A 72,089-nucleotide genomic window follows, 5' to 3' on the forward strand; every position below is an offset into this window, starting at 1 on the left:
TATCTAAGTTGTAGGAGTTACAAATAAAAAGTTGTCCACCGCAATTTCAGAATGGGTGCCTGTTAAAATATGGTCCAGTGAATCTAGTAGGATGAGATTTGCTATGTAAATAAAATTGTTCCATCTATTGCACGCCAAATGTGATTGAATTTCACACGAATGATGAGGATTTTGTTTTTCAACTTTCCTGGCAGAAATCTGACATATGAATGTATCCTCATCCGACCAAAGAAGATCTACTTATTGAGCTGTGAGACACCATACTTCCTAAAGCCTGAAAATTTGGAGGTAAAGATATTGTACTAATCAAAGGTGTTGAACCGGTCCGAATCACAGTCAACCATAACGGAGCATATCCCAGAATCCCAAAATCCAATTTGATTCAAGATACTATTGCAGGAATAATTCCTGTGATCGACTCAATGATTGAGCCAGAGATCCTGAAGGAGATAATTATAAGTCCATGTAACTCTCCTATTATGGGGTTGCAGAAGGTGAATGGCAAGTATCGTATTGTGCAGTATGTGCGGAAATATGTTTCATTGTTGTTCCATGTTGTCCTTTGGTGCTTAATCCAGATGTTATCTTATTTCAAATTCCATGTTAAGCTGAATGGTTTTCAGTTATTCATTTGTGTCAAGCTTTCTTTCTATTCCCTTCCATGAGGATAATCAATTCCTCTCCCCTTTCCATTCTGGCAATCGTGTTTTGGCATGGTGTCGAGTCTCACACGGGCATACAGAAAGCACCACAATAACCGGAGTTGCTTCTGGTGCCAATCCGTGTTTCCCTCAAGCCGCTAGCGAGAGGGAGCGGAGAGAGCGGTGCACAGTGCGGTGTGGTGAGAGCACGACCGAGATCAACATTGTACCCCCATGCTGGGCCAACGTGTTCCAGGCGATCTTCGGTCTCCATTGCTGCTCGCTCCTGCCCCACTCCTGTCCTCACTGTGGGGGCGTGGGGGAGGTGGCGTGAGAGAGGTACGGAACTGAGCTAAGGACGAGGATGCCGAGGCAGCCGTTGCACGTCTCTGTGCTACTGGTGGGCTCCTCTCTGGCCCTCTGCCTCCTGCTGCCCGCATGAAATCCTGGTGCCTTGAAAAAAAGCTTGAAGAGGGGAAACTCCCCTGTGCTCCTGAGTTTGCAGCCACTCCTGCCATCTCTGATCCAGCTCCTGCTTCCACCACGCTTCCACTGAAGAGAGCACGTTTGTGTAGTGACAGTGGACAGTGGATCGTAGCAGGCATGCTCTACCCAAGCAGTAAGAAAAGCAGACAGTAAAAGACAGGTAAAGACAAAGACAAAGAGAGACACAGACAAACAGAAAGAGAAAAAAACTGTGCTACAATGTGCTACAATGTTCTGGAGTAAGAGCACTTTACCTCTGAAAATACCTCTCTCTTGAACCACTATTCGATCAGTCCAGTCGGTGTTTTCCAGAAACTTGAACCAGGTCTTCATAGGGACAGAGGCACATAGGTTGAAGGCAGCGAAAGCAGTGGAGGATCGTGCCAGGCATTGAGTAAGAAGTAAGGAGAACGGAGGCTGTGCTGGACCCTGTAAGCACTGAAAGCAATGAGAGCACTGAGCACTCTGAGCACAGATCTGAGCCACGGTCGAGCCCCAGGACCCCAGAGGCACTGGTGAAATTCGAGTTGAAATTGGAGGTGAGCTGACGCAGGGCCGCTTGTAGAAAAGAGTGAGCAGGTCGTGATTGAGCTGGGTGGGGTGACAGCAAGTCTGGAGTGCAGCCTCTGCTATCAGAGCCTGCAGAGTGTTGTGCCCGGGTGCGCCATGGAAGCTGCCCAAATAGGTTGGGTGCGGCTGTGGCTCCCCAGTGTTCCCTGCTCCAATCCTTGTTTCTGATCACTCCCCACCCTCCCTCCTCCCACCTCCATACAAGCAAATCGATCAGAGTACTTGTAGAGCGCGCTACTTACCCGTGAGGGTCCCAAGGCGCTGAGGGGAGGGGGTGCTGCTACTGTTCGAAGAGCCAGGTCTTGAGGTGTAGGTCTTGGGTCTGTCGTATGTGGGTAGGGAGGGTGTTCCAGGTCTTGGGGGCGAGGTAGGAGAAGGATCTGCTGCCGGAGGTCGTTCGTTGGATACGGGGGACAGCGACGAGGCTGGCGGAGTGGAGCTGGTGGGTGGGGGTGTAGAAGCTGAATCTGCTGTTCAGGTAGGCTGGTCCGGCGTTGTGGAGTGCTTTGTGTGCGTGGGTGAGGAGCTTGAAGGTGATCCTCTTGCCGACGGAGAGCCAGTGTAGGTCTCTCGGGTGGGGGTGATGTGGCTGCGGCAGGGGACGTTGACGATCAGTCGGGCAGAGGCGTTTTGGATGCGTTTTGGATGCGTTGTAGTCGTCATAGGTGTTTGGCTGGGATTCCTGCGTAGAGTGCGTTGCTGTAGTCCAGTCTGCTGCTGACGAGGGCCTGTGTAACCATTTTTCTTGTTTCAGTCGGGATCCACTTGTAGATCCTGCGGAGCATGTGGAGGGTGTTGTAGCAGGAGGAGGAGACTGCATTGACCTGCTTAGACATGGAGAGGGAGGAGTCGAGGATGACTCCTAGGTTGCGAGCATGGTCGGTGGGTGTTGGTGCTATTCCCAGTGTGGTCGGCCACCAGGAGTCGTCCCAGGCTGAGGGGGTGGGTCCGAGGATGAGGACCTCCTTCTTGTCCGAGTTCAGCTTCAGATGGCTGCTCCTCATCCAGTCGGTGATGGCCTTCATTGGGTCCTTGGTGAGGCAGCGGATGAGCTGGGTGTCATCGGCGTAGGAGATGCTGTTGAGGTCGTGATGGCGGGCCACTTGTGCGAGGGCGGCCATGTAGATGTTGAACAGAGTCAGGCTGAGGGATGAGCCCTGGGGGACGCCGCAGATGATGTCGGTGGGTTCGGATTGGAAGGGTGGGAGGCGGACGCTCTGGGTTTTGCCGGAGAGGACGGACGTGGTCCAGTCAAGGGCCTTCTCTTGGATTCCGGCTTCTAGGAGGAATGTCTTTAGTGCGATGGCAGACCGTTTAGAAGGCGGCCGACAGGTGCAGGAGGATGAGGGCTGATGTTTCGCAATTGTCTAGTTTGCGCCTGATGTCGCCTGTGGCGGCAATCAGGGCTGCATCGGTGCTGTGGTTTTGTCTGAATCCGGATTGGGATGTGTCCAGGATGTTGTTGTCGTCCAGGTGGCGGCCAGTTGCTTGTTGACGATTTTTTCGATGAACTTTGCTGGGAACAGGAGCAGGGAGATGGGCAGGAAGTTCTTGAGGTCCTTGGGGTCTGCCTTGGGCTTCTTGTGGAGGGCGTTGATTTCGGCATGCTTCCAGCTTTCCGGGAATGTCGCTGTTTCGAAGGAGATGTTGATGACCTTCCTTAGTTGGGGTGCGATGGCTGCGTCTGCTTTGTTGAATATGTGGTGTGGGCACGGGTCTGATGGAGACCCTGAGTGGATGGAATTCATGACCTTGTGTGTCTCGTCGTCGTTGACGTTGGAGCAGGAGGTCATGCGAATGGCGCTGGTGGTGTTCACAGGGGAGGTGGAGTCTGGCGTAGTCAGGGTGGTCGTGATGTTGAAGCTGCCGTAGATGTTAGCGAACTTGTGATGGAAGAAGATGGCTAGTGAGTCGCACAGTTCTTGCGAGGGCGGATGTTGTTGGTGTTGGCACTGGGGTTGGAGAGTTCCTTTACGATGCTGAAGAGCTCTTTGCTGTTGTGTGCGTTGTTATCCAGGCGGTTTTGAAGGACGATCTCTTGGCTAGTCTGATGAGGTGGTGATGTCTGCGGGTGGTGTCCTTGTGGGCTGCGTGGTTGTCCGGTGTGCGTTCGTGGAGCCATATTTTCTCCAGTTTCTGGCATGCGTGTTTGGAGGTCTGGAGTTTGTCGGTGAACCAGGTGGCTCTCTTCCTGGTGTGGCTGTTGGAGGGTTTCTTGAGCGGGCCGAGCCAAGGAAAATACATTCATGTTGCCCCATATCCCAACCTTCATAGAACAGGCCACAGACAGAGGCCATTTGTGACCGACAGAGGGGTTGGTATTGCTCTGCATGAATAGATTCTCTTGGTGCTGCTCACTGGTGAAGTTGGGGCATTACTTGTGTTGCAAGTGGAAAAAATAAAACCATATATAAAATTAAGAATCAACACTGAGAATAGGATCACAATCATTAAGAAATAACAAGTATGCTCTCAGGAAGGGAAAGGTCATCGGGCCCTCCCACAAGACGCATACGGAAAGCCCAAGCGCCAAGGGTACTAAAAAAAAAACAAAGCACAATCAGGAGGGGTGAACCAGACGCACATTTCACCAATAGCACGGATGTTTGAAAAATCCTTAAACGTTCCACCCAAATTTTATATTATTAAAGACCCGACTGGGGCACTGATGTCATTCCAAACTGAAACCAAAATAAGAAATCTACAAGCTTCTTTTGAGCCAATTAGTAACTTTGATGTAAATATGCAACCAATTGGACAAAAGCAGGAATTTGATAAGAACTCCCACAATTTGGATGCAGAGGGCAATATGATAGTGCAAATGACAGACCAAATGACTAAACAAATTACCGACCTTGAATTATTAAGTATAACATCATATTGCCAAGTGGACCAAAACAATATGGATATCTTGGAAATACCAAGGGTTGAGATGTTGCTAGAAGAAATCCGGGAAAAAAGCAACAACATCAAACTAACTTACCTATAGGTTATTGTCGAAGTAAGAAAAAATATTGACCCAAGCAGGGTCTTGATATCCCAAAACCAGATGGTAGATCAAAATATAAGTGACAATTTAGCTGAAATTACCCAGGAAAGTCAAATTTGAATAAAAGGCCGCACTTTTTCCTTACCAGAGACAATCACAATGTCAGAAAACAATGGAGTGCCAAACTCGGAAATAATCCGTACAGAAAAGGGAGGACATGGAGATGAATCACTCAATCAATTATCCACTCAATCATTCAAGCAACAAAAAATACTGACAAGTTATGACTGTGAATTAGGAACTAGGGAAGAAACTTTACAAATTACAGGTGCAACTACAGGAAACAAATCGGAAACTGCACAATTTGATAGCGCTAATAGCATCAGAAGCAGCTAAATGTTATTTAGTGGAAATGTCAGGTGCAAACACTCTGATGTGGCTGGTTTAAAGGAATTACCAAAAATGCCAGAAAACTCTCGGTGCAACCGAAAAAATTTCTTTAATAGGAAACATGAACTTTAGTGGGATTGAAAAACTAAAACCATAGAAAATTATGATCTGGGGTCCATTTGGGATATTTTCTACCAAACTTTGTTGTTAACTCTTGAAGCACTGACATTTCAGTTGAATAAAATGAACATTCAAACTGAATTATTGTGAACAATGGCAAATGCGGTGGCTGGAATAGATCATAAACTAGCTGAGCTAAACAGTTTGATAACTAGAGCACAAATTGATGCATCAACAAGTTATCTTGAATGCACTTGAGCACCAATAATAAATACATTTACATCAATCCCGGATGTTATTAATACCATACTGGAAGATGTCAAAGTGAGCCTTCAAATGAAACAAGATAAAAAAATAAAAAATATAGAGGGTACGTGTTCAACAGAAGAAAATAACGGAGGATTCATCCAGTACAAGAATAGATTTAGGTGCCGCAGACAAATTAGGCCCAACAATAACACTGAATACACAATGGGAAAAAAACAATTTATCAGGAGGTGAACCATCGGGTCATCTTTTAGAAAAACCAATTGATGACCTAGAGGATAAAGAAGTGGACTTGACATTGTTTACAATGACAAAAAAACATAGAAAAAATCAGGCAAAGCAAGAAATAAAACGAAGGCGAACACATAGTAATGACACACCCTCAAGAGGAAATGCCATCCAATATGGCTTGCAAAGAACAATACCGTTTGGAGGAAACAACAGGAAAACAAAAAAACGACATAGGTAGAGACCAGTCTTCATCAGCTAAGACAACAAATATGCAGCACTTCGACATTTTTGCGAGAGCAGGCAAACAATCGATCATTCAAAAAGCCCCGAAAATAATCCCTCAAACAGGCGAAGTAACGTCAAGAGACATCGTTGATCGATTACTTGACGAACCTGTTAATGAGGGGAAAAAAATACTATAATGGGAAACTCCACATAGTCAACAGGGAAACTGTTGTGTGGAAAAAAATACCAGAAAGACATCAAAAGAGTATCACTGAAAAAGAGTGACCAAGTAAAGAGTCCGCTAAACTCTGGTAAATCTAAAGATCCAGCAGGTATCATAGATGAAGAACAAACAATTAGCAGCAATTCAGCTCATAAATCACTTCAATAGGATTATAACATAGTTCCAAATCCAAATTCGAACACAATACAGCAATCGAGCTACCAAGTCTTCTCAAGCTTGGAACAACTGAATAATAAACTTAACCATGAATCAGTGAAACAAATCGACCTGATAGATGAAACAGAGGATAACAAACAGGCATCAAAATGGGACCACCTAGTTATTGTAAGATGCGGCGACAATAAGCAAGTTATTAATAAAGCCCAGGAAGTTTTGAAGAAAACAAAGAAAAAGAATTGCCAGCTAAAGGGTCGGTACAAATAATTTTTAAACCAGTATACTATTCTCGAGGTCAACAAGACACACTGAATAGAGGTAATGTTCTTTGCCTCTTTAAATCGATTCCATCACTAGCTAATGTGTCAACCAATGACATTTAATGTGTTGGATTCTTACAAAATATGGAAGGTTTCCAGCCACTAACGTTAATAACTGTTACAACTACCTCTACAGCGGTACGAATTATGAACGAACAAGAAGTCTTTCGTAGCTGGGGGATAATAATTAGTAAGCCAGCGCCAAAGGTATATTCAACCCCACTGATCAAAGCAAAAAACCTATTATCAAGCGAAACAAGAAAAACGGGTGCCCCAGTCTTCTCTATACTAAAAAAATCCCTTAGGAAAAACTGATCAAGACGTTGAAAAGCCCTTGGTTGATAGTAAAATAGGAAAAGCTAGAGGTAATAATGAGAAATGGATAACAATGGCCTTACAGGGGAATCATAATCAATGACAAAATAAACAACAAAATACAATTAAAGAACTAAAGCTGGTTACGAATAATTGTAATGTCAAACGGTAATGCGACGATATAAAACGAATGATCAAGAAAAATCCTTAATACTGGTCAATATATATATATTCCCCCTACACTGAATTCAAGGAAGAATATGTGTGCTACTCTTACCAGTTTTCTACTGGAGCAAATGATGGATGATCCTTTTGTAGATTTTATGTTTACGGGTGACTTTAATTTAAATCTGTTAGTACCTTTCATAAGAGACAACACTACACATTCACAAGATCAACAATGCCTTATTCCGGAGCAAACAATGGACACAACAACTAAGTCCAGGCAAAATAAAATAGGCATACATTTTTGTGAAGGACATGGAAGCAATGGGACTATGAATACTGAATGGGGGATTTCAGATGGACTCACCAACAGCAGAGTCGTTTTATACACATTACTCGAAATCACAAATTGACTACATGATGGTATCACTGAACATCTTTAACAACTTTACCTCGTATTACTTAAGGAAAGTGCCAGATAGTGATCATAGCCAGCAAATAATCACTACAACTTTTTCAAGTATGAAACATCAATTGTATCTGTCAACGCTAGGTCAGATAGGAACTATAAATTATAGGAAACTAATTTGGAAACCAAGCAACAAAGAACACATCAATGAACTAGCACAAAAACTGGGTAAAGAATGCTTTGAAGATAAATCTATGAGGTCCATAATTGATCAATGGGTAAACTTCACACGCAAATTAGTTAAATGATACAATCCTTCCTCCAAAACTGTGAATAAACAGGTAACACAAATGAAAAAAAGGGAAATAAAAATGTATTTAACCTATACTGTACGGAAAATGAGACAGACTCGAAATAATCTCAGGAAAGAGTTAACTAAGTTTCCAAACAATGAAGAAATAACAACTAAAACAAAAACTTTAAATCAAAATTTGAGGAAATTATTCTGGAATGAAAAAACCAAAGCTAAGCATGATCTTTGGACTACAATGTTTTATGCTGGTAACCAAACAAATTCAAGGGAGTTCTGGAAAATGATAAACGGTCTAGTAAGACCGGACAAGTCGGTTGTAGCATCTGTATTAACCGAGACTGAATGGGTTAACTTTCTGGTAAACCCTTTAAATCCGGACTCGAAAATAAATAACAATGAAGATAACCTCAATTGGATGGAAATATCAAATCCAGAACAGGACAATGAAATTGATATAGTACAGCAACAAGTGTCTAAACTAATAAAAAAGCAAAAAGATGGGGCACCAGGTCCAAACGGTTTCCTGTTTGCCCTGTATAAGGAGGAACCAGCCCTATGGGCGAAACATCTAACCAAGGTCTTTAAGGAAGTCGTACGGATAGGGGCAATACCAGAATCCTGGAGAGGGTCATTAATATCCTCTATCTTCAAAAAGGGAAATTTGGCCCTGCCTGAGAACTATCGTCTAATAACTCTACAAGATACAGATGCTAAACTGTTTGCGGGGATACTGTTGTCAATGTTATCTGACTGGGTAAAGGACAATCACATTCTCCCGCTAAATGAAACAGGATTTATTCATTCATTTCTGTCTTTATTTCGGTCACTTGGACCATAAAAGATGTACATCAAGATTAAAAACAGTCATGAGTAGTACATATTCGTAAAACAGGAATTAAAAAAATCATTACAATTATCATCTTATAGTAAAAATTCAAAGTGCTGGTGCAAAATAAGAATCGGTCTGCCAGTACTATTGCAAGTCACATTTGTAATTAATAAAATCAATTGCAGTCCTCTCCAGTTTAAGATTATCTATACATTGAATTATTATTATGCCTAAGCCGAATCCATGTCAGAGATCAGGATAAAGCGTATGCGCTTATGCCAGCTCGCTGTTAGGAATTTAGCTAAAGCAAACACAGTCGGAGGTGATAAGTCTGTCTTTAGTATTCTATTAGCTGGAATGCAATGCCTGAAACCCAGGTTTTTAAGAAGAGGGCCAAGCCAGTACTTTCTAGCTTTTCGATAGGCATTACAAAAGAATACAACATGTAAATCAGTTTTCAACTGGTTTGAACATGCGGGGCATTGCTTAGTGGAGGGGGGCTGAGTCCAAGTACTTGTAATTGCTCTAAGAGGAAGGGTGCCATACCTCCACTGTAAAAATAACTTCCTGGTTAGAACCGGACAAATTCCATCAAGAACCTGTTCCAAGTGGTAGGAGTCTTTAGATTCAATAAATAAGTTTGTTAAAGACCCCAACTGCGTATTCCCTAGTAAGGTGTTTAGCTTTAGATCATAATAGTCCTTTGATAAACGTTTGAGTGAGACCTTACTGCAAGCGTTTTCAGGGTCTAGCCATAATTCCGGCCTTCCCAGGGTTTTGCATGACTTTTTTATGTATTTTAGCCAAGGAGTGTTCGTCATGTTCGGTAAGTTTAGAATCTCTTTCAGCTCCATCCTATAAGTCAGGAGCTCTGGAGTAGTCCAAAGTCGTCGCCAGAATGTTAATGGTTTTAAGCCCAATTCTTCTTCAATCGGTCTGAGGACCAATTCAAGTCTGAGGGGGAGAAGCGGGGTGCTTGAAGGCAAGGCTACCAATTGCTTGATGAACTTATTTTCTGTAATTGTCAGGTTTTGGCAGGATGTGTGCCCCCACAGTTCCCCGCCATGTGTAACTGCCCCCCTCGCCTGCATTTTATAAATTTCGAGGAGTGGGCCTAGGGGATTAAAACTCGATCTATTTATTATCCTCGAGATGCCGCCCGCTGACTGCACCAGTTTAAGGTTGGCCTTTGTTCGGTGTGTATCCCAGGTCATGTTTTGGTTAATAGTCACCCCCAGATACTCAAATGTATTCACCCTCTTGAGCCTCGTTGTACCTATGGATGGATTGGGGCGAGTTGTGGGTGGGGGTTGAAAATCATGTATTTAGTTTTCAGAGCATTATCTCAAGCCCCCTTTCCCCACAGAATGTCACAAAACCATCCAGGACACGTTGTATCCCCATCGGGGATTTAGACAGCAGCAGGGTGTCATCCGCAAACATGATTGCTGGCACCCTGCTGCCGTTGAGCCTTGGGGCATCTATATCGTTGATCCTAGTCAGGTGGTCGATTACCCCGTTGACAAAGAGGAAGAACAGGGTAGGTGCAAGCACACAACCCTGTCTCACCCCCCTGTCAATGGGGAATCTAGCTGAAAGCATCCCATTCCTGCCACACCTGACCGGTGCAAAGTTTTCTTGATGGAGTCTCATCAATATATACAAAATGCAAGATGGAATGCCCAACTCCACTAGCACGGACCATAATTTGGGTCTTGACACCAAATCGAAGGCGGCACGCAAGTCTACAAAGACCGTGCATAGGCTGCCGCCCTCGATTGTTACAGTTTTCCAAAATAGCAGGTTGAGACGGAAAATCTGATCCATTGTTGAGACTTTCTTTCTAAATCCTGCCTGGTAGGGGCTCAGAATGGAAAACTCTTCAATCCAGTCTTGGAGGCGATCTAATATCAGTCTCCCGAATAGCTTTTGTGAAACATCGATGAGGCTGGTGGGTCTGTAGTTGGCTGGTAGCAGAGGTGAGCCCTTCTTAAATATGGGGACAATCTCTGCGCCCAGCCAAGTACAGGGCACCTCCATGCCCCTCAGGATGGCGTTAAAGATCGTCAGCAAATAGGGAGCCCAAACTTCAGGCTCTTGTTTAAATAGGTCACTCGGGAGTCCGTCCAGGCCTGGAGCCTTACCAGATGCCAACCCAGAGATTGCAACTCGCACTTCTTCCTCAGTAAAAAGATCCCCCTCTGGATGTGGGCCAATGGTTGGCAATGGGTCAGCTATGGCTCTAACTATGTCCAAATTAGCTCCCATATAGAGAGCTTGAAAGTGTTCTTCCCAGACCTTGGGTGAGATATTGGGTTCGATGGCCGAAAGCGGCTCGTCAGAACCCGTATTTACAATTCGCCAAAATTTACGGGGATCCCTATCTGCTAGTGTAATGGTGAGATTCTCCCATTTCTCCTGTTCCCATTCCACCTTGGCATGGGTGGTCAACCGCTTGTAATCCCTTCCCCTTGCCTGTATTACAGATCTATTATTACATTGCTTTAGGGAAATTAATAGATCTGATTTAGCCTTTCGGCAGGCAGCGTTGTACCAAGAAGGACGGTGACTCGTGCTACCCCCGGTCTTTCCTGAGGCGAAAAGGACCTCAGCCCTGATCTTAATTAAGTCCTCATGCGCAGACCGCAGTTTTTTGTGCCTATCATGGCCATTGGGTTGCTCCACTAGTGCACTCACCTTTTCGAGTGTGGGAATAACACAGCCATACAGCTCTGAAACCTTTTTTGGATTACTGGCTAGTTTGTCCCACCTCACTCTGCGTCTATTGTTTGCTAGAGTCAACCCTGCGGCGGGCACATCTACACCAGCCCGATTTTCATTGTCTATGCCAGGGAGAGAGTATTCTAATTCTAGCGCTTTATGGTCGCTATTATCCCTGACTACCACCTCAATTTTAGACCAAGAGGACAATTGGACTAAAATATAGTCCAGTCTTGACTCCCTCCCCAGTTTGTTAAATGTACATTTGGGGTGAATGTCCGAATTCGTTCGCCCATTGCAGGCCCTAATTGCGTGTTTAAGAGTTAAGGCAGTAATCTGTACTGCTAAGGGTGTCCAAGCTCTAGGGGGAGGGGCCACCGTAGGCGGTACTGACCACAGCGCGTCCTCCTCCATTGATGTTCCATCTAGTAGTCCTATTAGTGGCTCAAAGTGGCAGTTCAGGTCCCCTCCAACCACAAAGGATATACCCTTGGGAAAATCATTGAGGAAGGTGGAAAGTTCCTCGATGGTACTCGATTCCCGGGTTATATTCACCGGCCTAGAGTAGACATTTACCACTGCCAATTTGGTGGAATTAGTCCATTCCATGGGGACGCATTGAACGTCCTCAGATGCTGTAAAATGGGATGTGGTCTTGCAGCCCAAGTGGGTTGCCACCCAAATAGCAAGACCACCAGAGGGACGCCCTTCACCCCCCCATCGGGCAGGAATGGAAAACACAGCAAAACCTGGGCGGGTGTGTTCTTCTCTCGCCCAAGTTTCTTGAAACATACAAACATCTTTAGAGTCTGTAAAAGTGCTCCAGTCTGGGCAATCAAGCTTGTTTCCTAGACCAACCAGGTTCCAGGACAATATCTTTAATGAGGCTGGTCTGGGATTGAAGATGGTAGTTGGGGTAGGCGCTTGGCCTATTAAGCTATCCGGCAATATTGCATTTTGGTTCGAATCCCCTTGTTTGGCAATAAATTGCCTATTTCTAGGTGGCAGCCCGACTTCGGACTGTTGGGGATCCTTATCACAGTGTTTTTCTACGCGGGGCTCAATCCCTGAGATGCCAGCAGGTCCTCGATCATGGAATATAGTATTTTCCGCCTGATCAGCCCTGGGTTGGTAATGAACCACCCCCCTCCTTAACTGAAGGTGTCAGTCATTCATGTCCAGACAGCTGAACCTATTATGTGTCCTAAGATAGGCAGACTGCTGGAGTATAGGTCGGTGGAGTTGCCCTCTCTCCCTGTTACCACAGCCTCTCCCTCTCCTGGGGACTGTATCCCATCCCTCCTCCTCCCATGTGTTGCACCAAGGTGGGTAGAAAAAGGATAGTGGTAAGGATTGAATAGGTAACCCTTGGTCACGGTGTGGCCACCCACATATGTAAGAAACAGTACTAGGGTCTCTGAATTTAATCAGGACACAGTCACCGTTAATAGATTTCCTTGTGTTACCTAACCAGGGAACTCTTCTCTTCTTACCATAAGTACCTCGCTCACTATTCCCTGGGGGAGGGGTCTATTTAGTGTAAGCCAATTGACCACCTTGTTTTTTAATGAGGCGGCAGATTCTTTGATCACTGGGTTTAACTCTGGTATACCCGTTAGGACAACTACATATGGGCTAGCCTCAGGGGGGAGGTCCATAGACAAGATCTTATTTGTTTTGTCGCCCACCCGCTGATTAAATTTAGTATTAGGCTCGGGATGGTCAGTTGGAATTGCACTTTGGTTAGGTTGGGGGATTGCAGGGTAGGTGATAGACGGCTGCGGTGGTGGAGTATTTGAAACTATTCTGTCATCGTTGGTGGACGGTACTATTGCACCCTTCTTGTTCTTGGATTGAACCCCAACCCTATTGTCTTATTATCTGCTTTAAGACCATCGGCTATTCGCGCCAATGTTTTTTCTATGTTTGTCAATCTAGCTTCAATCTTTATTAGACAGGCTTCTAAGGGACTAAGCAGTGACCTCAGGAGGGCACCAATGCTAGCCATGTATCAGAAGGCTCCAAACACTTCGCAGAGGCAGTATCGATGCGGGTCCCAAATGCCCACTCGCCAGTGTCTCTGCTGCAAGAGCAAAGTACACCAGTCGGGGGGAATAGGGGAAGTGGAAGAGAAAGAAGAGACACCTTGTAACTGCTGCCACCTGCACTGCCTGTTGGACTGCGAGTTGGCTTCTGCTGTCTGTCCAAAGGAGTACCTAATGCACAAAGGGAGAGATAAACAACTACCCACCTATTTCTATGTGACACTTAATATAAATAAAAGAGCTGGTCCTACCAGTGGTCTTCAAGGCAATTGCAACTCTTCGTAAATAGTTTGAGGAAGTTCTGCAGGTAATTTTCTTTCTACGATTTAAGGAGAACTAGCATTACACTACTTTTAATAATTCTACTGCTCTAATAATGAACTAATGGTATTTCAAAGTACCTGAAAGGACTTCCTGCCCTTATTCTGAAATGGGGTTCTGTTCTGAATTCAGAGGAATTCTCTAGTCTCTACGCAGTCGCAGGTAGTTCTTTTCTCCTCATGAAGCGCGCAAAAAAGGTTCAAGGAAAGGTACAGGGGGGAAAGGAAAGGATAGGAAAAGCGCAAGGAGGAGGGAAAGTTTAACCAACGCTGCAAATATCCGTGGAAATGTTCAGTCTTACTGTCTGTCTTTTCGAAGGATTTCGTCTGCTGGTCTGCTGAAGACAGTTCTGACAAGGCAAGGTGAACTGAAGTACTGCTGACGACTGCCGACTAAACTCTCGGTAGTCTCTTGAAAACGAAGGATAATTACGAGAGACAGGTAAACTGCTGAAGGACTAGAGCCTCGTAATTCTCTCTGAACTGCAACCCTGTAAACTCTGGAATTGAGGTCCGCAAGCTCTCGTCAGGAAAACTTGACGCGGAGCGGCGGACTTCTGCTGCGACCTCAGGAATAAAAGTCGTTGAAGTGCGCAGATTCAAAATCGCGCACCTTCCAAATACACTAGACCGCGAGAGCGCTCTAGATTCCCAAACTGCCACCACAGCGGCCATCTTAGGGGTAAGCTCTAAAATGTATATCTCAAGTGAAATTTTGATGGTGAAAGGTAACGGGCACGATTACATGGGATTAACAGGTGTATATCTCAAGGAAAATTACAGGTTCAAATAACTGGCACTATTTACAAAAAATAAAAGGTCCTTATTGCAAACACGGATACCAAACATTTACCCGATTGGGTTTTGAAATCGCCCGAGTCCTGGACCGCTGCTTGAAAGGACACAAAGCAGCAATACTGTGGATCCTGACACCATGGTAAGGGTACCTCCTTCCGTTAATATGGGACTAGGGTTCACCTGCTCTATAACTCGGGCAGGTGAAGTGATTAAGGATATTGTTACAGAGTCATCAGGGAGTGTGGGTGCAATTTTACTCTTTTCCAGAGCAATAACCTCCACTGGCATATTATGCTTGGCGATTTTTGCCTTATGTCCCCCAGGTTGTTGGGGCCCTCTTTTCCTTTTGGGCACTGTTCCTTCCCTATCTCCCCGTTTTTGGTGGCTATCTCTGCTGCAAGGGGTTTCATTATTTAGGGTAGTCGCTACTGGAGAAAGGAAACTAGATTGTATTTGGGCGAGGGGTGAGGCCGATTGCCGTATTTCTTCAATGCCTAAGGATTCGTTGTCCCTATGTTGTTGGATCAAATTAGGTACATTAGGCAAACCCATCGCCCCATTGTCCCGGGTTTCCAGGTCCGTAGAATTAAGTCAGTTCTCAGGAGTTCTGGCATGCGCTATAGTGCCCATTGAAGACCTTTTTACCCATGCAATTTCCTGGGATATGCGCCTCTCGAGTGTGGTAATTTCATCAATTAGTAAGGAGCTGGCATTAACAAAGTAATTATCCAAAGTACCTGGTGGGTGTCCTCCAGCCAGCGTAGTTTTGCTCCTCGTTTCTCTAGCGGCCATCGTCCTCTTGACGAGGGCGGATTGCTGGGTAGGAATGACAGCAGGAAGCCAAGGGGGGTGGCCCGGTCCGGTCTCGCCCCTTTCTCAAACAGGATCGAACGGGCCCGCCCTTGGCCCGGGCTTCGCCCGACGCCCACCCGCACGCGTCCCGCAATGCGGGAAAGTGATGTCGATTTTAACCTTCCTGGTGGGGGTGTGGCCACCGGTGGAAGAGGCACCAGCTGTGAGGAAGTGTAGCCTGCTGGTCCTCGCAGTACCCCGGTGATGAGTTCAGCAAGCAAGCAGCCACCCAAACAACGCCTGTGGAGCAGAGGCCGAAAATCCGAGAGAAAGTTCTCAGCACACATCCTTCAGGGAGTCGCAAATCACCTCCAGTCAGGTTCGTAGCACACTGTGAGCGGCACCCGCAGACCGAGGGCCTGCAAAAGTTAATGAAGGCTCCTGGTGGGGGCGTAGACACCGGGGGAAGAGGCACCAGCTGTGAGGAAGTGTAGCCTGCTGGTCCTCGCAGTCCCCCGGTGATGAGTTCAGCAAGCAAGCAGCCACCCAAACAACGCCCGTGGAGCAGGGGCCGAAAATCCCAGAGAAAGTTCACGGCACACGTCCTTCAGGGAGTCACAAATCACCTCCAGTCAGGTTCGTAGCACACTGTGAGCGGCTCCCGCGGAGCGGGGGCCGCGAAAAGTTAATGAAGGCACCTGGCCGGGGCGTGGACACCGGTGGAAGAGGCACCAGCTGTGAGGAAGTGTAGCCTGCTGGTCCTCGCAGTCCCCCGGTGATGAGTTCAGCAAGCAAGCAACCACCCAAACAACGCCCGTGGAGCAGGGGCTGAAAATCCCAGAGAAAGTTCAGGGCACACGTCCTTCAGGGAGTCGCAAATCACCTTCAGTCAGGTTCGTAGCACACTGTGAGCGGCACCAAACAGGATTCATTAAAGGCCTAGGAACAGCTACCAATATTTTAGCCCTATCTGTATTAATGGACAAAGCAATTTTAACAACACAACCTTTGTATTTATGCTTTGTCGACTTTAGATCGGCTTTTGACTGTGTTGATAGAGAACGACTATGGAAAAAGTTACAAAAGCAAGTGATCCTATCCACACTACTTAAGCTGATTTGACTCTTATATACTGATACTTGGGTCAGAGGGCGGATGGGGGTTGGTTGGACATTAACTAACGAAATATCAACAACAGGAGGTCTAAAGCAAGGGTGTATATTGGCCCCATTACTTTTTAACCTGTTCTTCGCAGATCTAACAGACGTACTGAATGAAATAAACGCTCAACCACCAAAACTTGCTGACAAACATATATCAAATTTATTGTATGCGGACAATTTTGTCCTTTTAAGTCAAACAAAAGTGGGTTTACAACGGCTAATAGCTCGAATATCTGTGTATTCAAAACAAAATATGATGGTAATAAACGAAACAAAGACTAAAGTCATGGTGATTACAAAAAAGACCAGTTGGGAGATGCACAGGCTTGCATATTTACTCGCCTGACCTGTGTTGTTTAGCATGCAGTGGCCGCTCCAGCACGGAGGCACAGGTGGGGGGGTGCAGGTTTTTTGGTTTGTTAGAAGCATAGGGTGGTATGACTGGGCACAGTGCTGTTTATGGTGCAATAATTGTGTACATCATTTGTTGCTAGTGTTTTTGTTGAAGGAGCAATGTTAGTTAAAGCGGACTGTAGTTAAAGAAGCCCCTTTTCCAATTTAGGGGCATCAGATTTTGTGTCTACCATGTTTTCTTTTTACAGTTTACTATTCAGATGCAGGTGGGGGACATGGTGTTACTGTCTGTTTTTTCAGAGCACTTAAGTGTGCTTAAGGATGCCAGCAAGTGTGCTGAGGGAGCAAAGCACACGTGTATGGAGGAGCCTATGGAAGCTATGATGCACAGTATGGATGCCAAGGATCAGTCCCTGGATAAGTTGAAGGACCGCCCCCCCCTGCAGGGGGAGGGAGCGGTGAGGGAGGCAGTGGAAAGGCCCAGGTTAGCCCCCTACTGAAGAGAGCTTGGGGCAGTACAGTGCAGTACAGTGGGATTGGGGGAGAGAGGCCCCCTGAGGCTAGGCCTGGGGAGGAGGTAGCAGGTCTCTTTGGGGTTGGGGAGGAGGTTCCAGTTGGGTGCCCCTGTGAGAGCACCCACTGGGGCGGGGGCCCGGGTTTGGTGTTGGTACAGGGCAGTGTGTCTGCTGTGATGGGTCCAGCACTTGGCGGTGGGATTGTGCACAGTGGCAATGGCTGTTTGACAGTAGGGGTGACTCTGGCAGGATCTCCCAACCAGTCAGATTTAATGGCCAACCTGGACCATGGATTTTTTGATGTTCCACAAAAAATGCCTTTTTGTTAAATGTTGTCTCACACTCTGTGCAGGTGAAGGGTCTCTCAATCCTGTAGGCTCTTTGAAATTTTAGTACTCAAGAGCTGAGCAAGAGCCGAGCGAGATCCGCTACACTCCCTTCTCGAGACCTGAGCCGCTGGGCAGTTTCTTTACAGCCGGAGCCGACAAGCAGCATTGGGCGCGGCCGGAGCTGCGATACATCTCTCGGCCCGGCTTCTTGCTTCGCGTCCGAACCGCTAGCCGCTTTTCCTGCAGCCAGAGCCGCTGGACATCTTTGAGAGCGGTCAGGGCCGCCAAAATGCTCCTTGACGCGGCGGAGAGCCGCTGGGCTGTTCTTTCTGTGGCCGGAGCCGCTGGGCACCTTTTCTTGCGACCGGAGCCGCTAGACAACTTAAAGCGTGGCCCGAGCTGCCAAAAGGTTCTTGGCGCAACAGGGAGCTGCTGGGCTGTTCTCTCTGCGGCCGGAGCCGGTGGGCACTTTTCTCGTGGCCGGAGCCGCCAAGTGGTTTTGGGCGTGGCCGGAGCTGCCAGGCACTGCTTGGCGAGGCGAGGAGCCGCGGAACGTTCCTCTTTGCGGCCGGAGCCGCCACACATCTCTCGGCGCGTCGAGGAGCGGCAGGACTTTTATCCTTGTGGCCGGAGTCGCTGGGTGCTTTTCTTGCGGCCAGAGCCGCCGGACAGTTTTTAGCACGGCCGGTGACACAAAATGTCTCTTGGCCCGGCGGGGAGCCGCTGGGCACTTTCCTCACCGCTGGAGTACCTAAGCGGTTCTGGGATCAGAAACATTCAGAATTTGATATCACTTGCCCCGACATAAGTTTGAAAGTCCTGGTTTTCAGTATGGCACCACAAAAGGAGAAATCAAAAATTCAGAACAGTACCCCACTAAAACAATTTGACCCTGAAGACTCTCTCTCGCAAACGCCGGATTTCCTATATTTAAAATCTATTGATCCTTCTAACGAAAATATATCGGTGTCTAACGCCCTAGTCACACTTGAAAGAATTATGGAATCAGTTCTTTCATATCTAGGAAACATCTTGGAAAACTCTGACCCGATGATGGACAGGAATGTTAAAACATCTAGTAGAGAAAAAAAGGAGGAAACAACAACTAAAGTTATCACTAGTTGGAGAAACCAAAGAACGAATAACAGAGGGAAAACTTTCCACACTAAAAGTCCTCCTTCCAACAGAAGCTGGCTCCCCGTCAAAGGTTGACACTGCAACTCAAACCGGTCGATATAAACAAAAAGTAAAAAAGGGAAAAAATATATACAAACAAACCTACTCATTAATAAAACTCTTTAAGGAGCCAAATAAGACCAAAACTAAAGTACAGAGCACAGCATATTACCCAATCTTTAACAAATTAAAGTAAAAAACCTCATCAAAAGGGTTAATCACGATCAATCAAAAAACTATTGAAACCTCAATAAATATGTCCCTAGTCTCCCCTGCCCGAGAATCAACAGTAAAAAAGAGGAGATTAAATAAAAATAGTCGGAAGCGGGCAAAGAAAAGGGAAAAAAGAAGGTTTGCTAAACAGAAGGTCCGAAAAACAAGATTTCCAGAAACGCTACCTCCTAATCTTATGATCTCAGAAAATAAGGAAGGTAAAGAAATCAACCTCATCATGGAAGAAAGAGAACAGTTTTCGAACTTTAAGATCCAAGCTTTGTTCCAACTAACTCAGAAAGAGAATCATGGACGCAAAAGGAAACCCAACACGCTCTACCGATTAGGAAGTCGTCTATTCAACTGCACAAAAATCTAACATGCAGTGTGGAAATTACAGACCGATTTCCCTTTGGTGAAGACCCTCTAAATCGAGAAAGAATAATAAATCTTCTTCAAAGGATACAACCATTACAGGCATTAGCAAGAAATGACATAAAACTAGTATTTTTCCCAGAAAAAACGAAAAACACGACAGCTGTAGCAGAACTTTGGTCGCCAGTCATTCCGGCTATTATTTTAAAAGAAGTAGAAACCCTTCATAAATGTGGATTTGATGTGGCCCCAGAAAAAGGGACAATAGGACAACCAGCAGAAACTCTTTTAATTGGACATCAGCGCGTAGTCGCAAATCAAAACTGCAACAATAACTTGTCAAATCCTTATAAAGAAGACATATCGGTCTCAATTACTAATGGAGTGCGGAGAAGCTGGACCAAGAATTCTCCAAAGTAGGAAAAAATAGCCACTGTTAACTCATGGGCATGGATAGCAGAGAATCTTAATAGTAAAAAACAGGGACAGGAAACCAAGCGCCCCTTTTAGCAAAGGTCTAACCATCTATTCCTGAAACATCGCAGGGAAAACCCATGAAAAACTAGCAATAATGATGCAAGATTGTCCAGGGATAGTGGCTCTACAAGAAACCTGGGCAACCACAAATTTTGACCATCCTGATTATTTTGTATACGACATTCCAGCCGAACCGGTTGCCCATGGGCACGCAAAAGGAGGGATAGCAATTCTTCTATCTGAAGAATACTATTGGGACCAAGAAATCATCCCAATGTACTCTAAGAATATCCAATGCACAAAGATCAAAGTTGGGTCAGATGTGACCAAAAGCTCGAACAAAATGCTCATCTTTAATGTTTATATTCCCCGGGAGCAAAAATGGACATATTGGTGTTAAACATTTTTGAGGATATCGAAAAGGTGGTTGAAGAACAGGAATTTCCGCTAATGTTCCTAACAGGTGATCTGAATGGGCAAATTTCTAACGACCTATTGGAAAAACGGGAGTCAGGAGAAAAAGAACAAGCACTGGCAATTCCCATACCACAATTTCCTCTAGGATTCAAACCCAACAAGAGAGGGAAAATTATTCTATCAACACTTGCTATCCTGAATGGAGCAATACTAAATGGCAACATTGAAGGAGACATCCCAGCTTCCCATACAAGAAAGGGCAGCCTTAACGCTTCATTTCTCGATTACATGATCTGCAGTCTAGGCCTCTTTGGATCAGCCCAACAACTTAATATCAAGTTTGAGAAAGGAAGCGATCATGAAATCTTACAGCTAACAACAGATTTAACTCTGAAACTAACATCTCCGGTGCACATAATGGAATTGCAAACTCCAGCACTGGTAAACCCAGCTCAAGGTCGGGTAGTATGGAATCCCAGAACTTTTTATAAAACCATACAAATAATTGAGAAATTAAATCTATTAAAAACTATCCACTTTAATAAATCCAATAAAAAACTTTGAGGCAGTGGTAAAGAAATGGGTACAACTGTTGCAGGAAAGCTCAATCCAATGAATGACAAAAACGCAAAACAATAAAAGACGGAATCCTGAACCCAGGGACACAGAACTAAACAAACTAATCAGGGCACAATTTTTGCATTTATCCGATACAAGAAAACAGGAAATCAATAAACTACAAAATCGTCTTAGAAGAGAAAATGCAAAAGAAAAACAAAAGTTACAGGACAAAAAAAGGGTTGACTTACAGATAGCAGCAAAACAAAATGACAAACGTGCCTACTGGAACATAATAGCATTAGAAATGGGAACAAAAAAACTACTAAATGCAAATCCAGTTCCACCTTCAGTATAGGAAACTTACATATCCAACCTATACAAAATAAATCAAAACTCCGATTGCGAGTCTTTAATGCAAATTAAGAGAGGACAGGAAAAAATCACACTTAAAGAGGCCCCATCGACTCTCCAAATAGAACATTATATAAAAAAGGCAAGACCGTTGGCTGCAATGGGTCCAGACCAAATTCCTATTAAGGTCTTAAAAAACAACCCTAAGGAGGGGAGTAAGAATCTAGCATACCTCTTCTGCCATATATTCAGAAAAGGGGAAATTCCAAAGTCCTGGAAGGGGAGCATTTAATTCAAATCCACAAGAAAGGCTCCAGGCTGCTCCCCTGTAACTACCGGCAGATTCCTCTCCTGGATGCAACTGGGAAGATCTTTGTGGCAGCTGTCCTTGATCATCTAAAATAGTGGGCATTTTCAACTGGCTCCATTCCACTTAATCAAGCCAGGTTCAGATCCAAACACTCGGTTATAGATAATATTGCAGTACTTCAAACAATAATAGAAACATATGTGACCAAAAAGTCGCAGGTAGTGTATGCAGTCTTTGTCGACTTCACGACTGCTTTCGATAGGGTTGACAGAGACACGCTTTGGCAAAAACTTCAAAAAATGGGAATACCACAAAATCTTCTTCGTCTAATAATATCACTCTACTCTGGGACATGGTGTCAAGCACAAATGGGGAGGGAGAAGGGTCTTACCCTCCGAATATCTACTCCAAACGGCCCAAGTCAAGGGTGCCTTCTAGCTCCCTTATTGTTTTCTCTATACCTGAGCGACATACCGGAAAATCTTAACCAGGTCAATAACTTCCCACCCAAGATTGCAGCTTTCAAAATCCACTGTATGATGTATGCAGATGACGTCGTAATCTTAGATCTGACTCCATTCGGACTCCAAAGAAATATGCTGGCACTCACCAAATATACTGAAGAAAATTACTTAATTCCAAATGTTACAAAAACAAAAATTGTCCCTTTCACAGGAAAGAAGAGCTATGTCAAATATAACTGGACATTAGGGGGAAAACCATTTGAAATTGTTAAAGAATATATATATCTTGGGAGACTTTTTACTCAATCCCTGCACAATCTGCCCCATTTGCCAAAAATGACTTTATTCCTCCACTAGCCAAAGACACTTCTCTTCTCTTTTACAGGTTTATAGTTCAAAAATCCCCTCTGTCCTATCATATGCAACAGAACATATTCCAATAAACGAATGGAAACAAATCGACATAAAAGAAGGGAAAATCCTTCTGAAACTAATCAGGATGTCGCAAGCTGTGCCGGTCCAAGTTCTTTGGCTAGAATTATCGCTAGTCAGTTCCATCACTAGAGGGATCACAAACATAACAAGATGGGCATATAATTTGGTTCAAGCAGACCAAGGGACTTTAAGAGCACTGTTAAAAATTGAGACACTTGAGCAAGAATCTCCGAAGTATGTGTTACTTTGGATATGTTAAAATCTTGGTCTCCAGCCCATCTGAAACTTTTCTTAAAACACTTAACACCAAGGCTACGTATGAACCTTGACATACAACATTGTCTCAACGTATACACATTACGCGGACACAATAGTTTTAAAAAAATGCAACAAAATATCCTTTTTAATTTAAATCATGAAGTATTATTTTACTACGGCTTGGGATACTACCTCTGAAATCTTACACTTTTAAGTGGTTCCCAAAAGAAAGAGGGTCTAATCTCTGTGATTTATGTAAAGGTGGGGTCCAAGATTCAGAACATGTTCTTTTTGCTTGTCCAAATAAGTCTGTAGTAGCAGCTAGGAACAGATATGTAATACCGATCAAAACAAAATGTAAAATTAACTCTGTTCAGAAGTTGATTTCCCTCTGCATGGCACCATCTAATGAATTTGTGAGTATCAATATGTACAATTTTTTTGAATCATTTTTAAAATTATATTAGATTGATAATGTTATTACTAAAACTGTATTTGTTATCGTCAAATATTTGTTGTTCTCAAACGAGAACTAAATCAAATAAAAATTATTTCAATTGAAGTTTTAGTAGTAAGAATGAACTTGGATCTTACTCACTCATGTTTCTTACCTGCCATGGCTTTCAAAATTCGGCTATGGCCACCAAGGCTGGTGATCTGGAGAAGGCCAGGAGGATAGTTGCACAGGAGGGGTACCGGTCGTAAGGCATCCAAACATGGTCTGCTATTCCAGCTGGTGTATCAAGGTCCACACCAGGGGTTAGTCAGGTCACAGGGACTATTGTGGCAGTGGCCCAAGGGCCTCCAGTTGTGAGCAAGACCCTCCTTGAAGTAGTACAATGTGGTGCAGCAGTGGCAGGTGTGGCCCCCAAAAGCTCAGGAATCCGTAAATGCAGGTACAGCAACTCTGTTGCTGAGGCTGAGTTTGGGGAGGTACGGTAAGGGCAGGATCAATTGGGCAGGCATATTGCAGCCAAAGAGAAATAAAGATTTTGGAAGGAGACGTATGTTGATATTTTTGATTTACTTGTGGACAAGCCTGATCAGGAGGAAGCAAAAAGGTGTAAAGAGTGAGCGCATTGCAGGGACTGTGGCCACCGGCCTTACAAGAGGAGGGTGGAGGAAACTTTACTAATTTGGATTAAAGGGTTTTCCATATATCAGGCAATCTTGACTGAGCATTTCAGTGGTTTGGGTGCCCAGCTGGCATGTACCAGAACAGGACTGCATGTGTGCACAATGAGTATGGTGGTGTGGAATTGAAGGAATAAGACAAAGAGTTTAGGAGACTCATGGCAACAAGCTTCACTTTGGAGTGGGATTAGATTGCCGTCATTTTATGGTTGGATCATATAAAGCCCTTACACCAGGACTCTGCCCCAGACAGACCCTATGTTCAAGTTCCTCAAGCAGCCCAGGAGGGGGAGGGAAGAAGGGGACATGTTGAGACTCAAATAAGCATTCCTGTTCCAGGCCTCTCGGGTTGTGAAAATTCAAGCATGCCTGCTCATTCTATTGCTTGACTTCATTTCCCAAATCAAAGTGCTTCAAGAAGTCTAAGGATGGAGGGGGCAAGAAGCAGGATTGATGACGCACTCCTAGTCAAGGCCCACCCCGTGTATTTGATGGCAATGATCCCATGGCTTAATAGGTATGGTAGCCTGGTAGCAGCTCAGGTTCTGTTGGAATGATTTAAGGCAGGTTTCAGTATACCAGTCCCAGGATAATTGGGCATTCCCCATTGCAGGAACCAGCAGTCCCTGAGGTCCAATAGGGAGGTGGCTGAAGCAAAAATTGTCAAAGAAATGGGCCTGGGGAACGTGGTCCGCCTGTTTGAGTCAGTACCCTTAGAAGGTTTTGTCTGCTCTCCCTTGGGGGTATGCCCAAGAAGGATCCAGGGGAATTTAGGTTAATACGTAACCTCTCTGCTCCTAAGGGATAGTCTGTAAATTAAGCAGTTGATGGGACCCTTTGCTCTGTCAATTATGATCTTTGGACCAGGCAATTGTGATGCTCCAGGAGTTGGGACCTGGCACCTTTCTTGCAAAGTCAGACATTGAATCAGTATTCCAGCTTCTCCCTGTGCACCCTCAGGATTTTCACCTGTTAGGTTTTCAGTTTGGGAGGGAATATTATTTTGATGAGTACATGCTTATGGGTTGCTCGGGCTCCTGCTCCTACTTCAATAAGTTCTATTTTTTCCTTGAGTGGGTATTCAGGTACAGAAATCGATGGGTATTTCATTATCTGGATGATTTTCTCTTCTGCACATTAATGAGAGAGTTTGGTGTTCCCTAGCATGTGGCAAGACTGAGGGGCTGTCAATAGTTATCGAGGTACTGAGTATTGAATTTAACTCAGATGCTGGTGTGTCACAGCTCCCCAGGGAAAGGTTACTCCCTTTTCCCAGGCTTTACAGGATTGCTTGAGTGTAAAAAAGGTCACCATTGGTGCCTTGAGAAATTTTTCAACCAAACTAGGGGGAAAGCCAGCGAAATAATTAATTTACATCTATAAAGCAAAATGCGTTTCAACCGCCACTTACGGGGATGGTTTGTGTTGGGATTGAAAATGCTCATATGATTCAACGCTGCGAAAACCAGTTTATCGCCCATTTACTAGGTGTTCCCAGAACCTCATCCTCTTATATGTTGCATATCGAAGCAGGTCTTCCTTACATATCAGACATTATCAGGATCTCCCCGATACTCCTTTGGCACAAGGTGTGGGTTACCCCTGAGACCTCTTTGAATAGAGACTTAATAATTGACTGCCTCTCCCTTGACGGAGTTCTAAAAATTAAATGGTTATATTATGTGAGAAATATGTTCAAGGATGTAGGTCATCTAGAATTCTTTGATAAACCATCAACAATGGAGAAGGTAACAAGAGGCATGCTCAAAAAGCTGGCTCTAGAGTACTTAGTTATCTCTAGATGGAACGCTGAAAAAGGGAAAAACACCACCATTAGATATCAGCAAATCACATTACATGAAGGGTTGCAAAAATATCTTATATCTGTGTAAAGCCCTTATGCCTGCATGCTCCTTACCCGTTTTAGACTAGGCACCTTCTTCCGTCTGGTCACTTTCCCTGTGTGTAATAACTGGTCGACGGCTAACATCGTATGCCCCTGCGATGACACCTCTAAACAATCGAACCTACACTGCGTCTTATTTTGTCAATTTTACCATCTACCATGAAGGGCGTATCTGATACCCATTCTTAAGGCCTGGGGGATTCGAACATGTTATCCAGCTTTTGTCAAACTGCAGCAGTTGGAAGAAGAAAACGTCATCTATCCAGTTAAAACTTTTTCAAACTTGTGGTAAAATTTCGCAATTCAATGTAATGACCACAATATGTATCTGTGAATTCATTTTTTTAACTTATTTAGTTTTGTTTTAAGCATTGGTGCATTATGTAATTATGTTTTTTATTCTTCGCTTTTGTGATTTTGAACTTTAAATCGAATAAAGCCTGTTTTGATTTGATTTGCTACAAATCTACTCCTTTTCATTCTCTCACAGTGTTCCCGTCCTGTGACATAGGAAGGACGTCTGCAGTGCGACGTCGATTGTTGGATTCCTGTGCCACCCCTGTGACAGAATTGACAGAAGTGTGGGTAATAGCCCTCTCTTATGTGCAGCAGATTAAGCTTTTTATTTCTGCAGGTAGTTTTGAGGACTGGGCCCATCAGGCAGGCTTCCGTTTATCTTTTCACTGCCAAGGGGGGCTCCATCTGGTACCGTTGAGGAAACCCTTGCATCTTGACTACCCAAGAGGTGTAAGCCTTCTGGGATTGTGGTGGTGCATCTGGGTGACAATGATTGGGTACACCTTGGCAGGAGAGGCCTATCTTTAGCATTGATTACTGGGATGCTATGGTTGGCAAAGAAATTCCCGCAGTTAGTGATAGCATGGTCCCATATCATCCTGCGGTTATGGGGTGAGGAGTGGAGTCAGTTAGGGCCCTCAATCACTCTGTCAAGCATATTTATAAGAGGCTAGATAAGTTGTTTAGATCACCCAAGCTGAAAACTATCTCACATGGGTGCACACAGGGGAAGCGCTTTTTTGTCTGATATGGGGTTCACCTCTGGGTGGGAGAGGTGTGGTTCCGCGGCCAGGGCGACTGACGCTGGAATCTGGGGATCACGGTTCGATCCCCGGCTCCGGCGGCAGGTTAGCCCAGCACCATGTGACTCTGGGCAATAGCTTGCTTAATCTTCCCGACGGCCCCCAGCGCCTAGAGACCCTTACGGGTGATTGTGCGCTTTACAAATGCGGATTATTATTATTATTATTATTATTATTACCTCTCTAAATTCGGTAATAAGATTCTTCTGGAGAACATTCTACATTAGGTGATACATCAGTCAAATTGTGCATGACCTTGAGGGAAGGCCAGATAGTAGGTGAACTATGCTGGGCTGTGATGGGTGAGGTCATGATTGACGGGACACTACCAGTCAATAGAAGGCATCTCTTTTACTTGAGATAGGTGGGGACAGCAGTCTCACAGGGCCCTCCGTGGGCTGCTTCCAGCAAGTAGGGTAGAGGGTGTGGGTGTGAGAGTGCACACTGCCAACAGGCCCTTACGGACAATCCCTGCACAGGCGTGTGGGCGCAGCACAGGCCCTTGGGGAGATAATGAGGGTGTAAGTGGTGCCTGAGTTAGTTAACCTGGCAGGCAGATTGGCCTTCTGTGCAAGATCACTGGGGGGGACCTCACGATTTGACCAGTCATGATCTCACTCATAGGCTTAATACTGGATACACAGGGACAAGACTAGATAAAGTTAGGAATGGCTATGTATTAGAGTCTATGTTAAGGTTATCCATCCATCAAAATTGTAAATAATACTGTATGAGTTTTTATGGGGTTTCTGCCTATTAATTTTGAAATATGATGTTGAGTATAGGTTTTTGAGATATGTGATGTTTTTGTCGTCATAATAAATATGTCTGGGGGTTAATAAACCATAACTCTAAACAGTTTACAAAATTGTTGTATGCTGTCTTTGCAAAACGAGATGATGTGGGGCCCAGGGGAAGAGGGGGTTCTGGTTCTCATGACAAGCCAGGGTCTCGGCAATACTTGACCATATGTGGTCCCTACAATTGCCTGCCTAAATTACAGTAGTCAAGTGAGTAGCTGACAGGCAAGACACTGATGATGTGACCATTGGCAATAGATATACCGATGAGATGGCCAAGTATTGTGCCATTATTTCCAATTCCTTTAATGGTGAATTAATCGATGGAGCATCAGACATTACAAATTGCAACCTATTGCTAACTGCAATAGACACATGGGATGAGGTTAGACAGCTACAAGAGGAAGTGTCAGAAACAAAGTTGAGTTCAAGCAAGTTGCACCAGAAGGGAAAATGACGTTTGGATTTACACTCACAGCAGCCATGTATTACCTAATTGGTTTTTGCCACCTATGGCTAGACATTATCATGGTCCTGCACATGTGGAAAGAGATGTAATGATGCACATCTTACAACAGGTATCGTTTAACCCTAGAGACCGATTGCAGAAAACCTCTGTCAGAGATGTATAGTGGTTCAACAGCAAAATGTAGGAAAAAGAACACCTGTCAAATGAGTAATGTTACGTAGGAAAATCAGCAGGACCCTTCAATTAGGTGCAAATGGAGTTTATTGAGATGCCCCTTTGCAATGGTTTGAGATATGTTGTGGTTATTCTTTGCCTTTTTTCAAAATGGGACGAAACTTATCCAACACGCAGTAATAACAGTCCAACTATAGAAGCATTTTAGTTAAGTGAGTTGATTCCAAGGTTTGTCTTTCCAAATTCTCTTGAGTCAGACCGAGGAACTAATTTAAAAAATGTGGTCTTGAAATTGTTATGTGCAGCATTGCACGTTGAGCAGAAGCTCCTTTGCTGGTACAGTCCAGATGCTTCTGGGCTTGTGAAGCAAATCAACGTCACATTGAAATCCAGATTGGCAAAGGTGTGCACTTCAATATCTACTCTTTGAAGTGGCCCAATGCATTGCCTCTTGTATCGATGAGTTTGAGAAGTACACCAGGCAGGAGAATAGGATTGTTGCCCCATAAAGTAATAATGGGCCAAATGATGAGGCAGCCAGCTGTTCCTGCTAATGCTTCAGTGAACGTAGCTAATGACCTGGTTTTGGACTACTGTAAAGGTTTGGCTGATGTGGTATTTTCTGTGTCTCATCAGGTTGAAGAAGCTGCCCTCACGACTCAATATGAGCAATGCCATGACTTCAGTCCCAGTAACTGGGTTCTGGTGAAGAAGCATGTGTGAAAATTGTGCTTGGAGCCCCGTTATAAAGGATCTTACTAGGTGATCCTGGTTACCAACACAACTATAAAGTGCAGAGGTCTCCGAAAAAGTTGACATCTACCTGCAAATGAACAGTCACTAGTGGCGCTGCAGCACACATAAAAACAGCAAAAACAAGGAAATCATTTCTCCTCATTTGCTAGGTTAAGACCATGTTTTCCCTGGTCTTATTTTTGGCGCTGTCCCATATTTACACCACCCGTGTAAATAGGGGGCAGCATAAAAAAGCAATGGGTGTTGCGCCAGAACACCCACCACAACACCCATTGTCTGTTCCTTTCACGCTAAGTGCTGCATGTAGGGGGCCCAAGGTGGCATTAAGCCACGTAAGTGGCTTAAAACCATCTTGTATATAAGGCGAAGGGCTTATCTCCACCAGAACATAACAAAAAGGGACCTTCTGGTGGCAATAAGCTCTTGTAAATATGCCCCAGAGTGTGCAGGTTAGTAAAGCTGTTGGGGACCAGCAAGCTGCTGGGACAGGGCTATTTGGCCTAGTGCTGGTACCAAAGGGTCTCAGCCAGTAGAGTTGATTATGAGAAGTGTTGTCCCTAACAAAATGCCTAGTGCACCAAGAAAGCAAGTTGTACTCTGTGACGATTAGCCCTGAAAAGGTGAGCTACTGCAACGTTGCCTAACAGAAGGAAAAGTGCTAGTACCACAAACCATTTCAGAAAGCTCTGAGCAGTCTGACCAGAGTGACAGTGATGATGAGAGAACAGTAGCAAGGAAATCAAAAAGAGTGAGAGTACTTAGTCACAAGTGCTCATCTCCTGAATGGACGTATCTGCCTGCAAATAATTGGGAGCAGGAATACATTACCTTTTGCTCTAACAATACACGTCCACCTGGTCCTCCTTGAAACAAATGCTGTTGTTGATTAGAATTTCAACCTTGGTATAACAATTGAATTACTGACACAGTTTATCCTAAATATACTCATCATCAAAGCTGAACTTTGCTTTTCTCATTTTGAAGAGAACCATTGAACTGCCATTGGTATTTTTGTGCCAAACTTGCTGACTTGCTCAAACCACTGATTGCTACATATATATATATATATATATATTTCTTTTTTTATCAATTTCCCTGTTTTTTTAAACACTCTGAATTTTGAGAAACTATGAGGTCTAACACTGAGATCTCCCCTAGAACTAAACGTGTGTATGCAGGAATTATCTCCATTATCATTTTGATATTAGTTCTATTGCTTATTCTTTTGAATTCGCCACATTGTGTGCCTGCTGAAAATCCTAAGCCTATCAATTTTTCCAAAACTGCTAAAACTAATTGCACTGATTTTATTCCTTTAAATGACAACACATTACATCTTGACTTTTCAAACATTGATCTTTCACTACATGTTTATACTAACCCTGGGCGAAATACTACCCTACGCTCGCGTAGTTTGCCAAGTTTGCCTAGTTTGCCAAGCTACTTTGCACTACGCGAATTGCAAGTAGCACAGTGCAAACATGGGTAGCGGTCAGTTTTTTGCTTACTCGCGGTCCTCAATGTCAAGTTGGCGACCGTGAGTGAGCAAAATGACATCCCAGCGAGACTTTTTCCTCGTTTGCGATCAGCAACATCAAGTTGCCGATCGCGAGCGTGGAAAATAAGCTGCCTGGCGAGATTCTAAATGCGGGGAGGTCAGGTTTCTCATTGCGAGTGGTCACGTATGCTCGCGACCGCTTGTGATGAAAAACCTACCAGTCTGCGTTGAGAAAGCTGCAGCTCGAGTAGAAATCTACTCGAGCGGCAGAAAACGACTGCTTGCACTCTGCAAGATGCGGTTTGCACTGATTGCACAGTGCGAACAAGCATCCGGCACTGTGCAATCAGTGCGACCAGCATTTTGCACAGTGCACTTTGCAGTTCGCGTAGCTCACGTAGTGCGAAGTGCACTTTACGTAGCTACGCGTAGCGCTACTACGCGAACTACGTCCAGGGTTAGTTTATACTGCATTGCTAAGTGAGTATATGGAAACAATGGATGCTAGTGATTGCTACGTATGTATGCAATTACCTGCACCAGTTGCTGAAGTTGTGACCTACCACAGCAACCTATGGAGTTTGTTGCAGTGTGTTAGCTAGTTTGTTTCCTGATATTTATTTATTGCTTACAATACTATTAATCAAATCAAGATCTAATCTTTTATGAACTACCTGTACTAAAGAGCTTAAATCTACATCCTGAAGCTTTGCTTGTTGAAACTATGGGATATTTTTTTGGGTTGACTTAATCTTTCAACATGGCTTATGCACATAGAAATAACCTAACATGCAAAATAGGGAGAGCTGAGAATACATTCTCAGATTTAGTAGAGTAGACGAAATAATGTGGCTAATAAAGCTGATGCACCTTTAATATTAACTCTTTTTAACTTACCAGGAGAAGCACATAAAATAGTAGAATGAGTGGCTTAGACTGGTGACATGAAGGAAAGCTTGTATATATAGAAAATGATAAAATATTAATATGTAATTTGTAGGTCATGGTGAATCTGAACATACCTTTGATGATTATGAGAACAGGGAGAGATACATTGAAGGAGATGATCTTATCTTTCCTGCAGTGTATTATACATGTGGAAATAATGCTTACTACGAATTGCCACAAGGATGGAATGGAAGCTGTAGTTTGGGAATTGTTGTTTTTTCAAAAATGTATCATGTGAAACAAATTGGAGACAAATTAAATGAGACAAACAAGAGAACGAATAGACGTGTGAGTGCTAGTGACATATTGGGTGATATTTTTGAATCTTTAATATCTTCTGTAGGAGTAGCATTAAACTTGCATACATTTAGAAAGCTTTCTACTATAGTAGACAAATTAGCCACCAGTACAACTGGAGGGTTTTCTGTTGTAGATATTGAATTGCTTTCAATAGGATTGAATGTGATGCAAAATCGACTTGCCCTTGATATTGTTCTTGTGAAAGAGGGCAGAGTCTGTCGGTTGTTAAAGGTTCAACAATGTTGCACTTACATACCAGACAAAAGTAAAGCTCTAGAGAGTTACATACAAAATATTATTGACTAAAACAAAGACTTGAAAGGATTAACATCTGATAGTGCCTGTGAAATATTAGGGAAGGTATTGTCAACTGTTAGGAACTGATTTCGTAACTTAGGTAATGGACAAATGATTTCAATCTTGAGACCAGTAGTGGCGATTTCTTTGTGCATTCTACTGATGATACTAGCTATCTAATTCTGTAAATATAAAAAGGAGAAGAGAAGAGTGAAAAGAACAAGATCCAGTACTGTACTTGAAGACAAACAATGTAAATATTATAATGAAATGAACATCTTAGAAGAGTTTAGAAGTAAAAGTCTGAAGACGACACAAATGTGATTTGTGATGACCAAATGTGGGTTTTTGTGATGGCTTAAGTCGCCATCAGAGGGGGTTTAAGGAAATGGAAAAGATAATCTTGCTTTACATGACTCCTAAAACTGAAACTCGATAATTAGAATAAATGTGCACTTTGCACACGCCTAGAGAAACGACACAGAAACTTCGAAAAAGTAATAAGCCAGCCTCGTAAATGCGTGCTTGACTAGGTAGAAACAGTAGAAATAATCAATTAGTGGATTTAAGATGTTTAGGTAACCAATTATCTTATATTTTTAACAAGAAATGTTATGAAAGTTGATAACTTAGCATTACTATTTGACTCTGATGCAGAGTGTTCTAACAAACTTGACTTTGGTGTAAATCCTAGATGAAAAACAGTAGATGTCTGAAATGTTCAGTATAAGTGCTTAATATTTTAAAGATCATTTGTGTTCAGAAAAACTTTATTTAAATGACTTTTAGAACTAATCTACATGTTGCTACGTTCCTGCAATGGTGGTAGTAGGCCACTGAACTTGAACATTTCTGTGTACCAATATCTGACAACATTGCGAAAAGTTTATATATGATATGTGTGATTTATTTCATTATTCTTAAAATTAATTAGGAGCTTGCTACACTAAAAGATGAAATGTTGAAGGTAAATATGCTGAGATGTTTCTATTTTTAGGCTGCATTATTATTTTATAACCTGGTACAATGGACTTGATACTTCCCAAATGTTGGTTTATTTGTTCTTGATTCAAGCGACATTCCTCATCATACCAACAACAGTACTTTTCCCCTTGTGTGTGAATGGCGGGAAGCTGCATTTTACCCATACCCATGAAGACCAACAAGTTGAACAAGCTCTCTGTCTATTAACCTGTGAGGGTGGAAGGACATTAGTTTCTTATGACTTATGTGGGAAATTATGTTAGAGTAACAATTTGTAACCTGAAAGACAGGAGAATGATCATGTGATGATCAGACCATTGTAGGATGACCATTGATGCCATGATGATAAATGTGAACTATAAAACCATGATGCACAGGTAGTAGGAAGGGTCATTTTGGTTTACCAGCTTTTTGATGAGATGCTTTTGGAGAGATTCTTTTTGCGCCTATTGAGGAGAGCTTATCTCTAAGCACAGGCTGCTCTTTGACACTTTTTCTTTGACTTCTATCTGCCTATCGAATTATCTTTATTATACCCCTTTGCTTTTTGCCCTTGCTGATGAATTTGTCTGTCGGACAATTTGGAGCAGTTTGGTGAGATACAAGACTTCATCTGCCACAATTCATTCGGTTGTTGCTCACACCACTTTAGTTTTTCACTCTGCTTTATTACAGCAATGTTTTTCCTCAAGCAAAAAATTGATGCAAGAATGCATTCATGCTAAAGTCTAGTGCTAAATGATGGGTTTGCTTTTCTGCAACCTGATATTTTGCGTAATTACACACAATCAAATGACACCAATTTTGCACACTCCTACAAAAAGCAGGTCCTTGAATCTGCACTGCATCAGAAAAGCCCATCATGATACATCACCTGGTTCATATATTGGAAGGGTATTTGATCTACTTTATTGGCAACATTTGTTTGAGGTTGTGGTGGAAAAAGGATTTCCTTACAAGTTCGATCAATCAATCAAATTTCCTTTAGTTTTAAAAGATACAACACATAGAAGATATTGAAAAACAATAAAAACATTTCATGTACCAATTAATCAGCTCCTTTCTCTAACTGCTTTTGCAAAGGAAGAAGGCAACATAATCACAAATCCTCTCATCATGTAGGAGCTGTAGGTAAAATAGTGCTGGTCTAGCCTGTTTAAAATGTATCATCTAATGTAATGGACAAATAGTGCTGTACATAGGGCATTATATGATAAAGTTCAGTGTGTTTTGTCTAGAATCCTTGTCGCATGGACAGGAGCTAATATCAGAATCTTTTACCCAACCCTTCAGTATTATTAATACATGATTAAAGAGATTCAACCTCTACCTAGCCAATAGGTATCTTTAAAAATTAGCTTTGCATAACAAAGACATGGTTAGATTGAAAAGGTAGTTTGTACCATAATAAGGTGTCCAACCAACGGGTTCAGCATGGTCCCTGCTTCTGTATCAGTCTGTTTCCACCTATGAAATACCTTTCTTGTCCAAGCAGCATCAGCCATGGTGACCTTACTAGGTTGATTGAGTAACTCAGGTCGACATAAAGACCAAAAATGAAACTCTAAAATTGTCAACCAAGGTTTCGACAAAGCATGGTCAAGGCCAAGACAGACCCCCAGAATAAGTCACATCAGCTTTGTTTCAGGTTGGATCCACACATTAGGCCATAGCAATAGTGGTCGCAGCTGTAGCATGTTGGTGATATAAATCATACCCAACTCTTCATGTAACACCTCTGAGGCCACACAGTTCAGCGAGAATAACAGCCCACTCAAAAATGTGTTCTCCTCTGTCTGGAGTGATTGTGCAACAAAATATTCACAGATATCAAACCCATAAGAGGCAATCGAGATGCATTTTGCCCTATATATTTTAATTATAGCATCTATAGATTTGTTACCTAGACACTTGGCAAAAACATATAGGCAATACATTGCTTTACCAAGTAGTAATCTTTTTTGTTTCAGTAGCAACGAGCAGCTCACTAAGGCATCAAATAAGACACATAAGGAGGTTGCTGATGTGGCAACCCTTAAAAAAAAAAGTGCTAGGTTTGGTACTTTTCAGGCCAATTACCGTAACCTTCGACTTTTTAACATCAGTATTTAGGTCCAAATTGTCCAAAACCTCAATAATGACTTTAAAAGTTGCTAAAATCCTAAAGCGTTTAATGAGCACAGCATCATCTGCATACAGCAATGCTGGCAAAGTTGGCTTACCCACATAGGCATATCAATCCCCTTCTGGAGCAAGTGTTGTTCCAGGTGATTAATGTACAGAGGAAATATGTAAGGGGCTAGAATACAACTCTGATGAACACCCCATTTTAAACTAAATGGCTGTGAACATTCCATCCCTTCAGCCTATCAAACAGATGATGTCAGGTTGAGATTCAGCTCCCTTAACAGCTAGATAATATCCTGCTTGACCCCCGTCGATCCCAGGACAGCCCATAGCTTGTTTCTGTTCGCTCTGTCAAATGCTGAACTGAGATCCATGAAAGCTTGATGGACTTACCCCTCCTTGGCTACTGTATACTGTGAAATAATCAAATACAAATTTAAAAATTGGTCAACCTTCCCCAGGCCAGCCCTAACCAAATACTGTATATAAGATAATACATTTTGCTTTCAGCCCAGAAACGCAGTTGATTTAAAACCACTTGCAGTTATATATTTCACATTCAAGTCAACTAGCGAGATGGTTCTATAACAGCACAGGTCTTCTCTACGTCCCTTCTTGAACACTGGCATAATCACCAAGTGGGTTCAGGAATCCGGCAGACTTCAATATTTGACCTAAATAAGTCACTTGGTCCTACATCAGGAACCGTACCAGTACACTTATGTTGTGTGAATTCCTTATACCAAATGTGACTGCTACATTATTTCCCATTGTCCCCATTGCTGTTTATCAAAGCCCTATCTCAATATATTTCCAGTGTGGAAACCATGTTACCTAGTCCCAAAATATGCTCTGCTATCAAGATTGTGGTATATAAAGATGATGTTGCATTGTTTCTGGACCCTGAATCGGTAATATGTCAAAGGCCTGCTGGTGACTAGGACATTCTCTGCAATCTCTGTTTATTAGATTAATAAAACTAAAAAGAGGGTATTTTGGTAAGTTAACCTAAATCGCTCTTAGAGGGAAAATGTAAGGGGGTGGTCACATCAAATCCCTTTCCATACCAAGTGATCAAGGTTACAGGACAATTTTTTTCCATGTATTAGCTAAACTATGAAACGTTCTTGAATTATATTGAAACGACCTGCACAAATAGCATCACATTTCCCTTCCAATGGTGGGCCAGATACATTTAACAAAAATGGTCACTCACACTTTATCGCTGCCTCTTTTAGTTGGAATTTCTACTATTGCTTTGAGCAAGCTTGTGTTTCTAAATGTAATATGGGTAAAAAAAACTCAACTAGACAGGATTAAGCTGTGTGTCCCTCAAGCACAAGAGGATGGGCACTCCCTGAATTCAGACTACACAATAATGCCCGTATTACCCAAGACTTGTATCATATTTTAATTCCAAATATTCATAAGAAATACTTTTTTTTGTTTTTACTTCAAGGATGCTAAAAGAGAGTATTAATTGTGCATTCCCTGCCCAATTCGATAGCCTAAATTCTTACAAAACGTTTAAAACTGTCAAGACGTTGTCAGTGTTGTGGTTGATGAACAGACATTTTTATGATGTTGAAAGACATTTTGTTTGTCTATTGTGTGAAAGCCCCACACTCCTGAATAAAATAACCCATGTTCATGAATCCTGGTATAAGATGGCCATACGACAGGTTGATCAGGTCCTCAACAATGATGGCTTCATATATTTCTCTAAGATGCAACATAAATTTGGGGTTGCCCTTGCAGTTAGGTAGTTATTTTTATAGATATAGGAATGCGTCCACATGACTGTTTGATAAAATATGTTGTCACTCTCTCAGAAGGAGCAAACTGGCCGGCATTAAAACTTGTTGGGAGCTATAACCCCATACCTCACAAAGATATACATTCGGATATCGGAGGACCTAGTGACACCAATAACATCGGAGATATGGAAAATGATGAACGCCACATTTATTGATGCCTAATTAATTCACTTATCTTGTCTCTATTTGCTATACTGTAGACCTGAGAGAATAAGTAAAATGGCACCTGAACATAGTTATGTGCCCAATGCCACAACACCTTAGTGGATTAGAATCAAGTCCTTTGGTGATGCTCCTGATTGGAAACATTTTGTATATCAAATATTGAGAATGTCGAGGAGATGACTAGTGTTCTCCTAAACCAGGACCCTGGTGTGACCATAGTAGGAAGGTGGTGAAACTTAGGTCAGAATTGGAATAAAGTTAACTTGAAATTTTGTAGCTCTTTGGTTGCATGATAAATCATTGCACAGAAATGTAGAACAGGGTATTCTTCCTCATTCTCTGAATGGACATTAACAATTAAAAATATATTGCAGTTATAAAAATGGTATTGCACAAAAAGAGGTGAATTGAGAGGTACAAAATGCTGGGGGACTTTTCAAGGACTGGATACATTTACTTTCACCAAACTCAAATTGATATAAAGTTAATACTTTGTGATACCTTCAGGCTGAATATAATCAAGAGATGCCTCCATTAATATTTCTATCTATTAAGGCCATCAATATGCATGGTTTAATTTGACCCAGAACAGCATGATATGATACATTTTAAAATGTATCGAAGGAACTGATGTTTATTTTTTTATGTTTCTCCCTAAATTTAAAAAAACAACAGTATTTTACCATGTTTCGTTTCTCACTCTTTCCTAGGGTAATATTTAATGGATCCATAGTGGTCTACTAATTGAGTTAAAGGGATTGCTTTTTGCAGCCGGCCCTTGAACTTTGGAGGCACTTCCCGATGGGGACATCAAAGGCTGGTCTCCCTCGCTGCCGCTGCCTTTCACGATCTCTGTGCGCGGCTGCCGAGGGGGGAGACTACATCCCCGAGGAGCCCTTGTAGCCGGACGCCGCATACGCCCATTCCGCGCCTGGTGGCGCCTAAAAGAACGTCAGAGCTCCTGTGAAGCGGGTGCTCTGTATAGTGTGTAGCGTGGGCGGACATACCTGGATTGCTTTTAGCAGTGGGCCCTTGAACTTTGGAAGCACTTCCCGGTGGGGACATCAAACGCTGGTCTCCCCCGCTGCCGCTGCCTTTCACGATCTCTGTGCACGGCTGTCGAGGGAGGAGACTAGATCCCCCAGGCACCTAAAAGAACGTCAGAACTCCCGCGTCGCGGGATGCGCGCGCGCGGGCGCCGGGCTAAGCCCGTGCAAAGGGCGGGCCGTCTGTGGCCGGAAGAGGCTGGGCTGGGCCACCCCACTAAGAAGCTGGACTTGGTACTTTTTATTAGTTTTGTGGTATTGTTTAATTTATTGATTATTGTCCTGTATATTTTGGCTAAACCATGAATAAGATCAATACTCCCAAAAACAGATCCGTGGTAGGGACTTTAGACGCCTTTTTGTTAAGGGCAGAATCCGTTCTAAACCATGAAATTGCGCTCACTCAGCGAAGATTGTCCCTTGAACCCCCTCTCCCGCCCAGTAGACTCTCTCTGACACCTACGATGTTGCCATCGAATGTAATAGCTATTGATGAGACCTCTTCTTTAATTGCTGGTTCTCCAGGTCAGGTGGGACATGATTCCCCTCTAAGTACTAGTTTAGTATCATCACCCAGGCATAATAATGTAAGTCCGCACGTAATAACCAGAGGGCAAAAGGCGAAATGTAAACGCAACCATATAAACATGGAAGAACCCCCTGTAAATAACTCTAAAGGGAAGGGTAATCCAATTCAACGTAAAGTTGTTGCAAATCCCCCTGGAAAGAAAGGGAACAAGGGTATAAACGAAGGCAAACCCAAGAGCCACGCAGATAGTGTTCTTGACCGAAATACTCTAGGTAAGCCTGAAGAGGATGAGAACTTTTGGGGACGAATGGAGACTTTAATGACGACACTCTTAGAGCCTATACACTTAAAAATTACTACTATAGAAACTCGGGTAGCTAAAATAGAGGAGAAGATGACTAACATCTGCCAATCTGCCCAGATGGCTCATTCCAACATATTAGTTCATCCATCCCCCGATAAAACGATAGAAAACCCTAAGGGATTGACTTTGGTTATGGCTAACCCCGGACAATCAAAAAACAGGGAGGTTAATACCATACTAGAACATATTAACCCAGCGCGTAACCAGTGAGGCAAATCCAAAAGGCCCAAATAGGGGAGGTAACGTTAATGGTAACATTAACTGTGATATAGGCAGAGACCAACTTGGCCAAAGGGATATTCCAAACAAACCTTCACTAACTTTAAACCTACCGCCAGAAGCCACTCCATATACAGTTGTTTTAGCTAATGTCCCAGTTCCACCCCCCAATGTTTTTGAACACTGGTCTACACTGAGGAACACATCTCTTCATTTTCTAACCACTAGGACTGGATTTAAAAACTCTCTGTTTTCTGAATTCAAAATGGCTAGAAGGGTTAGCTGGGTAGGTTCATCTCCTAAATCCTTAATTGGAGACTGTGTTATCTTAACATTTAGTACCCTGCATTTTGTACAAAACATCATTGAGGGGGGTTTTAATGGGTGGGTTAACACCGAGGATATTAACTTCTTACCTTTGGGCTTCTTTTATCGTCGCTTGGATTCTATAATGTACCCAGGCCCTCAATGTCTAGCTGAAAATTACTTGGGTCCTAGACAAGCAAGATACTGTATACCGACATCAAACCATTTTGAGGTTTTGAGTGGCCTAGAAACTAATGACTGACTGCAAATGGAGAACCCCGTAAATATACTTAGTGAAGTAGTCCAACATGAACTTATGCTCAATCAGGGGGACCTTATGAGTGAGAGGATGGAGGAGCCTAGGATTCTAGGGATTGAGGGTACCATCAACGGGAAAGAGGTTTCCGAAGCTGGCTCTGAGTTAGTGCACCCCAATGGGTCTTCACTGGAAGGTGTCAGCCCTCCTGTACCTGCTCCAACTCCTGTTGTATCCTCATTATGTCATGTCACCTCCTGGAACATTGCTGGAATTAAATCAAAAATTAATAATCCACTCTGGCAGGATTTTATACAGTCCCAAGAACTGCTTTGTTTCCAGGAAACTTGGACTAAGGAAGCGGTCCATTTAAATGGGTATAAGACCTATCACACCCCGGCTGTCGAGGCTGTGTGTGGGAGAGGTAAGGGAGGGCTGAGTGTTTACCTTTCCCATAATTTAAATTTAAAACTGGTTACAGAGCCTGTTAAAGATGTTTACTTTCAACTTCTAGTACTTGATTTGGACTCCGTTACCTCCATTGCCCTGGTTAATTTCTATAACAATATCCCCTCAGGTGAAGTATAGAATGTTCTTAACAATATGTCTAAAGTATTGTCCTGCCTGGTTAAAAGTAGAAGGAAAGATGTGATGATTCTTCTGGCAGGCGATTTTAATTGTACTTTATGTAGAAAGGCTGAAGATAACCGATGTGGAGTGTTATGGGAATAGGGCATGTGTCTATCTCATTTTAGTCATACTGCTCTGGGTGAACAACTAAATGAAGTACTTAACAATTTTGATCTTGGTTTCGTAAATGAATTATGTGTATTGCCATCTCCTTTCCCTCCAACATTTAATGGCAGGGGTTGTTGTTCCACTATTTATTATGTTCTTGCCGCTAGTAATCACGCTCATAGAATCCATTCTTTCAAAGTCTCTGATAATTCACTAAGTGACCATTTTCCTCTCTGCCTGGCCATCCTACTGCCAACAAAGAACACATTAAGGATTAATAAAAGAGATCGAGTTCGAGAGAACTTATCTATTGGTAGCATAAATGGTTATTCTTTACGATGGGCCATGGTTGATCAATCAGATATACTTAAAACAGTAATTGGTAAATGTACGTCAGAGTTTGCGATATGCTTGGGTGAAGATACCGCCCCTGGAACTCTTCTAGCCTCTTTTTTTAACTATTACTAATGCAATAAGGAACTCTCTTATTAGGCAATATAAAAATAACAGAACTCAGGGAGGATGGTTTGATTTTAAATGCACCCAAGCCTATGCACTCTTAAAGAAAGAACTACATAAAAATCCAAGTGTCACTGAGGTGAGGAGACTTAGGAATGTATATAAACTAGCAGTCAAAGACAGGAAGAATACGTTAAAACTAGAGGCCTGGGAAGCTCTGCATGTAGCTTCTGTAAATAAGATTTTTGGAAGGTCATTAGAACTCCCTTTCTAGCCGAAGAGACTGATCCTCAATTAGAGATAGCTATCCCAGAAGCGGATTGGATTAGGCACTTTGCTCAGGTTTACAAGGGAGATGAACTATCACTTGCCCCTTGTCCCACTATTGTTTATTCTAAATCAAGGACTTTGGCGTTTACCTTGGAGGAAGTTGAAAGGGCCCTCCATGCTAGCCAGGGTGGTAAGGCTCCTGGCCCGGATGGTGTCCCCATAGACATATTTAAGGCAAGCATCTCTCTGTGGTGGCCTCTTCTGGTCCAGGTGCTTAATGCAAGCTGTAATACTAGATTTTTATCTACCTGGGTGGAGTCCATAATCGTGCCTATCTTCAAAAAAGGGGATAGACATGATCCAGGATGTTATAGACCTATCTCCCTGTTGGATTCTTTCACAAAGATAGCTGGGCGGATAATCTTGGAGCGTCTCCTGGACTGGGCAGATGACAATTCCATTTTATCTGGTTTACAATATGGTTTCCGGGCTGGACTAGGAACGGTAGAGCAAGGCTTAAATCTTTTAACGTTGGTGGGGAAGTACACAAGGGCTAAGAAAGGAAATCTGTTCCCGGCTTTTGTGGACCTCTCAGCCGCATTTGACTGCGTGGTCCAATCTAAACTATGGAGCTTGCTAGGACACTTAGGGGTTGATGAAAATATTATTTATTTTCTTAAACGTTTTTATAGTAACGCTTCAGCTCGCATACGCTATGGCCTGAAGGGTGAATGCACGGCTGCAATCCCGATTAGGAGTGGAGTCAGGCAGGGATGTGTCATGGCCCCATTCCTTTTTAATTTGTAAAAAAAATGGTTTGGAGGCGGCCTTGTGCAGAAATAGCTTAGATTCCCCGTATGTATCAGGCCGCCCAATCCCGGCCCTTTTGTACGCAGACGATGCTGTGCTAATGTCTCGTCTTCAAGTGGGTCTTCAGAGCGTGGTGGATAGTGTCACCATGAAAGATCTTGGATTAAGAGTGAACTCTTCTAAAACATTCAAGGGGTGTGGCAAGGGTTTTAAGACTAATAGGGCTATTTTTATTGCAGGACAGAAGCTTGAGAGCAACCAAGCAATTTTCCTATTTAGGCATATTATTTGCACAGAATGAGTCTTGGGCCCAAGCTGTAGCAGCGAAGAAATTGGAGATGGCACGTTCTACTTCTGCCCTCATCACTTTTGCCAAAAAATTGGGTAAAAGACCTCCCGCCAAGTTAATTAAAATCTATAAGGCAAAATGTGTATCTGCTGCTACTTATGGGAGTGGGGTATGGGGTTTTGCCGACTCTACACCCATTCAGGTAGTTGAAAATTATTTTTTTAAATATATTTTAGCTGCACCAAACAGTACCTCAGGGTATATTGGCCATGCAGAATTAGGTCTTCCATTCATATCTGACTTAATTAAGCTTGAGCCTGTGCTACTATGGCACAGGCTGTGGACAAAAGAGGAAACAAAGCTGAATAGGGACATTCTGTCGGATATTTTAAAATTAGAAGGAGTAATGAGGATTCCCTGGCTGAGATATGTGTTTAAGTTTTGTAAGGATCTCGGTAAACCAGAGTATTTCTCAAATCCTCTAACTATCTTGGCTGTATCTAGAAAAGATCTGAGGAAAGAAGGCCTGACTCTGTTGGATACTCTAAGAATGTCAACAGAGGTCTTAAAACCAACTGTCCTGCAACACCAATTGTTATTAACATCTTTTAATATTCAACCCTATTTGACTTTTGTTCCTGGCAATTATGACAGACTTTTATTAACTCGTTTTAGGCTGGGGATCTTTCATAGATTGGTTAGTTTTCAAGCCATTAATGACTGGTTGCGAGATCTCCAGCCTCCCAAACCACCATACATGTTATTTTATTTTGTAAATTTTATGCTATTGTTAGGCGCAGGATTTTGGTGACATTTTTGAAACAGATGGGACTGCGCCAATGTCGTCTAGCCTTGCTATGTTTACAATATTTGGATAATGAAAAAGGCGTTGCAATAATCACAGTCTTTCTGAAACAAGTGGTATATTGGAGAAAAAACATGGTCATGTAGTTGCACTTTATGTATAGTGATGATGACCTGAGTGGAAACCAGCTAATAATGAATTGTTGTACATGTTTTTATATGTTTCTTTTTATAAAATGGTGATTTTATAATATGTAATGAAATGTGGTAAATTTTGATTGTATGCTTGTATGATTGCCATTTAACAATCAAATAAAGCTATTTTTATTTGATTTTGAGTTAAAAGGATGCTGCTACAGATCCCATAGTTTCTACGACATAGTGATACACTTTGAAAAAACAAATCCAGAATTAGGGCAAATAAATACTGCAGCAGCACTTCACATAGTCTCTGGCTGTTCAAAAGGAAGGAGTGTGCAATCGAATCTTGAGAAGCTGCACTTTTAATCGTCCATGTGTATTGGTCAGTGAAACTTCCCAGGTACACATGGGATTGAATTGAAACTGGTCCAGTGATTACCTCTTGTTCTTCATCGCCCTACTGAGATGTCATTAAAATCTTCTCACAAATAATTGGGATGTTCAGATACCCATCGCTCAAATCAAATGAAACAATATTATTTTATTTCACTTACCGATGTTAGATATTTAGCTGTATGAATAATTATTATAATGCATAGGCTTGGTTCTTTGAATTCTGAAATAAATCGGAAGGGAACTCATGACCATGAGCATTTTTTCATAGAACTCAATAGTGTGTGTTTCAGGTCACCCCTAATTCCTTTAGAATGTTATCAAGACCCCACTTGCCCTGCATAGTTTCTGTCTGGATTTAAAAGATTATATTAAACCATCCTTGCATAAATTATGAATCAACCCCGCTATACTCAAGGAAACTATCTGGATAACTTCTTTCACAACATCAGAGTCACAAGGCACTGCTGGAAAACTCTGAGAAGACTAATAATAATACTAGTATTTGTACTTCTACTATTTCTAATACTTATACTAATGCTGGTACTAATATGATTTACTGTGTTGATGATGAAGATGAGATAATAGAAAAAATATGTGGAATTATAGATAGGCATCTGCTGATAATGATAGTTGTCCACTAAAGTGTTCCAAGACACATCAATAGATAACATCAGCAGAGCATTGTATATATCAACATTAATGTATCTTTGAGGACCTTGCATGGATCTCTTCTTGCACATGTATAGACAATGCTAAGTATATGTCAGGACCATTGTGCCACGCCTTTGCCTGTTTGTGGCCTCATTATGTGATCACCGAATTTTAGATTATTATCGATTACGGTTGATTCCTCTAGATTTAAATCTACTCATCACATGTTTTTGTCCCCAGATAGGGTAATAATCATGGAAAGCCAAAATGCTGGGTCATTTTACCCATGGCTATGGCCTGAGTCAAGGGTTTAATCCATTGGGATTTATCACCTGCTCTGCTTCTAAATCTGAGTGGGGGTTCTCATGGAGATGTGAATGGAGAGCTGGGGGAAGGGTTTTTTCTGGTGGCTTGGCATGTTACTGTGTGCTCAGAGCAACTGTGGCATGTTTCAGGAGGGAAGATGGGGTCAGGCAGTGGCAATGACCACAGCCCATGCCCTGTTCAACTAGTGGTTTTACTTTCTGCAAATTTATACCCAGTAAAATTGGGCCTCGTGTTCCCTCACCCGGCAATGTCGGGTGCAGCAATACCTGGAAACATGTAGTTAACGGAGTGGTATCCCCTCCTGGGGAATCCGTTATTCCCCATAATGGAGACCTTGGTGTCTGTTTGTGAACGATACTGAACCTTATCATTTCCACAACGGTGTTCTTTTGCTGCACAATGGCCTAACACCCCCATAGCTTGGTGTGCACACAAGAAATCCTTATGAATACATAAACAAATCTATGATACAAATGCAAGCATATTTACAAATTACATCTCTTGCTTGTGCATGCAAAAGATGGCATACATTTTAATTTTTATGGACCAGAGAACAAAAACTTGTATCTGTGTTGATCAATTTTTAACCTAAAATTGCACTGACTAAACAGCGAATACATTTGCAATCAATGACTAGTGCAGCGGTGCATTTTATGTTGAGCAGTGCAAATGTGATTATGCACTAATGTTGTGGTAAAACCTTTACTAAAGCAGTGCAAATTTATGGAATCTGGCGATTGGTGTGTAACATTTTACGTATGCTCAAAAAATGTGAAACAGTTATTTTTGTTTGTTTTAATGGTGTTTGCTAGTTTTGAACTTTGCACTATTCTGTGACGTTTATTTTCATTTTTAGCAGGAAATATCTTGCAGGATTCAATTTTGAACAGAAAGTGTCTCTCGGCAGAAATGTTCTCTTTAAGCCAGTGCATACATGACTTTAGAATGCCAACTATGCCCCTTTACTCAATTTTCAGGGGAGAATTCTCAAAATTAGTTTGTGTGCTTTTGGATCATATCTTCAGAAAATATATGTGCTATTTCATATATATTTATATAAGTAGTTTGCAATTAATTTGATAGGCGCCATTCACAAAAGCATTTATTCATGTGGGGAAGTAATTCTACAAAAGTACCCTTTTGCGTACTTTTAAATGCCTTTGGGAATCGGCTCTGAAACGTCCTCATCGTAAAAATGCAAAAAGAGCACAGTCATTTACATTTGCACTAATTCAATGTGAATATCCCAAAAACATTAAGATTGTATTCCCATTGTAGATATTTGCTGGTAATTTACAAAGACACGGTTGAGCACACACGTGAATAGGTCCCAGTGTTTCTTGATGCCCTTATTAACTTTTTCTGTGCAAAGCCTTGAAGGTTTACAGTATAGTAGCCTCCAGTCTCTTCTAACAGGCCCGCTACTTTTTCGGTTGTACTCTTTATTTTGGCTTGTTTGGAGGAATTTCTAGTTCTTACCTCTAGTTCTTACCTTGTGCTGCGCCCTCAAGGAAGCACTTCTGACAATGCAACATTTCCCTTATACATGGCATGTGTTCCTTTACTGGATAAAATATCAGGACACTGTTGCCCTAAGATTTTTAGAGGTGTTGTCATATGGGCATAGTATTTTGTTTTCAGCTGAGTTCTTCAAAACTTTGCTTTTTTAATGTATTGTACTCCAGCTTGGCCAGTTTATGCTGTATTTATTCATTTTCTTACCATATACCACAAGCAAAGTTTAATACGCTCCGGAACTGAGTTCTGGAATTGTCACACAGTTTTCTGATCCACTGTCTTTTTTTTTTTAACTCTTTTTAAAAACACATTTGTGTATAGATACAATAGAAACGAGCCATGTTATCATGATCAATGTCTTTTCCGTGTATATCAGTTGTCATTTTCTTGCTAGGTTTCACATAATTAATTTTTACTTCCTTGATTGCTTGTCATTTTGAATTTAATCATCACTTGTACACTGTTGAAGTTCTGCGTGAAATGACTAAGTGCATTTTGATCACCGTAATGCAGTTAAACAATCTGTCAGAAGAAAATCTTACCTACCCAGATAGTTAATTATAGATGACTGCATTCATTTGTGATCGCTTTGATGCATTTCAGGCCAATTGATAAGAACCACGCAATGTCTGCGAGACAAGAAGTCAGTGTTGCAGAGCATGTCACCTAGAATGAAAAACTGACAAACATTTCAACTGCACTCAAAGACCTCTAAAATGGAAACAAATGTTAAATGTGCCCTAAAATATTACCTACAGTCATGATATCATTGACATCGTGTTCCCTTTCGCTGATGTAGTCAAACAAAGAATATATTGGAAACTCATACATACGCGAACTAATTTTTGCAACTACTTATAAAATAGTGAAGATAATGACTGCACTTGCATTGCATGAATCTAAACCTGTTTACCCTTTTAATTGTTGTAAAATATTTACTCATCTGATTCATTCAAGAATGAGTCCACAATTCTCGGCATGGAGACCGATGGGCCAAGATGGCGGACATGCCATTCTGAGCTCCATGACCAAACCCACACAATTCGTCATAATCTTGAGATTTATGACCATCCAGGGATATGAGGTACAGTGAATAGTGCTCATGGACGTTGCTGGTGTTGCCGACTGGTGCGAGTCTGAGCCGTGGACTGAGAACTGGAGTGAAAGAGATGGCGAGCGAGCTGATGGAGGTGTGGCTTGATAGTGGCCAGAAGACAGCACACAGCACGCAGTGCCAGTCAACTTGGATCCGCTGTGGTGGAGGAGGACACTGCAGTACCCGGCGGCAAACCGGAGGTTGGGGCTGGCTTGGCTGCACCGGCTGCCCCACAATGAATGGCAGCATGCAGGCCATGCAGGCCATGACATGAAGATTACACCTACAGCGGCAGGGGGGATAGGGGGGAGCTGCAAGCTGCCCTGGGCTGCTGGACTTGGCTAGGCTTATCACTGCATCACCCTCCCAGCATTTTGTAACCCAAAATGATTGGCTCCCACTGAGACGGCTGAGTGGCTAGGCCCTGCCCGCCGGCCCAGTGGAATTGCTGGACACAGTGAATGTGCACCTTTCGGGGGACAAAAACATGCTTGGGCCTGAGTGGGGAGGCTACATTAAAATTCCAGAGTCACATGGGGTAATCTCAGGGAAACTCCTCTTTTCATCCTCTCCTGCCGCTGCAACAGGGCCATATACTTGCACAGGCCCAGTCAACCAAGGTGTATTGTGGGTGCCGGCTGGGAGCCCAGCCTTAGGAGGCTATATCTCTGGACATGCTGGGAGGTGTGGGTAAGTGTCCATACAGGCCTGTTGCCCTTTGCATAGAGACAACCATCTTTCCTCCCCCCTTCCTTCCCTCCCCTCGACTTGGACATCGATAACTGCAACCCTCTCGGAACCCTATTAATCCGCAGCCTCCATCCTGAAAGCTATCTATGACTCTCATCAATCTGTGGAGTGGAAGATTGGGGAATTAAGTATGGAACTCTCCCTGTTGAAACTGGATTTAAGAAATACAGCTGAAATGGTGATGAAGACTGAGGGGCGAATATTGGAGATGGAAAAGGCTCTTTGATCGGGGCATGTCAAGCTTGTCGACCTACAGCGTACAGTTTTGACTTTAGAGGTACGAGTGGAGGATGACGGGTACGCTTGAGGCATAATAATATTAAAATTGTGGGCATTCTGGAGGTCACGGAGGGCGCATCTCCTGCACAGTATATCCTCACATGGCTGAAGTCATGGATCCCAGAGGTTCACCTGCTGGGGCACCGCCAAAACCAATGATTGTAAGGATTTTTAATTTCACTGACAGAGATGCTATCCTGAGAGGTACCCTCAACATCGGCAAGCTCACATGTGAATCCTCACCTGTGATGATATTCCCGACTATCTGAGAAAAGTGCAAAAGCAGAGGAAATATTTTCTGGAATTTAAAAGAAACTGCTTGCTATGGATCTCAAATACATGTAACTTTTCCCGGCATGCCTGAAAATTTTCTATAACAGCAAATCCTTATTTTTTAGACACACCAGAAAATGCATGAAACGCCTGGAGAAGCAGATAGCAATAACTAGCAAAACAGCAGCGGTGATGCTGCCTTTGACACAGATCTGAGGTGAGCATTCCGAATACCCCTTCTGGGGGGGGGCATTCATCTGAAGAGGCAGAGGCCGCACCTGAGTGCCTCTTTAGAGAAAATATGGGGTCAGTACTGGTTGAGAATGAGGTAAAGATTACTTATCTAACAAAAACAATTATACAAAACTGTGGACAAGACTAGCAAACTCGCTAGTGTGGCTAAATAATTGGGAAGGGGATCAGAGACATATTAAATACAATTGTACACCTAAGGCAGGGAAAGTCACAGGTGCTCAAGGCATAGCGGAAGCATTAGCTGACTACTTTAAAGCCTTTTACCAGTTGCAACTCAGTGCTGCTGATGGACATTTACAACGTTGTCAAAGACTGCCCCACACAGTGCCTAACAGAAATCCAGAGGGAGTTTCTAGAAGGGATACTCCCTGAGGAAGAAATAGGAAGGGCACTCACGAAACTGCAGGATGATAAGATGCCAGAACCAAATGGATAACCAGTAGAATTTCATAAAAAGATGCCAAATATGGTGGTGAAAACACTTTATGCCATGTACAGGCAGATACAAAATTCCCAGTCACTGTGCCTAGATTTACGGATGGCAGCCATAGCCCTAATCAATAAAGACAGGAAGTCTAGGGACACGCTCAAGTCCTACAGGCCAATATCCCTACTTAAAGTGAAAGTTAAGATCCTTGCCAAGGTCTTGACCTTTAGTCTGCAAGCCCTGATTGATAATTTGATCCACTCAGACTAATCCAAATTCATTCCACAGTAATCCATTAAGTTTAATCTGAACCATTTATATAATAAAATGGCCATGGCTGCTGGAGTACACAAATCAATAGCGGTGGCATCTCTAGACACCAATAAGGAATTTGATTCAATAGAATGGCCATTCCTCTTTGCCATTCTGAGTGGAATGGGGTTCAGATCACGTATATCTTGCATGGGTGTGGCTGCTATACATAGCTCCCATGGGGACAATGAGAGTAAACGGTACTCGATCATGGATATTCCCCATCAAGAGAGGCACACGCCAGGGAAGCCACCTGTCACCTATGCTGTTCACCATCATCCATATGGGTGAATGCCCAGTTGAGGGGTTGGACCTGGGAGAGGGAGTGGAAGGAATGTATCTCATTATATGTGGATGACCTACTTCTTTACATAGCTAGCTCTGAGTAATATTTGACCAGGTTCTGACATATATTTGAAACATATCAGATGTTCTCAGGACTCCTTATTAACTGGGAGAAGTCACCTAACGGCTAGGGCGCTCGACCTCAGACCTGGGGATCTGGGTTCGAGTCTCGGTAACGACGCCAAAACCTCCTGTGATTCTGGGCAAATCACTTAATCTCCCCGTGCCTAAAATGAAAGTGTGTCCTCATGTAACGTAACTGGAAAATATGTAAAGCGCTCACTCGACCTCGGACCTGGGGATCTGGGTTCGAGTCTCGGTAACGACGCCAAAACCTCCTGTGATTCTGGGCAAATCACTTAATCTCCCCGTGCCTAAAATGAAAGTGTGTCCTCATGTACCGTAACTGGAAAATATGTAAAGCGCTCTGATACCTGATTCGGTTCGGGTCTAGTTCGCGCTATATAAAACTCTGCAAAAAAAACAACAAAAAAAACTGTTGCTCCCTATGTGTGGATGGCAGCACACGGCTGCCTCTACCCTTTATAGTGGAAACTTTTTACTTTAAGGGGCATTTTTACAATAAGTGGCGCATCTCTGCATATCAGCAGGGATGCGCCACTTATTGTGTGTCATGCCTGCGCCAACATGGCTGCGCTGCATTTACAATGCGGCGCACCATGGGGCAAAAACACACAGATGCGTCACGCATCTGTGCCGTAAAAGTGTCACATTGCTGGAGTTGCGTCGCAAGCACGATGCAGCTCAGCAATGCTCGGGGGCCCTATTATTCCAATGCTGCATCAATCCTTACGCCTACTTCAAGCAGGCGCCGGGTTTTGACGCAGCATGGGCACCAAAATAACTGAGTGAAATCTTGTAGATTTCACTCAGCCACTTTCAGGAGGCGTTCCTGCGCCGGAACGCCCCCCCCCCGCGCAGGAACACCTCCTTCTGGTGCAGAGCTTTACAACGTGACGCATCTCGCAGATGCGTCACGTTGTAAATACCCCGCTCCGTGGCGCATCTTTTGCGCTGCCGCTGTGTCACAAAAGTGACGCAACGGCGGCGCAAAAGCGGCGCAAGGGGCTTGTAAATATGCCCCTAAATATCTGGGCCTGTGGACCACTAAGGATGAATGTGCACATTATGAGGACAATTTAGGCCCTTTCTGACAAAAGTAGAAACTCACATAACGTACTGGCAAACATCCCAATCTCCCTAATGGGACGGGCGGTGATTTTCAAAATGATAGCATTGCCCAGGTTCACCTCCAAATTACAGAACTTCCCGTATGGGATACTTAACAGGTTTTTCACTAAAGTAGACCACCTGTTATGGACTTTACTCTAAGAGTGGCATACCATTGATCGCTCTGCGCACCTTACAACTTTCCACATATGAGTGTGGAATTGCATTGCCCAATTTCTGTAAACACTATGAAGCAGCACAAGCCTGCACAGTTAATGGATGAGCTTACTCCTCAATGGATGAGCTCACTTTCAGACTAGGTTGGTTCACTCTGCGTGAGAGGGGATACCTACATGCCCTTTATGGGGGAAAGCCAGATGGTTCACTACTCCCTGCTAGAGACACGGTGGTCAGGACTTGGCACAAAATACCCAGGGAAATGGGATCGGATTAAAGACTGACCCCAAAGACACCCCTGTAGGTGAGAACAAGGTTGAGTGAAGTGGCTAAATTACCAGGTTTTAAAACATGGGACATAACAGGCATTTAATCACTGGAACAGGTATGGTTTGTGTGAGAATTTGGGAGTATTTTATGATATGGCTGTGGGAACTTATCATGGAATACACTCGCAAAATCTGTCTTGGGTTCAGTCAGGCTCACTTGCATCACCTTTGCTCAGCCCTGGGTAGCTGTGGCTTCCAGCAGCAAGACTTGCCAAAGAAAATCAGTGTAAAGAATTTAACAGCACCAAACAATGGAATGCTAAAGTCAACAATTCCTAAAAATAGAGCATATTTTTATGGAATTTTTGAGTCATTGTTCATAAAAATCCACTACAGGGTTCAGAAGATACAGATCTTTAAAGCATGAACTAACTTTGAATCTAACCACAAACAAGTAGTGGTAAACAAAAAGTGTGTAAAGTTTTGAAAAGTTTGAAAGAGTTAGTTCTGTAACTCTGAAGTTGTGTGGACCAAATCTGACTGGGCAGAGATATAGGAGGCCTGTAAGGCTACTTTTGCCAGTTACCTGGGCACCAGAGACTTTTCCAGCCCATTTCCAGCCTTTAGAAAATGACCTCTATATACAACAATAGAGTGGTCCGGATGCTGGTGATGTAGGAGGCAAAGGTTCTGTGCGGGCATCAGGGATGAGTTGCGGCTGAGTACTTGGTCCAAAGGTGAGGTGGGGCAACTTTGGCCATGGAACTTGGGGTCCCCCAACGTCCTCTTTGCAACAGTAGAAGGCCAGCTGTGGCTTGGTTACCGATCTTGCAACACAGTTATCATAGCTAACCCTGTGTGTAGTGGGTGCAGCCGGGCTACACGGAGGTCAACGGAGTCTCAAACAAACTCAGTGGAACTCCATGGAGCTCCGCTACACCACCCGCCTCCATCCACTACTATTAAAAGTAAGTAAGCATTAAGTAAAAATACATTTAAAACAGTTTGCACAGTTTTCACTAGGATTACCGATCCACCGAGGAAGATGAGGACGGCAGCCCGGGGACGCCCCAGTACGTAAGTAAGTGGTTTTACATGTATTTTTACTTAATGTTTACTTCCTTGTAATAATGGGGGTGTAGGCGGGGGCTGGCCAACTCCGCTCCTTCCGCAGAGGTTGCGGCGCTTTGCCTTCTCTGCGCTCTCCCCAGAACGCGGAGAAGGCAAATCTCTGCACACTCCGCTGGCGGAGAGGAGGTCTCCACCCGGGGTTAATCATAGAAAAAATCTTTGGTGGGGGCTGCTGTCCCTGTTGGGCAGTATATCCAATCTCTAGTAGCACCCTTGTGTTTGGCAGGAATGGGTGCAATTTCTGGCTATCTTGGATTTGTCACTTTGCATGCCTGGCAGCAGCCAGCGGTGATTCCTCAGAAGGGACTACTGCTTTGCCGGTTTGAGCTTCCTCAGCTTTGATGTTCCTGGGGGCTGGCTGACTGGCCCTTGGAGTCACTACTCTAGTCTGGGGCTGTAGATCAACTTTTCCCCAAGGCAAGAGCCACAGGCACAGTCCAAACTCACTAGCCCAAAGTGCAGCAGGTTCAGTCCTTCCGATGATGCAGTCTCTCTTTGTGCAGTGTCAAAGGCAGCAGGGCAGTCCTCTTTAGTACCCGTCAAATCCAACATGCACTGAGGTTCAGGGTGCCAGGGGTGCCCATTTTATCCTGGGAAAGTGCCCCAAAGGGACAACGTGGCCACTAACCAATAGACTTGTATGTCCCCTCTTCATTAGTGACAACTTTCAGGTGATGTGTGATATTTGGCAATCCAAGAGGGCAATATTCTTACCACTCTCAAAATGTCTGAACCTTTCCTCAACTGTCAGGAGCTTGGTAGCCCACCCCGGAGGTGTGGCTACCTAGGGGCAACATGCACAAGGGAAAACTGGTTTGGGAATGGGTTTTCCCTTTCTGTCCCTGTCTCTAGCTTGTCTGCAGAAACAAAAGCGATACTGCTCTGGTGTGTTCTTACAGGTTGCCCTTCAAATGCAGGTTCCCCTTTAAAGCTCTCCTTTTGGACTAACACCCTGGGTGGCTTTCTTGGGAGAGAAGGTCACACCTCATTCTAAGGCAATTGTATTTGCTCACAAGCCTAAGAATCATTCACATGTCTACCCAGGTGTGCAGAAACCTGTCTTTTGGCACAGAGTTACACATTTCTAAAGGTTTCACAACTTTAATAGTGACATTAATCCTGACTTGGAGATCAATTCGGATTTAATGCCACAAATAATTTTATACCCTACAGTACCCAGTTAGGTTGTCCCATTCAGATGTTAGCCAGGCTGGGATGCCAGCTGGTAACCCTTTGTTAGCTAAGGGGGCTCTTAACTTTCCTCAGCAAAACCACTACTTTAAGGGGTTGCTGCTAAGACGTATACAGACCTATATGTTGTTCTTAATATTATACAGCTTCGTGTCATATGGCTCGAGAGGCCTTCCTTAGGGGAAATTTACAAATGTTATCAAGGGAAGGGTGACTTTCCCATTAATGGTAATGGAAAGATCGAACTAGAAGTGCACACATTGCTCTTCAAGTCTGCAGTGGCAGTCTGGGGGGCATTTTGTCTTTTGGCACACTCAGGGTGGCACCAACAGTGCAGCAGCCCTGGGTGGACACTGCATTAATTGTCCTTGGTACCCTGAGTACCATCAAATAGGGACTTATAAGTAAATCAGTACTTGCCAAACAGAGGCATCCAATTTGACATACCTTTTGCAATTGGTCAGAACACTGACACTGTGGCCTGGTTAGCAGGGCTTGGTGTACTCTCAGAGTTGAAAAAATAGCAGTTAATAGTCCAAATGGGGATAAAAATTGAGGTAATCCTGCACAAAGGTCTGTTTCCTTACAGTATGCAAATATAATTATCCCATTTGAACATCTCCAAATACAGTATGGTATGACCCCATTCTCAAACATTCAAATAATTGTAATTATGATGGGCAAATTACTACTAAAGCCATCTCTGTTACATATAAGATGATTATGGTCAATACTCAAACTGAATTGTCAACATTAAGAGGGAAATGACAGCATGGCATTGGGTCTCTTGATGATGCTGACTGTGGGGCTGCAGAGCAGTTCCTCCAGTAGGTAGCCATAAAAGAAAGCCAGATTCACACTTGTGCAGCTGAAAATCCTACGTAGGGTCTTCTAAAGTAGAATGCTGTTTCACAAAATAGGAAGTGCTGAGACAGAGGGAAGTCTTTGGAATGGTGGGATGCAAGAAACTGTTTTCCATGCATTGTGAGAATGTTTCAGATTCCAAAGGCTTTGACAGTTGGTAACAGAAAGGTTGGAGAGGCCACATACTGTACCACTGGCCTAACTGCTCCCTGGGATATGGAAAGATGTGGAGGCCACCAGTTACAAACAATTACTCATAAACCTGTGGTATATGGTGGCTAAATGGGACATAGCCCAAAAACTGGGAGTCACAACACACCCTAAGATACGTGACTGGGAGAGGTGTATGGACTCATGCATGATGCTGGAAAAATCAGTATACAAATACAGAGGCTGCCCTTGCAATTTTGACAAGATATGGGGGTGTGGCTGGAGAGGTTGAGGGAATCATGATTTTGAACGATAAAGGAATACAGTTAATTCATTGGCCTGTCTCTTCCTGTGCCTCTTTTGCCCACATCCCTTCTGCTTTTCCACACACAGACAATATTGCTTCCACTGAAGGAGGCAATGGGTTATGTCATGTTCCTTTGGATGTGTACACAAATAACTGCCTTAAATCTGCTCGTTCTGCATGACAGGGTACGATGGACATGAAATTAACCCTGTGGAGGAACTCAGCTCCACTGGCGGACTTTTGCATATCCCACATTCCGCGGAGAACATGAAGTTCATGCAAAACCTTTGACTCCGCAGCGGAGCGGAGTTTAGCCCGGTCCCTGCAGCCTCCACCGTCCTCTCGATAAATACGCATGTATTTAACGTAATATGTATGTATTTGATGTATGTTACGGTAGGACAGTGCATGCGCGCGTAGTCCTACATGACATACGTCTGACATAGGAAATTGTGCAGGAACATGGCGAGGAGGAGGACGGCAGTCCGGAGACGCCACGATAAAGGTGTATTTTATTAACCTTCATTTTCATTTTTATTTTATAAAATATTTATTGAGGGGTGTTGAGACGCGGAGCAGTGTAGAGCAACTCTGCCTGCTTCGTCCGGGGTTACATAAAATGTGATACTGTGATTCTTGTTGCTTCATAACAAAAAATCAATAACAAATATATTTAAAAAAATTATATCAAAATGTATGATTACTAGTTCTAGCCACCTCTAATTGCCTTTCATGTAGGGAGGATTAGTTGAGATTTCCAATGTGTGGTGATAAGAGAGAGGTGATCAACATGGAAACAAATGTAAAACATTCCTACCTCATTCTGAAGATGCTGGGAAAAATCTTCAAATGGCTCCTGACCAACACCCACAAAACTATCACACACGCCCTCATCACAAGCAAGCTGGACTATGAGGACACACTGTATTATGGAATCAGCAAACAACTGTTTACATTTCCAACTCCTCACTCACACCTACATGGCACTACATAACACTAGCCCTGCCTTCCTCACCAGCATATCTCTTTTCACAAACCCACCAGACACCTTCATTGAGTCAGACTCTTTACTTGCATAAATCCTATGCCAATGCAGGACCAGATGCAGTGGTTGGGCCTTCTCCTACATTACTTCACATCGCAGCCTCCTCAACTTTGGTAGGAAGCTGGAAATCTGATTCTTTCAAAAGCAATTCCACCTGCCCCAGCCAAGGCTAGGCCACATCAGCTCAGTGGCATAATACCCTCCTGGGTAATAGTGTACGTTAAAAATCCTCATAACATAACCTTTAAGAGCATATCTTCAAAGAATTCACAAAATGCAGCACAGCAAATGGAGTTGTGCTGCATTTCGTGACTGGGAGAGAGCAGAACTGTGCATTATATTAAAAGAAATTGTGCATTCTGCTTTCTCCATGGACTGGTGCAATTGTTGCTGCCTGGCGCCAGCACAGGCACCCTTTCCAATAGTGCAAGTTGCATCATGTTACTAAGCTCATTGCATCTGTCAAAAATGGGAAACATCCATTACAACGCATTCATACAACGTAATTCTTTTACAACGAAAGCATTACAATGAACATGCCATAACAACGCATGCTATTACATAGTGAATTAAGGTAAATGTTAGGTAGGTAGCCTATATTTTAAAAATGTTGCTTTAGTACTTTGTTAATTTTAATATTATTTGTAAGTAATTTTTAATTTAAAAATAATTTTAAATAATATTTGAGAGAGAGGGTGTGACAACTGTTCTCTTGCATGGGATGCCAGGGAAATACGGGTTTTGGGTGGGGGTGGGTGAAATTTGCGTAGTCCTGCTACACAAAGCTCAGCGAAATGGTAAAAAATCTCTGCATGCATGCAAAAGTTCCGCGAACACACAGAATTGCTTGTTCTGCCCGTTCGCGATGCTTTTCTCCTGTTCGGGAATGCTGTTTGCGTGCTCAGGGAGAAATATCTCACGAACACACATTTTGAAAGCGCGAACAATCAAAAAATTCCGCGAAGCCACGGATCGTCGATTTTTGGCAATTCCGCATTCTCCTCAGATCGCGAAATGACCCAAATTCTGAAAATTCCACGAGCGGAACGGAATTTATCACCCAGGCCTAGTTTTGAGTGCAAGAGTTTAATAATACATGGGTATTCATTTTATTCCCTTGGTATTATATTTTATATTGAAAATTTTATTTGAAAGCTTGTTTCAATCTTTTTCTGGCACGGGAAACCAGGGAAAAAATGGTTTTGGGTCAAGGAGTGTAATAATACTTGGGTATTCATTTTAATTGCCAGGTATTACATAATATCACCTTTATAAATACATTTTACAGTAAAATTAATAAAAAAATTAAAAACATTGAGAGGGTATGACACCTTTTCCCCAGCATGGGATGCCAGGGAAATAGGGGTTTTGGATGGGGGAGTGTATTAATACTCAGATATTATTTTCAATACTTTGGTATTAATTTATACTACCTTTATAAATACATTTTAAAGTAAAATGATAAATAAATGTAAACCAATTGAGAGGGTGTGACTCCTTTGCTCTGGCATGGGATGCCAGGAAAATAGGGGTTTTGGGTGGGGGGCTGTATTACTACTTAGGTATTATTTTAAAACCTGGGTATTAATTTATATTACCTTTAAAATAAATTTTAAAGTAATTTAAAAATACATTGAAATAAAAAATGAGAGGATGTGCCACCTTTTCTCTGGCAGAGGATGCCGGGGAAATAAGGGTTTTAGGTGGGAATGATTATTAATAATCGGGTATTTATTTGAATACTTAGGACCCCATTCCGATGTTGGACTGACTGGAGGTTTGACACTGGAACCAAATGACCTCTTGTTGCAGCCCAGGAAGTAGGATGTGACCGAACCCTTTTCAATCACAATATTATACTTTACAATAGGAGCATGCATTCCGAGTGGAATGCATTCTGTAACTGCAAAAAGCAGAGGTGCAGTACCCCCCTGCACCCTGTGGCAGGCACCTCAAGGTGCCTGCCACCGGGTGTAGGGATCAAAAGGGGGGCACCATATGTGCTCCCTAGGCCGTTATTTGGAAGTCATGCACCAATGGGGCCCTGCTGGGGCCCCCAAAGACAGATTCCCAATGCCTTTCGGTGTTGGAAAAGCCTGGCACAGAAAGGCAGTGGGAATCTGCCATCGTAATCCCACGACCGGAAAGAGCTAAGGGATTACTGCAGGGTTTCCGAATGGCGATGGGCTCTCCGAACCTGTCGGAGGCCATTTGGAAAACCAATTTGGATTCCCTTTCAACCGACCCCAACGATATGGGTCGGTCATAAAGGAATTCGACCAGCCAATTAACATGTGGGCTGGAGGGCTCCGATCGACAGTCTGAGCAATTACAGCCCACACCATATTCAGGCCCTTAGTATTTTTCTTTCGTTATCTTCAGTTTAGAAAAATATAATGATGATTTTATATTAACAATGTCATATTTTAAGATATAAAAAAGTTTATGGGGAAGGGCAGAGTTGTTATTTATAATCATTATTTATTAAATAATAGTTGATAAGTTATAAATGAAAATATATTTAAAAATGAGCTAAAATGGGTTATATGTACACAGCAAATATTTTAAATAAAATATAACAATTAAATGTTTTATTATTTTGAAGTTAAACTAAATAAATGAGACAAATAAAAGTATTTATTGAAAATACATTTTTATTTAAAAAAATATAAATATCAGACTTTTTTTAAACAAACATATACACATGTAAATGTATATATTAATTTAGGGGAAAAAAGTTTAATAAAGATGTACAATAACAATTTTGAAACATATTTTTTTAATTTTTCCTCCGTTTTGCCTTGTATTGAGTGGGTGAAATTGTCCTTTTTTCCAATGTTACTATTACAGGGTACGTACGCGCTTGTGCCTTTATTTCTACAGTTGGTGGACCGTTGGGGTCAAGATTGGAGGCAAGGAAGACCTGCGGTCAGGTAAGACAAACTTTATTTAATTATTTGAGATTGTGACTGGCATGCTTAATTGTAAGGTCAGAGGAGGGAGGTAGTTAGATAGATCTAAGTTTTTGGAAGTATGTTTTTACTTGTTTAACAACATTAACACTTTCATTTCTATACAGTTAGCAGTTGTAGGCTCACGTTGGGGTGATTATTCTTTTTACAATCTTGGTTTAAAAAAAAGTAAGTTTGTGGACAGAAGTATTAATCTTTATTTTAAACCAATGTGTAAAAGAAGCCATTTTTTAAAAACATTTTTTTGGGTGTGTCTCAATTTAAAAAAAAATTGCGTAGTCATGGATGTTTGAGCACGTGGAATTTTGGAGCACACAAATGGCATGGATCGCCAAACCAATGTTTTGGTCAATTTGGATTTTTTTTCATAATGGATTTTTGGATTAATGCCTGTTTTTTAAGCATTTTCAATTTTTGGATTTTGATTTAAGACAAAGCTTGGATAGATATTCTGTGTTAAGATGATTGCAATGATGGATTTCTGGCTGCGTTTTTTGCCAAAATATTTTTATCTTTCCAGATTTGTATTTGGGATGCATTTTCTAAAGTTTACACAGATTATTTTATACCATTTGAGTTACTGAGCTATGCCAATATGTTTCCTTTTTTATAGTTATGCACATGTTTTGGATTGTATTGTGGATTATGGTTACACAGTTTTGATATTTGGGGAGCGGCTGACTCTTGCTGCACCTCGGAATTTTACAGATGAAACAAGAGCCAAAGAAGGAAGACAACTGAAGGCAGGATCCTGTTTTTCACAATGTTTTAAACAATATTTTATAAAAATTCCAATTTCATTTAATTAAAAAGAAAACAGGCAAGTAAGATAGAATAGGTGTTATTGATAGTTAGAAATGTAGTATGTGTGAAATATTGTCTAGGTAGTCTGAAGCCACCATCAACGAAAATTGTTGAATTTGTCCCAATAGTCTCTCGGATATTTCTTTGGCTCTTTTTGAAATTTGAGGGTTCAGACTACCAGTCAATTATTCTCCCTCTAAGCAGGTCATGTAACAGTTCCACCACTTCACAGAAAAGCTTGGATTCCTTCAGTGACCGGACCTGCTCAGATGGCCAATCCAATTGTCTTCAAAGTAATTTAGTAGGGCGCCCAATGTGTCTATATTTGTAGTAAAATAGTCTGATTCTGTAATAGATGTGTAGTATTCCCCCACACAGTCAGGAGGAAGAAATCACAATGCTGTTAGTTTTTATTTAAATTCAAAGTGCAGATTACTGTCTGATATGGCATCCATAACTAAGGATATTTTTAAAAATGTTCACCAATATGCCTGTGAAAAGTGAAAAATGCATCAGGGAGTAAATTGTACACTAAGGGAACTACAGTGTTATTAATGTAGGCATGAATAGTTTGTATTTGGGTGAATCGATGGGGTGTGGATTTAAACGTCCCATCCATCTCCCAAATACCACTAGTCTCCAATTTTACAAGGTTATGGTGATGTGCTAACGATTAGTATTCTTTTTAGAGGCTTTTTGTTGTCATACAAAAGAAAGATTTCAATAGTAACAGTAACAGTTAGTTCAGGAGGAATGTTAATATCAGAGTACGTGTGGGGTGCTACACGTTGGGGGTTACTTGCCTGTTATTTTTACTTTATAATTCTACGTAAATTTGGGATTGTGGGCATGCAACTTGCTACATGTATAGGAATGTGTTTGCATACCTCCCTTAAAACTGTGCCACGGGGTTCATTGGAGGTGGATGCAAGGTCTTAATTTGATTTACGTTTTCTCTAACCTCAATCTCCATTGCAGAGGCAGAGTGGTTATGCTCTGTGGTCCTTTCAACAGTGTCACCTAGAGTAACTACTCTGCCTCTGCAATGGGGTGAAAGATGTTGCACACACCTCCAATGACTCCTACGCTCAGTTAGTCTCTCCTTACAATAAAGGTATCCAGCGTGTTTCAGGAGTCAGATTCCTCTTTGGGATTTGCTATAAGTACCTTGTCTTGCTGATGCCATTTTAGAAATGTCTGAAAAAAAAGATAAAAGGATATTTAAGTTTTTTACTGACATTACAGAACACAAAATGTTACATTATATTGCTCTTGATAATTGCTTTTGTGATTAGATATTGATTTGAAATTTAAACCTGCAAACAAAATGGTTAATACTCATTTTTATTTGAGTTTTTGAAGAACTTGTTCTTTGAAAGATTGTTTGTTCTGGAATTTGGGGCTTGTGACATTTTATTTTGATTTGAAGTTGATTCCTGTCATAAGAAAGAGAGGAATTTGATTCACTTTAAGTTGTATTTCTTACCTTAGTATGGTTCCTTTGTTTGCTTGACTGTGTTTTTGCTCTTGTACAACTGTTTCTCCCTTGTTGAAGTTGGGAAGGTCTACAAGAAAAAGGTGAATTTTACATTTTGGTGTTTGATTAGCTTTCCGTTTTGACCCCCAAAAAGTTTTGGTTACTTTTTGTTGCAAGATTAGGTTTTTTTGTAATTTTTCCTGTGGAAGACTTTCTCGTTGTCAAAGTACTGCTGGAGATGAGGTTTGCAGTACTGAGGATTGTTTTCAGTTTATTTTAGCTGTGCAAAATAAAAAAAGAATTACTGCAATTTTAATTTTTACTAATTTGCGTTTTTAAAAACAAAACATGATGAACACATTTTCCAAGGGAAACACCTGTTTGAGGTATGCACCATGTGGAGTTAGAATAGGAATTTAGCTCCCCACCAGTGACTAGCACCTGTTCTGAGGCAAGCATCAATCTGAGTTAGCATACTTATTGTGCCCCCACCACTATCCAGTACCTTCCCTGCGGTAAGAACCCTGTGGAGTTAGAATAGTAATTTTTCACTCCACCAGTGAGCAGCACCTTCTCTGAGGCCAGTATTCTATGGTGTTAAAATCGTTATTTTGCCTTCTAGCACTAACCAGAACCTTCCCTGACCAAAGCAGTATGTGGTGTTAGAATAGAAACTTTGAACCCCACCAGTGACCAGCACCTTCCATGAGGCCAGCATAATGAGGCGTAACATTATTTATTTTGTCCTCCACCAGTAACCCTGAGGTAAGCGGTTTGCAGAGTTAGAATACTAAATTTGTTGCTCAGCAGTGACCAGCACCTTCCCTGGGGCAAGCACCCTGCGGAGTTAGAATACTTATTGTGCCCGCCAGCATTATCCAGCACCTTACCTGAGGTAAGCACCCTGCGGAGTTAGAATAGTAATTTTGCTCTCCACCTTTGACCAGTTATTTTGCCTTATACCATTAACCAGCACATTCCCTAAGATAAGAACTCTGCAGAGTTAGAATAGTAATTTTGCATCCCATAAGGTGGGTATCCATCCGGAACCAGAATAGTTATTTTGGCTTCTGTTACAAATCAGCACCTTCTCTGAGGTAAGCACCCTGTGGAGTCAGAATAGTTATTTTCCTTATACCACTAACCAGAACCTTCCCTGAGGTAAGCACTCTGCTGGGTTAGAATATTAATTTTGTACCCCACCAGTGACCAGCATCTTCCCTGATGTAAGTATCCTGCGGAGTCTGAATAGTTATTTTGGCTTCTGTTACTAACTAGCACCTTCCCTGAGGTAAGCACCCTGTGCAGTTAGAAAATTAATTTTGCCCACATTCAGTGTCCAGCCCCTTCTCTGAAGCAAGCATGCTATGGAGTTAGAAAAGTTATTTTGTCCCCACCACTAACCAGCACCTTGCTTGAGGTATGCACCCTGTGGAATTAGAATAGTAATTTTGACCCCCCATCAGTGGCCAGCACCTTCACTGAGACAAGCATCCTGCAGAGTTAGATTATTAATTTTGGCCTAAACCACTAACCAGCACCTTTACTGAGTCAAGCATCTTGTGGAGTTAGAATAGTTGTTTTGCTTCTCACTACTATCCAGCACCTTCCCTGAGGTAAAGACCCTGTGGAGTTAGAATAGTAATATTGACCTCTAACAGTGACCACCATATTCCCTGAGGCAAGCATCCTGTGGAGTTATAATAGTTATTTAGTCTTATACCACTAACCTGCACATTCTCTGAAGAAGGCACTCTGCGGAGTTGGCATAGAGATTTTGCCCACCACCCCTGACCAGCACCTTTTATGTGGTAAGCACCCTGTTGAGTTTGTTTATTTGTTTTTGTTCCCTACTACTTACTAGCACATTTCCTGAAGTAAACAAGCTGTGTAGTTAGTATTTAAATGTTCTTATATTTAACTGTCTAAAAAATGTTTTTAAATCTTAATACAAATACTTCCAAGTGTGCTCACAATATGAATTGTCTGTGAAATGTCTAACACTGCTGATTATTGTTTGGGTATGGTCAATTTCTGTAAATGATGTAAAAATAAATGTTATGTCATAATTTTTCTACTTTTAAGATTTTAGGTCTTTTCATAATTATTATAAACATAGACTTACATTTGTCCCAAGATATGTATTGTATGGCTGGATGCCTTTTTCAAAATCTGTGAATATATACAAAATTTTAAAAGATTTTTAGCATTTTAAAATAATCATTTTGTATCTTAATCTGCTTCGCTTAAAACGTACACTTACTTTTGTCAATAGATGGCAGTGTCTGCAGTCACAGCTGGCAGTTTTCGCCTGCTACTGTATATGCGTGTGGTTACCAAGCAAGTCAGTGTACCACTCAGTAAAAAATGGTGGCCAGCTTAATGTATAGGTGTGTTAGGGGGAAACGAAAAGGAAAATGAAAATATGTGTTGAAATGTATTTTTCAGCGTGATTCACAACCTGACAGAATTTGCAATTTTTATATTGTGTATAAAATGTTATTGTCAACATTTATGTTGAGTGTGGCAGCCATGTTAGATAGATGGTGGTTAGATAGATGTAGTGTAATTGGTGGAAGGACACTATTTTTTCTATTGTTGATAATGACTACGATGTTTTCGTTGCAATAGTGTTTGTGTAATGAATGTACTCTGTTTTTTTATTGTTGAAGGTTTCTGTATAGCTCAAAAAATATTTAAAACATTTTGGTAAAGTGTTATTTTTTTAACTTAATTTTTCAAAATTAGTATATGTGTAAATTGTACATGGGATAATTATTATTCTTGGTACTGTTATTCGATGTATTGGTACGCATTGTAATGGTTGGTGTTGTAATGGTCATCTTTATGCATGTCAATGAAAGTGCTTTTTAATAGTTTGTGTTGTAAAAATATGCATTGTAATGGTATTGTCACTGTAAAAAATGCATTATAAAAGCATGTGTTGTAATAGTATGCGTTGTAATGTCATATATTCATTGAAAATTGTTTAAAGATTTCCGCTGTATACTACATTTGGAGGTCCAATAAACTTAAACCTCCCTCTACCTTTGGTAATTTTAAGACATTCATTATTATTGTAGACTTATTTTTGTCACATATATAGCGAGAAAACAAATCTTCTTTCTTAAAGAAACTACTCAATTTTTGATTGTGCTCACTAATGGAGTATAGTTAAAATCAAAAATATATTCTGAGTGTTCTGAGAAATGAATTTCTAAATATTTTTCCCATAATTCAGTCTTAACTTTGGTGGCAAGACATCTTTTGAAAGTCCATTTATCATATACCCTTTCTGTTTGCAGTACATTTTATGGCATCTATTATCAATTCATTGAATAGAAGATAGAAGGATAGAAAACTGACTAAAGGAAGTAAATGTCTGTAGTCATTTATGGAATCATTTAAATGATATTAAAGCAACATTATTCATTACTGAAAGAGACCCACCATAGTTGCTAGATCATAGGAAGACTTTTACTGCAATAATTAAGGCCTTGCTTTACATTAAGAAGAGTCTGAGAAGCGCTTTTATATGATCCAAGCTGATCTGAAAAAGCCCCTAATCAAATCAGTATGTAGTAAAAAGTGTCACACTATCAAAAACCACAGTGGGAGCTACGTCACACCATTTATATCATTTAGGAGAAATTAAACACCCTTGGCGAAGCTCCCACACTCATTCTTTAAATATGCACAAACATAACATTGATGGTCTCAAGAACATTATTAATAAACACTTGTTCTCTCTACAGACTAATGAGGCTGGCATTAAACTTTTCTTTATCAAGGACACTTTGAAGATTAACAAATGTTGTTTTCAGAGATTTTGATCCTCATAATCTAACAGTTCAACAAATTCTGAGATTGCTACACCAATTAAAGAGGACCTGTGTGTACCTAAAGATCAGAGATGACTCCTGCTGTATCATCAAAAAGAGCAAGGCCAATGACACCCAGGACCTTACACAGATATCACCTCTGCAGAAAAACACTAGTAGGGCATATGCCAAAAGATCCCAATGTCAAACTTAAGCAAAATACACTCAATAAGACAAATACTACAAAAGATGAGGGAGAAATCTAAATAGCTATTAAGTAAAAACATAATTCAAACAGTTATTGTCTCCCCATTTGGATAAAGTAAATGTTTGTTACCAAATGGATCTTCAGTACCCTTTGTTTCAGAACAAATCAAATAATCCATGTCCCTCAAATAGCGTTGATGTCTTGCCGAAGCTAAGAATAAACCTATTTCTGAGCAGTCTCATGAAAAGAGACCAGATGGGGAAAATAACTAGAAAAACAGATACAGAGACCACACAGAAGAAGCTCACCCTAATTAAGTCTAAAATAGACTGTATAACTCAAGACAATAAGGAAACTTCAGTGCTCAAATTCATCCTTTCTGATAAATAGAATACTAAAACTAACAAAGGATCTATAGTCTACTTAATAAAACTACTTCACAAAGTGGTGATGGCTATAAATAACAACAACAACTCTCAGACAGCCCTGGCAATGATGATTCAGACTAAATTGAAGAGCATAGATGTAGGAAAATGGGCGTTTTATTGAGAGGGGTAAACAACCTTCTCAAGCAACAACCACAATCCCTGTTAGGGTGAACCACAAAAGTTACAAAATTAACCTTTGCTTAATTAATCCTCTGGTAGAGTTTAGAAAACTAGAATAAAATGTAATAAATAATTTGACATCCAGGCAAATGAAATTCAATCTGTAGAACTGATAGCAGCGAAAAGATTAAATCGCTAACTGCAACCATCTAGTAGTGCAAGACTTGGGCAAAAACAAAGTTATGGAGGACACACATAGAGTGCGGTACGGATACATGAGGTGGATTGGACTTGGTCTCGGCTTACTTTCGGACCCTGAATTTTTAATGAAAAATTTCTGAGAAAGTAATGTTCAATAAGACAAGGCAGCATGGGTTGCCTGAGGAGGAGGCATTGTCACTGGGGAGCCGTTGGACGAAGCCACAGTGAGGTATCATTTTACTGGGGCGACCAAGGGGAACACTAGGTGGTAGCAAATTTGCGCTGCTGCAGTAATCCCACCTCAGAAATGTGAGGAAAATGTGATTTCTTTAGCTTAATTTGAGGTTTGCAGGAGTTTCTGGGTAAGAAAACATTAGGGGATGCACACAAGCCACAAATCCCTGGACTCCCCGAGTTTCCAGTTTTCAGAAATGTCTTGGTTTGGTAGGTTTCCCTGGATGGCTGCCAAACCGGAGCCCAAAAACGCAAGTGCTCCCCTTGCAAAACCAGGTCATTTTGTGATAGATAATTTTGATGTCTCCACAATACATTTTGGGCTCTTCCCTGTCACAGGCACTTGGCCTACCCACAAATGTGAGGTACCATTTTTATCAGGAGACCTGGGGAAATGCCAGGTGGTAGTAAATATGTGACTTGGCTCAGTAATCCCACAACTTTCCCACACATAAATGAGGCGAAAATGTGATTTGTTAGCTAAATCTGAAGTTTGCCGGGGATTCTGGATAGGAAAACATTGGGGGTTCCACTCAAGCCACACATCCCTGGACTCCTACGGGTGTCTAGTTTTAATAAATGTCTGGGTTTGGTAGGTTTCCTTAGATGACCGCCGTGCAGGGGCATAAAAACGCAGGTGACTCCCTAAGCAGAACCAGGTTGTTTTGTGATAGATCATTTTGATGTCTCCATAATACGTTTTGGGTCCTTCCCTGTCATGGGCACTTGGTCTGCCTACACAAGTGAAGTAGCATTTTTATTGGGAGACCTGGGGGAACACTGGGTGGTAGGAAATGTGTGGTTTCTTTCTGATTCTGGAACAAAATGGCACAGTAGTGCAATTAAAATGTGTGACTTTAGTCACATTTTGAGGTTTGCATGGCTTTGAGGGTAAGAAACCTTGTTGGGATCCTCGAGAGGGTCATCTTCATGTACTCCCCTGGGTTTTTAGTTTATGAAAATATCTAGAATTGGTAGATTTTCCCTTTAGACTATGTACACATATCGGATGAGAAAGACAGAAAAGACAAACATTACTTCACAACCAACTATTTCTCAAGTACACAAACACATTATGGTTGGATTTGGCATGAGGGTGAGTGAAGGTTCGGAGTGTAACATTATATTAACAAGAGATTTCACAAAAAGGAAATGCACTGTTAATAATTAAAAGGTGAACCTTTTCCATGCTCATGACGAGCTGAGCTCGTCATGAGGCACGGTGCTCCGGTGCTCATGCTCGCATGCGGGGATAATTCCCCTGCTGTGCTGAGCATTCCATGGGAGCCGGTGCACCTGTGACGAGCTCAGCTCTTCATGTGCACAGGAGCGCCGTGCCTCATGATGAGCTGAGCTCGTCATGAGCATGCGGGCGCTGTGCGCGCCCCCAGCACAGCGGGGAAATTACCCCCGCAGCGAAGGGGTTAAGAACCTGAACCAATGATGCACAGCTTATGAGCTGTAAAGCCACAGCAAGGCACCAACCTCTTTACAGGCCATTCACACAACTTTCATACATGACACACACAAGACCATTCACACCTCCAGCCATGGGCCCAGCACAATACGACACTCACATCAACAGAGAATGTAGAGAGAATGCACACCCTGGCAGAGAATAACAGAAAAGACAAATGTTATTTTACAACCAACAATTCCGGAAGTACACACACATAATGGTTAGATTTGGCTAGAGTGTGAGTGAAGGTTCAGAGCAAGCATTTTTACTATCAAGAGATTTCACAAAAAGGAAATGCACTGGTAATAATTGAAAGGTTTAAAGCCCAACCAATGACTCATAGCTCGTGAGCTGTAAAGCCATGGCAAGGCACCAACCTCTTTACAGGCATTCACACACATTTCATATGTGACACACACAAGACCTTTATCACCGACAGCCATGGGCCCAGCACATTACAACATTCACATCAACAGACAGCACCATTCATGGCCCCATCACTTTTATATGCCCACATTAGCTGACATAGCATTCACACCAGTTGACGGTTGATGTAGTGTGTGCAGTGGCATTTGGCTAGCAGTGTGTGTAATGACCAGCAGCAAGTCACTACTCACACACCGCCAGCCAAATGCCAGTCCGTGCACACCTCCAGCCGAGCGCCATTCCATGCACACCACCAGCCAAGCACAAGTCCACACACACTGACAGCCAAATGCCACCCTACACAAACCGCCAGCCAAACATCACTATACGCACACTGACAGCTAAGTACCAGTCCACTCACACCGCCAGCTAAATGCCACTCGACACACACCATACGCCAAAAGCCACTCCATGCACACCAGTAGCCAAATGCCTCTCCATGCATACAGCTAGCAAAAAGCCACCCCAAGCACACCGCCAGCCAAGCACCAGTCCACACACACCGACAGCCAAGCTCCAGTCCACGCACACCGCCATCAAATTTATTTATACAAAAAAGAAGACACAAATCAATTGGAAGTAGACACAAAAGTATAACTACAAACAACTACTCTAACTAAATACATCACACTAATGCCAACCATGAAATCTGGGCAAAAATTATAAAAATGAAACAGACCAGTCAGTTTACTTTTACGCTCACGGTTGTAACCGAAAATTCAGTTGCATGTGGTATAATTTAAAATATGTGGGAACACACAGCCCAGAATTAGACAGTGATATGACTCTCCTTCCACATACCTCTTTGGGCATAGGATCTACATTTCTTAGCGGGAAAGTGGTTTTTGGCCATGGGAGGATTGTGATCAGAAAAGTAGTAATCTTTCAATCTAGCCATATCCTCCACTGTTGCAACTCTCCACTACAACAAGGCTGCCTATCACAGACTTCTGAAACTGAACAAATGTCATCTTTGACTCTGGAGAACAATCCCTGAAAACAACAAAAGCATTGAAGGTTGCTAAATGGAATAAATGGATAACCAACTTCTTATAACAGCCATAAGACTTCCGAACGGCAGTGAAAGGTTCCAACCTCTGGTCCACTCTATTGACTCCTCCCATGTGCATATTGCAGTCTAAAATACACACAGGTTGGCCCACTTCAGCAACCTGACCCCAAACAGTCACAGGTGAAGTACTTTCATCATGAATGGCAGTCAGCATGTAGACATCTCTCCTGTCGGAAAGTTTCACAACCCGAAGTTAATTGCTACACAAGGACCTGCACTGTCCCTTCTCAAATTTTTTCCAAACAACCTCTTTTGAGTAATCCTTATGGTTAGAGATTATTGTGCCACAGGAAAAAGTGTAGAAATTATCTACGTATAAATGGTGACCTTTGTTAAAAGTCCTCTAACATAGTCCCACACAATTTTCTCACTAACTATGAAAGTGGACAAACAACTAAGGAGGTCAATACTGGAATCCCTACCGGTGTACAGCCTGTTATTATTGACATATCCAGTCCTACTCTCAGACAGCATATACATCTTAATTCCATAACATGCCCTCTTGCTAGAAATGGACTGCCTAAAAACCAAACAGCCCTTGAACAGGAGCAAAGACTCATCAACTGCTCTCCCCTTGGAACATAGATCTCTGAATCAATCTACAAATTGATCAAGGACAGGCCGAATCTCAAAAAGACGGTCACAATCAGGTTGATCTTGTGGCAACACCGCTGAAGCATTATCCACAAAATGAAGAAGAAGCAAATGCCAATCATGACTCATGGTGGTAGGAAACATAACTGTTGCCATCAAGGGACTAGTAGACCATTATGAAGACAGTGACTGCTTCCTTATCAAGCCCATCAAAAAAGGTAAACCCAAGAACTCTTTTGACTTATCCAGATGAGTGGGAGTCCAACGGGTGGCTCTAGAGGTGGGCTCAAGTCTGGCACTGCTGTCCCTCAAATAGTGTTCAGCATAGAAATTAGTCTGCTCAACAATTTCATCAAAAAGAACATTGTCCATAAACCACAGAATACAATGCATAGGCAAAAGGTTTTCAGTGTTCACTCTACACCCTGCAACCTCAGTGCAGGCAGGAAACACCAGCTGCACCATGTTTAGGGCAATCCAGAGTCCAATACTTCCAATGGGAAGTCTTTCAGCCCCAGACTGCAATACCGATGCCTCTTGCTGTACTACTGGTGCATCAGTTTCCTCCTCTAAAAGCGGCATTTCATCTGCACTGAGAGTGGCTTCATCATCAGATTATTCCTCTCAGACAGGAAATTCACTGCCAGAATCTTGGACTTCCTCCTCTGCCTCAGATGCAGAGTCAGTCTCATAATCATGGTCAGAGGGAGACTTGAAAAGCATATCAACAACCTGCAAAGCGGTAAACCTGAGGCTAAGATAACTAACTTGACAAATAAGTCAATAATATCCAATACTTTGTAAAATAAGTAATCAACAAATTGTGGCTTTATCAACCAGAAAGGAAAAAAACAGGTTGTCTGAAAGGAAAAGTAAATCAATACTTACCACACAAAGACCTATATATCACTCACTTGCCACAGACAGCAAGACTCAATGACAATTACACACAAGACAACACAACACACATTGTGCACAAATACAAGGAGAATTTCACACACAATAAGGCAGAAGCTAAATATACTGCGATTTCACCACTTATAAAAAATGCATTCATGCAGGGCAATAATACTCATTTGAAGTAAACAGTACAAAAAGACTTGCTCTTACCCAACAGATTAAACTGCACAAACTGCATATCGACCAGTGACGAAACTACAAGCTAGAGACTGCATTGTAAAGAAAACATTACAATCACAAATGCAAAAGAAATAAAACAGTTAACATTATCAAACACTATAAAGTCTACCCATCAACATCCAAATTACAGCCACACATAATGCCAGCCAAGAGCCAGTCCACACACAGCCAGCCAAACATCAGAACATGCAGATAATCAGCCGAACTACATTTCACACACAAACTTACCCTGGTGTCTAGTGGCCTCCGCCACCCTTAGGGGCAGAGGGGCCAAAAATAGATGGCCGATCTGCCCCTAAGGAGAGTAGAAACGGCCAAGATATTCACACGCAAAAGGGGAGCGGCCCTTGCCCAAGAAGCCGCTCCCCAAAACATTTTCCACCATCTACAATACAATTCCTGGTGGTATACTGGCTTTTGGGCCTACAATATTAGGCCTTTCTGCCCCCAAGGATGGCAGAAGCAGCCTAAATATTTACCCTAAAAGGAGAGTGACTCTTGCCCATGGGCTACTCTCCAAAACATTATGTGCCACATAAATATAAACCCTGGTGGTCTAAGGGCTTCCGCCCCCTAGGGGAGCAACGCTTTTCCAAGGGGTCCCTCATCGTAATTATTCACATAAAAAAAATCTTTGGCTTCTAGTGTGTTCCCCCCGCCTCCAGGAGGCTGATCAACCTAAAAAATTGTGAATCAGGTCAAACATGCTGCCATGGGAACCAACCTTAC

This window comes from Lissotriton helveticus, chromosome 10 (assembly GCF_964261635.1).
Source record: "Lissotriton helveticus chromosome 10, aLisHel1.1, whole genome shotgun sequence".
Lineage (NCBI taxonomy): Eukaryota > Metazoa > Chordata > Amphibia > Caudata > Salamandridae > Lissotriton > Lissotriton helveticus.